At 26.7% G+C, this 72,089-nt stretch overlaps 1 protein-coding gene across 2 annotated transcripts; it reads left to right on the top strand.

The window, feature by feature from the left end:
- The first annotated feature begins 44,841 nt into the window (after positions 1 to 44,841).
- LOC114125875 (MFS-type transporter SLC18B1-like) lies at positions 44,842 to 71,885 on the top strand. 2 transcript variants are annotated; one of them, XM_027989681.2, is made up of 12 exons: positions 44,842 to 45,226; positions 45,394 to 45,660; positions 50,826 to 50,921; positions 56,647 to 56,720; positions 56,846 to 56,993; positions 58,817 to 58,885; positions 59,019 to 59,130; positions 59,239 to 59,354; positions 61,762 to 61,952; positions 65,219 to 65,314; positions 65,417 to 65,585; positions 69,964 to 71,885. In XM_027989681.2, exons 2-12 carry the CDS (start codon positions 45,556 to 45,558, stop codon positions 70,291 to 70,293), a joined length of 1,506 nt encoding a protein of 501 aa, XP_027845482.2. In that variant the 5' UTR covers positions 44,842 to 45,226; positions 45,394 to 45,555; the 3' UTR covers positions 70,294 to 71,885. The 2 variants fall into 2 exon arrangements, with proteins under 2 accessions (XP_027845482.2, XP_027845472.2); XM_027989671.2 differs by having other exon boundaries at positions 44,842 to 45,660.
- Positions 71,886 to 72,089: the final 204 nt, after the last annotated feature.

Below are 72,089 nucleotides of genomic sequence, written 5' to 3'. Positions count from 1 at the left end.
TATAGTTTTTTAAGTGTCTACCTATTTGGTATATATAGAAAGAGCTGCAATTCAAGTGCTTACCTATATCGAAGTAAAGGTTTCTCTTCGTTTATTTGTTTGTGTTTGATCCGATCTACACCCCCTCCCCCCCTTTTCTCTAACTTCTTAGTTATGTAAATGTATGAATTATACCATTACCGGGAATAGAATATATCGAGAATTTAATAATTATTTTTGTGATTATTATTCGGCAGTTTCAATATTTCAATAAAAACGTACGAATACGAATAACGTATTCGTTTTTAGTTTAATCGGCGGAATTCCATTATATGAGGTTTTACATACTATTATTAAAAAAATGTTTATGCGATTTAACTATAATATAATATACGTAATAAAATATGTTCGTGTCTATGATAATATAAGTTATAAATAGATATTTCAGTATTTGATGTAGATTAGTTGTATAATATCATAATTAATTAGTATTAAGAAATGTTAGATGATTAGTTATATGCATACAGGTTGTAACTATATTCAATATTGTGATAATAATAAATTATTCATCAAATAGTCAAAGATTAAATCCATAGATATCTCAATGTCCATAATCGTAGTAGGTACACGTGGACACTGTCTATATGCACCTATCTAAAGCACGAAAAATAACTGATTTGTACGTTTTTATCTAATGAATTATAAAATAAAAAAATATGATTGAATTTATTTGGTACACAGAATCGTATACACATTTTTAATAGCTCGATTAAGTCTAAGCTAAGTTTAGTTAAAAAAATAGAAATCAGAATTTGAATTTATTAATTTTAAAAATATTGGTAGTATTAAGTAAAAGTAAAAACAGTACCTAAGTAAAACATGTACCTAAGTACCTAATTCAGAATATTTGTTTCTATCATAACTCATAATATAGTGATATCAATATTATGTTACTTTCATTAAATAATTAAAATAACAATTAGGTATTAGATTTAAATGTAATTATAATTATTTTTTAATGAGTAGCAATCGTATAATTATTAGTAGGGCTAGACTTTATATACAACAGTACGGTTTTTTGCAACTTCTGATTATTGCTATTGTTAATAATGTAGGTACATGAATCACTTTCATGATGATATACATTTTGCATATTTTGGACAAAGTGCATGTTATTTTGAACAAAATAAATATTATTACATATTTTGACCATAAAAATGCGAAAAATGCATGTTATAATATGGTATATTTGTTACTGGACGTTTTTACGTCATGTGATATCGAACGGTGTTTTAGTAAATATAAGAAAATATTAAGGTCTGAAAGGAGATCTTTCAGTTTGAAAATTTAAAACATCAAGTACCTATATAATATTAATTGAATATTTTTTCATATTTTTAGTAGGCTAAATGAATATTTTACAATATTTTATTGCATTTCGATTTTTGCTCTGTTTATTAGGTATTTTTAAGCACTATTGATCTATATAAGTTAGTTTTAGATTGATATTACTAGAACAAATTTCTAAATAAAGTATAATTATATAATATTTTTGCTATGTTATACAACTATTATACAATAAAAAGAATATAATATGAATTTAAATTGTTATCATACTTATTAAGAGCTGTCTTTTATGATTATAATTAATGGATAGTTCAATTTCAGAGTATATACAGTTCGTATAAATGTCAATTCCATATTTTTAGTTCAAAAACTTGGACACTTTATATTTTGACATAACGGAATGAAATTTTGTCTTTCAAACAGTCAAGTATGATCAATCTTTATATTTTTATGAAAATAAAACATAATATGCGTGTGTAATACAGAAATGCAATATAAACTTCTATATGAAATAAAAAAATATATATATATAGATTGACTGAAAAATCTTATGTTTTTATTTTATTTTTATTTATTATAGTGTTGTATTTTAAAGGAAATGAAATTGGAAATATTATCATTGATTTAAATCAATTATTTGAATATTTTAAAAACAAATGAAAAATAATCGAAATAAATATCTGTTTTTGGTATCCAATGATACCTCCTATGATAAATCCTATGATATAAAATAGTGATCCACGCGGCACCTAATATACAGCAGAGCGGTACCCACTTACCAGCTTTTTTATATTCATATTTTTATTTTATCGTTATTGAAAATTTCCACAATGCTAAAAATAGAATTCGATAATTCGGCACACTCATTCAACAATGTGTCGTTAATTCATTTCGCATATCAGTTTGGTTTTGAACTCCAATTCAAGTGGTTTATTGTTAGAAAACTTAACACAAATTGTACGCGTTGTATAATCATTTACATCTGGTATACAAAAACAAAAAAGAAACATACTGACAAAGAATTGTCAATAAGCAAATACAAATAACGGAATATTTGAACAAAATAATCTTGATTCGATTGTAAACAATCACATCGATTTTTTAAAATTTTATATTACAGTTTTTCATAATAAATTAATACATTCATTTACATGTACAACAATGTACGAAAATTAAAAATCAATATTTTCGTTTTGTTTTTATAGAAAAAAAAAAATTACAAAATATTTGCATTTGTCCTATTCGTCTATTTGATTATTCTTCGAAGTTTTAGTCCAGTCCCTGACGGATAATCGAAGTTTCACTGTATACGTAAATAGGTTGAAGTTGGTTTAACAACTTATGTTATATTTTATGATATTCGAGATATATATTTGGCCAAACCTCGGGTGTCAAAGTACCAGCACGTATTATAAATTACTTAAGAGTATATTTTACGAGTTCCGAGAATTATTGGTTCGTTAGTTACAGACACTTTTCACTATTATTATTGCAAATAATGTAATCGGTACGTAATACGTATTTAACGGTCTGCTAATTAAACAGTTGAATGTTTGATAACCAGTTTATTACAATATTGTACAAATTAACAATATCATCTTAAACGTTTTGTTGTGAATGAAATTTTTGTAAACGTAATATTAATCAATTTTCTTTTTTCTTTCAGAAAATGAATACACGAATATTTTTTTTTAATCAGAAGTATTTTTAATTAATCTTAAAATATTTAAAAGTCGGTACCTTTAAATTCTCATTTTTACTCGATTATTATTTTTTTTTTTTTCGTAAATTGAGCATATTTCAAAAAGTTTTCAAAATAAATTAAAATTTTAATTACTAATTACTATGTAGGAAAAAATGGGGTAATAAGCTTACCATTTAAAAATCAATAGTTGATACTCCTAACGCCTAAAATATTAAAAATATTCTCAAATATGCGTTTTATAATCCTTATTACTATTCAAAAATCAGAACTCAAAAATATTCACGAAGGTAGAAGAAAAAATAGCGTTTTCAAACACATATTGAACACCTTGTATATATTATGTACAATCAATGTTGAATGTATAATATATATAGGTACATACATATTGATAATTGATATGTCGTGTTAATAACACGGTGTTATGAACATGCGTATATTTCATATCATATAATAATAATATATTTGCAATTTAATTTTTCATAAAGATTGCACAAATATGCCCACGTGTATGTTATTACTACCGTAATAGTTACCTATTACTTTTTCGTGTTTTGTACACGAAATCTCCTTTAGAATTTATTATATTTTGACCCTGCAGCAGGATACTTTTCGTGTATTATTAAACTGCAGCCAGGATATTATCTTTTTCAACTACTGACCCAGTTCACATAATACATAATAATATACTGTTACAAGACTGTGGGTCCAAAAATATTTTTAAGCCGGTAAAGGAATTCTATGCATGTCGGGGATGTTTTACTCCTATACATATAGACGTTGCAAGGCAAACAAAGCGATACCATACGTCATCCCGACGGGGTGTAGACAGAAATTGTGAGGGTTTGTGATAGCGGCTAGGAATTTACAGTTACAGAGGAAAAGCAGGTATTATAAGTACATAATGCGTTGAAAAAATATAAAATTTTAACTTCAAACTTATAATAGTATAAAAGCAAAAATCAAACAATAAATTGAATCGATTTTATATGTTTTCATACGATTGTACGATTCACAAAAAATAACTTTGAGTTTTCTTATGTTTTCAACGTAAAAATTCAAAACAGGAACATAAATAATGTATTTTTTTTTTTAATATCTTGATAATATAAATACTTTTGTAATAATGCATGATTGTATTTACTAGTACTTTAATAAAGCAAGATATTGTCAATGAATTGTTTTTACAATAACATAAGTACCTATTATGTTGGCTTCCTCAAATTATATCGTCTTTATTCTTCAATTATGCCTTTTTATTGTATGACCTGTCACGTACTTATGTGGAAATTAAGTATTGTTTTTATTTATTTATTTATTTTGAAATCTTAGGTTTATTTTTTACAACCCAAATCGTGACCTTCAATGATGATCCTTTATTTATTAGTTATTATACTTAACAATTACTATGCAGGAGTTTGATAACTGCTCATGTTTGATTGACCTTAACCTCTAATAGTTACTATATGCATGACCTCGAAATTTTTTTTTAATTATTGTACATATAATAAATTATCATGTGCAATTATGATATATTTCATTTTGTTTAAATATTAATGCGTAATATTATATACAACCATTTTGTGACTTTTTTTTTAATTTTTCTATATAATAAAACCATAATATTCAAAATATTAAAAATTTTATTTTTTTTTTTAAATACGTTTATTCGTTATTTTTTGTATTTTTTATTGTGCTGCTTTGTAAAAAAAAAAACGATTAGCACTAAATCCTTTAATTATCCACTTTTTCGATGTTGGAGTGCATTCGGGAAAATCTATCAGTAATTACTTCTCAACGGATCACAGTTTGGATAACGATTTATTGATCATATTGTACACGGCAGTCGGTAGGTATTTTATAAATTGTATTATATATGTTATATTATATACTTATAGAACATAGAGTAATATGTATATAACAGTTGTATCTTTATTTCATAGCGAAACGATATTATCGATAAAATTATTTATCGTGAGGACGTCGAACTTCATTGAAATTACAATCTTAAGTTTAATGTTGTACCTAACTATGATTAATATTAATATTTAAAAAAATGTTATTTGATTTGAAACAGAAAACGGAACTCACGTGAACACTATTAAAGAGATAATTAAAAACACGACTTATGGACATGTACCTACTTAATGTTGCTTAATATATATATATATATATTATTAAAACAACATTAACATTTGTTGATTTTAATAGGTACTTACGACCGATACGTAATATGTTAAATGTCTAACTAAGATACTAAATACACGTAGTTAGTACATAATAAATAATATTTTTGATAACTAATTAAACAATTAATTGATAATACAATTTACGAACTGGCATAGTGAGAGCGTGAACTTTTCTGTTAGTGATACAAGAACATTTCAGTTGCACCACCCACATACTATATTCGCTTCAAACCCTGGGAGATTATTATATGAATTCTTATTTTGGAACAAATAATGTTTAATATCAGCTATTTTCTATATTTATTATTATTTTTTTTTTCAAAAACACTTACAATAGTTACAAAAACTTTATTTTCTCTAATTTTTAGAACTTGACAAGCTATTTAATTTTAAATTTGAATACTCTATTTTTAAGAAAAAATAAATGTCTCAAGCACGAAGAAGTTAAAGATATTATAGTAAGTATGGAAATATTTTCAGTCTTTTAGATTCTGAGTGAAACGATAAACATATGAATGAATGTATTAGTTTTAAAATGTGTGTTTGTGTGGGAGTATGTTTTTACCTTTCAAAGTAATAAAAATGCTTCAAACTTCATGTTAAGATGGTTTATCTATTAAATAGAGCCTATTCATAGTAGATTAAATTTTTGATAGAATAGATTTTATAACAACATTTTCTATTTATGATATTTTTCAAAATATTTTGACTCTTTAACCTTATCACATCGAGTGTTACTGCTGGGTAGTTACTCCCCTCATGATTTCACCGTCAACTTGTACTTTTTCAGCTTATATGCTTATTGTAACTACTATTACAGATTGTATATATTATAATAAATGTTTAAAAACAAAAAGTTTTATTTCCATTTAGATATAATCAAATAATTGTGAGTATGTGAATTTGTTTAAAAATTTAATACAACGTTTAAAAAAAATACCCTTAAGGTAGATGAATAAAAGTTTTCAACTTGTAAAAAATGATGTTGTATAAGTTTTATGAATACGAATGTAAATATGAGCCATAATTTGTTTGTTTCACCATAATTAGCTTGGAAACCATTGAGTAGTGTGATTATTTTAACAATATCTCATTGTACATCTATGTACGTAGGTACGTTTCCATCCTTTTCCTTTTCCACCAATAACGGGTATTACCAAAATAATTTCTATACCATTAAAAACTATAATACAGTAAGGCAATTAAAAAACCAGGTATCTTTACTGTTGAAAAATAATATATTATAAATGTTTATATTATAATTTTTTTTTCTAACAATAATAATATAACTTGTTGTGTCCGTACCGATACCAATATCGTGAATTTGTCGGTACTACATAAATATATATTTATCTATATTTTTTATTTGAATTTAATTTCAGGTAAAGTTTTGTGAGTTATATATCATACAATTTTAAAAATAATTATAAATACAATATATATATATATTTTTTTTTTGTTTTACTTTTTATTTAATGACCATTATTATTATTGATATTATTATATTTTTTTTTAATTTGAAGTATTTATTAAGTGTATTTTTATATATATTTGACCAACTCAAGTTTTATTATTATTAGTATTACTATTATTGTTTAATTATTCTTATTGTATAATTTTATAAAAACGAATTTATTAAAATTTATAATATTATATTGTTTTTTAATAATATCATACCAAGTATTTTAATTGAACTTACTATATTATAGCTATTTATGATTTAGAAACTGTTTTGATAAAAACGTGATCAATATCTCCTTTGATGGAAACTAGCATTGATAGAGAAGAGATAGGTACTCTCTTTTGGTAAAAACGAAAAATATAATATGGTAAATACGCCCGTATTTAGGCACCCAGTATTCCAGTAGTTGATTAATATGCGTTTATGACGAATCAATCATCATGTCATATTGTACGCGTACTTCATCAGATTATGACCACTGGATAACGATGCAACTCTCATAATTTTGCTATAAAAATTGCAGTACAAACTAAAAATAAAAATTCTAATGAATGTGGTTAATATATTATATTGTCTATAAAAGAATGATAGAGATTATAAAAAGTTGTGCATTCGAATTGGATAATTTAATATTTTCATTATAAATAGAATATTAATAAAAATAGTTGTGATTTTATATTTATTTACTATAATAGAGTGATGTTATAGCTTAGTACAATTTGAAATTTACAGAATTTTTCAAATAAATAGTTTAATTTCCCTATCGTCCCTATACAGTTATTTTATAGATTTTATAAAAGTTAATTTTCTTAAACAATTTTAACTCACGCGATATATCAACCAACTGTATTTTGCTTATAAGTATTATATCATAATATAAAATTTAAAAGAAATTATTATTTTCAATATTCATTCACAAATAACGAGTATTTAACCATAAGTCGCTGTTATGAATACGCATTTCTAGTCAAGATAAAAATAGAGTAGTGAAATAGGTACACAGAATATTGTGTTTTAATCGATTAATAACTTATAATCATAACTATTGACTTAATTACAATAATTTACAATAAATATACAACATAAAAAAAAAATAAACAAATAAACAAACAAACACAGTATAATATGCAATATTATCTATATTCTGTACATACTGACTTATAGTGGTGCAGTTAATCCAACTTAGTCTATTTTTTCAACGATACACTAACACGATTATTATTAAATACGAATATTTAATAACTTGTACAGTTAATATATTTTATATACGATATTATTCTTCTTTTAAACCTCTTAAACTATTATAACTTGAACTACTATATAGGTACCTACAATTAAATATTATTGTTTTACTTTAATAATTTGTATATGGCTATGAGCCAACATAACATTTACGACAGATTGTTCGAGTAATAATTGGATTTAGGATATTAAATAATATTATAGATATATTTCAAAGGTAGTAGGTACTTACCTATTATATTAGGTATTGAGTTTTAGGAACATTTCAAGCGTTATTTGTTGATAATTTGACGTAGTTACTATCAAGTATAAATGTATTTTTCATCTTTACAGATGTTCACTTTCCGGTGTCTTCCTAATTCTTATAAACTTAGCTGCTTGGAATTTTCGGTTGTAATTTATAGCGATTTACTCTATGCCTTCCACAACTCTTAAATCATTGGACAGCCAACGATGATTTATCGGATATACTCTTATTTCGATTATGTCGTCCAATATTGTAGACCACTTATTTTATTATATATAGTCTATGTATAATGTAATGTATTATTATATTATATAGGTACACGTATACTTAAATTTTATAAAATTAGATAGTTTTTTCTCGTTTTTGAATTCCAGATATACGAGTATGTAAATATTAAAAAATATAATACAAAAATGGGAATTGAATTGAAAAATGTACAATGGTAAAATTATTCAAGAAAAAAAAAATAATAACTTTATAAAAAAATTAACCAGTTACACCTGTAACTATTTTGTAAAAACCGTAGTTATATACTTATATAACACCTATTTTTATTACCTTATTTTTTAAATTAATTTACATAAAATGGTAAGTATATTTTTTGTACTTTGGAATATTAAATTACTTAGGTACTAAGCGTGTTATCACAAGATTGATTTACATTTTCATAATTATTTCACTCACATTATTTATAAGTATTTATCAACTTAAGGTAAAATAACATAATATATATATATTATATAATAATATTTGAAAAATATTCTAACTAAAATGTAGTTTACTCTTATGTATTTTATAGAATTTGCAGTTTCATGTATAATATACCGAAAACTTCGAATTTTTAATACTTCTAGTATAAAAATCATAAGTCAATAATTATAATAATTACAGCCCTATATTTACATACAAATATATAACTTATTTACTTATAAGTGTCTAATAATACACAAATAATAATATATGATTAGCTTATATTATGGAAAATTCATGATGGAGTTATAATTTATTGTAAAAATGATTTATTTTAGTCGAGAGGATAAATTTAGAATAGAATGAACATAAAGGCATGTCATTTTAAGTTTTTTCTCGGTTGTTCTCATCTTTACATCACCTCAATAAAATAAAATAATTTATTAAATTAATGAATTCGTGTGAAATGGTAAGAACCTATATTTTGTTTGTCATTATCATAGAAAAGATTGTGTTTTTTTTGTAAAAATATAAATATATATTTCATATTATAAATATTTTAATGTTGAAGCAATTCTAAAGATTTTCAGAGCAAAGTAATAAACACATTATTTACCTTCAATAATATGTATAATTTGAATACTACTCAACTAATTTATACGCTAGACAATATGTGCTATGGATAAAGTATAAAGTTTTATTAATCCGATTACTAAGATATTCTGTCGTACTTAAAGAAACCTATATAGCTACTTTAATTGTAAATTGATTAAACTGGTACAATGGTCAACGCCGTTTCAAAGTACCTATAACACTTCAAACGGTTCAATTATTATACAGCAATTCAAAAATAAAATCATTTTTAGAATAAAATTAAATAAAAGTAAGATTATTATTAATTATTTAATAAAAGCTATTTATTAGATTATAATTTATTTAATTATTAATCTTTATTTTATCAAATATTTTATCAAAAAGTATCTACTTTTTCATGCGTATCTATTATATACGCATATATGTATGGTATACGTAGATCATTCTCATAGAAAATATGTTTTGGAAATAATATTTTAACATTATCTACTAGGTATGGATAGTGTGTGTTCACTTTACCTTAAGAGACCATATATTATATCCTATTCAAAATGGGATTGTTGGTTTTTGAGAATCATGTCCCTTTGATATCTCAAAAAACTTTTTAAGGATACTTTTTGTCCTGTTATCTCCAATCTCCATAATATTACATTATGTATTGTAACGTTCGTTACACCCTATATAAATGCACATACACATTAAACACACGATATGATTAATTAACACAAAATATGCACACTTAATACATTTTACATGTCCGAATTATTATTTAATATATTATAATGATACACGACACGAGTTCGACACTGACCATCAACGCGAGCGAACCAAACAGTACTATTATTGACAGCCATCTTCAAAAACTGTAAAGTACCTATATTTTAAATATATAAACTAAACGTGTCTTATTATTGATAAATACCTCAGAATATTCAATATTGTTCTAACCCCCAGCTATGGAAAACTTATCCACAAGGAAAACCTTCCCTGGATAACTATTATCGTAACAAGGTTCCCCGACCACGTTACAGTATGTTATACGTGAATGAAAGAAATACCCCACCCCAGTTACCCCTACTGTATATGAAAAAAATACGATACTACACAGCAGTTTTATAGTAACAAATTTTTGAAACTATAGTTAAAACTAACAATCCACAGTTTTAGACAATGATCAATCACGTGTCGATGAACAATTATGAGCAATAACTGTACCTATGATAGTGTGGGACTATATAACATGTTGTATTATTTTCATATCGAACAATATATAATTATAAAATCGTATGCCCATAACCATTTTGAATAATTTACGTATAATTACAGCTAAACATTGATTAAAGATTGTTTTTAAAATGATTAAAACGATATTGAAATATATATATTTTTTTTATATAAAGCTAGTCAGCATTGTTTGTCTCATTTTTTCCATAAACACAATCATCTTTCTTTATAGCTGACTAATGTGTACATTATCCGTCTTTCGTACTTCAATCATAACACATACATTAGATACACTGTTAATATTTAACTAATTAGACACTAGGTCGTAATTTATAAATGAAGCGAAAACCGAAATATTATGATAATATTATTGATGCGATACATTTTTTTTAATACCACACTCGAACTTAAACATATTTAATAAAATTCTATTGTGTTCCGAATACAAATGTTTAGAGTATTTGAACATCATTTTACTTATTTGTTCTAAATAGTAAATAAAAATTGACTAATCGGCTCACGTTCTAAACCTAGGCATATTTACATACGCACATACTGAGAGATCCTTTTAACAGTAAATACTCATTATATTGAAAAGTCGTGACGCTTTTTATAATATTTTCTTTACGTAGTATTGTGAATTATAGGCTTGTTTAGTTTGGTTATAACAATGACTGTAGTCAGTTTACATCAAAATTAATCCGCAAAATTTAAGTATAAAATATGCTCTAATAGTATATAATTTGCTCTAATTTATTTTTAAATACGTCTGTAATAACTTGTACCACCTTAGTTTGTAAAAAATTAACTGTTATTTCAAATCTATTATTCATTCAATAGTACGTACACTTTTCAATTGTAGAATATAAAATATTGACATATAAGAAGCCAATAATGCAGAATATTTTCTTATCATTATATGTATTATATAATATATGAAAAACATATATAATATTATAATAGTTAATAATATAATTAATAATATCTATTTTTGAATAACTAATGAATATAATATTATTGCGTAATAAGTAATAACGGTATCACGACGTATCGATACGTAATATTTTGTATGATTTCCTGCAAATACTTGAAATAGGCAGCAGATAGTTATGACTAAGAAATTCTTAAAAATAATTTTTGTCATTCGAGTCCGTTGTCTCGGCATTTATGAAGGTACCGATAAAGTAATCGAATACCTACATCGATACTAATTTTGGTCAAAATTACGAACATTATTCTCAATTATACCTACGATGGCTCAAATTACATATCTTTATTTTGGTGCAAATTACAAATTTTCAAAATATTGGGCTACTTATCATCCCAGTCATCTAAATTATAAATATTTAATTATTTAAATGAATCTATTTTGCTTAAAATATGGATTAGAAACAATTTTGTTAATTTAATAAAGTAATATTATTTAAATACGATTATGATGTTGTATAAAAAATATTTTTTATTCATTAATTTTATTTTTGAATAAAAAACGTAAAAAAAAATGTTTTCAAAAGAATTAGCAATTTTGGTAAAATAAAAGTGTACACTTTACTTACTATTTAAAAAACACTTTGAAGTATATATATATATTTATACAATATGTTATGCTTTATACCGATAAACTTTAATCTTGGTTTTGTATTCTTATGAATAAATTGATCGGACATAATACCTAATATTATACACTGTGCATATATTATATAATAAGAGAATATCACTGTGGATATAAGTTTTACGGATTAACGGAAACTTTTCGTCATATTTATGGGCTTAATATTACTAATGCATTTATAAAATTTAAATATACTATATAAATAATATAATTTAAGGGGTGACGTATACATTTTATAACTATAAATAGCAAGTTTTTAAATCAAATCTTTAGTATGAGTTCGGTTTAAATCATAATCGTAACATTTGAACAGGATTATAAAATATTATCTATTTTCACTATTTTTTAATCAATAAATTTATTAAGTAAATAATGATGTCATACCAATATTTTTATTTCCATAATACTTTTTTTATTTTATAATTTTGATGTATGATAATAAATATTTGATAAATAATTTAGAGTTATATATCTCTAATATAATTTCTGTACCCAATGACTTATGTAATTTTTCTAACAATTCTGCATGTAAACAATATGTCATTTATATTCTTATTAAAAATGTTCTATAAAATAAGTTTTATTATATTGTTGTAATTAAATAACAAATAACCATAGGTATTAAAAATGTTCACTCAATACTATAATATAATATTTTGACTTCTCAGTTCAGAAAAAAAATAGTTCAACTTACAGTATTGCTAATAGAAAAATAAAATAAATTATTAATAGTTGTATAATAGTTATATAAATATATAATAAAATATTTTTAGATATATTATAGGCTAACAAACAGTCGCTGCTCAGAGTCGTTTTTTAAAAGTACTTAATGAATGGTGATTTATAATTGAATCATACTTCATCCATTACAGTGACCTACTCAATGACAAGGTACCTACGTTCGACATCTACGAGTCATATACCGCAAAGAAATTTCTCCGGTTCTTTTAGTTTTATATTTCAATGACAAGTTCTAACCAAAACAAATTGTTATTCACAAGAAACAACATCATTTATGATCTATATGATGATTATTCTGTGCCGATTTTAGCCAGAGGTCCAAAAAATCGTAGCCATATAATATTTTAGGTTCAGTAATTATTATTAATTTTGATCATTTGTCACTGTGAACAAGTAAAATAGTCGTATTAATTTAACTAATATTACATACTAAATTAACAAGCCATATAATATTAATTGAAATTTATTTTACTTAAACCTAGATTTTCTTCTGATAATTTTAATGTGAAAACGAAATACATTTTAAAAATAATTGTAGTACTAGCGTGGTAGTTATATTGAACACGGTACAGTTTTATGATCAAGTAAATTGTAAAAAAAAAAATAATAATAATACGGAGTATGAATTTTTAAAAAGAACATTTTTATAATGAAAACGCGAATATGACTATAAAGTAAATTTAAATTCATTAAAATATACGCTTACTGTATGGGTATATGCGTGTATATTATATTTATTTTTGAAAAATGCTTTTGAACATACCTCGTTTGTAGGGAATTTACGTAACAATTTCCTTTTTACACTTTTTTAGTTATATTAATACAGTTATTTCTCGTGCAACGCGTTCAAAGTGTACTTTTACATGGAAAGTCACCCTTTGATTTTACAACTATGTTCTTGTAATGTTATCTGACATTTAATAACAAACAGTTCAAGAAATTTTGCAAAAAAACTTTTATTTTTAATAGTATACCTACTTATAGTATACATGTATATACGCATGAATATATTTAATTTCAATCTTATTGTAATATAAGAGAAAATTAAATATATGAGTAGATACGTTTAAACGTGTAGTATGACATTTTTTTAATTTTAAATATAAACAAATGAACTACGCCAAATGTACCTACATATAATGTAAAAATAGTTAAAAATTATTTGAAAGTTTTACATCAATCGACTCATTAATAAAAATGTTCAAACAATACGATCACATAATTACTTTTAATTTTAAATAATGATAAAATTATATAATTCATCTTTATTAACTTATTTTTAAGTTAAAAACCTAGTCAAATGTATCAAAGTTACATTTTTAACATAAAACACAGACTAATACAACAGCTTAAAATCAAAATGTATTTAGAAGTCAAAGCCAAATAATAAAGTTATAAGATCAAATTATACTAGACAATAAAGCTTTTCATTTTGTATAAACCATTTCAAACTAAAATATTTATCATAAGACTATTAAAGAAAAAAAAATGAATAATTTAGCCTTTCATTAATGATAACGTTGAAGCAGAAAAATATTTTATGGATCGTGTACAATACTGAATGAGAAAAGTAAATATTCATATACCATGCTTGTTCATTCATACGAAACGTTCGCCATCCCGAATACAAAATTATGTAATTGAATTTCGAGGCCAAGACTTATTTAGCTTGCACTCGAAAATAATAACTTAAAAGTGAAAATGCCGTTATTTATTAATGTTTCAGAAGAACGAAAGTACGGATACATCAGCACGTGTACGTTATTCCTTCAGGAATTGCCAAATTTACAGAGTAAATAATTCGATGTTTTTGCGAAAGTCTGATTTTATGGATCATTTTTAATAATCATGAACATTAAACATGAACACAACTTAAAACGTTATTTAAAAGTTAAAAACACAAAAAAAAAAAATAACATACTGTAAGGCAGGTTTGACAAAGTAAACGATACAAGACCAAGACAATGCCATTGCTGTTATTAATAATAATATACTACAGGACAAGCGGAGAAAAATTATTGTTCTCGAAGACAGCAAGCGACTGTTAACAGTTTTTTTTCATAAAAAATATTCCTAATGGTGTATTAAATAAAGAATACTGCAAAAACAAAATGCATTTGTGACCATTACGAAGTTAGATACCCTTTCCGGGTTTCTGTAGAAATATAATAATACATTATACCTATATAATATTATTAAAACAAGATCCGACCCCGTTCGTTTCAATATACGCGCGTATCAGCATTCAGCGGAAACTTTAATAAGGGAGGGCGTTTACAATATTTTATTTCTTTTCGGGCACAATGGAAAAACGTGACGGTGGTTGTTGCTGTACGTACAAAGGAAATAATATTATACATTATTATTATTGTACGGACAGGAATCGTATAATAATAAGACGCGTGCCCGGTCTCCAAAAATATACTTCGTACGCACTGACTGTTGTATAAGATCCATATTTGTGAAAAAAATTTTCGAAATTGCAATATGGTGGGGCTGGAGACATACTGTTATGATAATATTATTCCATCTGTTGCCCTTCCTATGCTAAATAAAAAATAATTTTCGCAGTCACAATACAAAAAACTACAAAGACATATTATTTTAAATATCAAAACACTATAAAAATTACGATTTTTGCACTGTTTGAGCCGTATTAAGTTATGCAATATAATAATAATTCTAATAGAATTTTCTTTAATATATATATATATTTAGGTATACAACACAATTATATTATTGATAATTTTTACCTCCTTTAAGGAAGTGTTTACGAATATAGAAAGGAAAACTATACATGTATAAGTACTTTTCAATTTAACGAAAATAGCGATTTGTACCTACAATCAATCGGACTTAATGGTAAAAACAAGAGGACTGGCTATATTACCTGGTACCTAATTACTCCTTACACGTGAAAAAACAAACTGTTTGCAAAGTTTGCATAGATGGTTTGAATTCCTAACTATCTACTTTCTTTAAAACAAATCTAAAATTTAAAAATTAATACGTTTTTTGTAAATGCGTCGAACTGGTATCGACGGCGAATTTAATACAGTCCATTAACCATATCGGCCGAGTTCACAGCGGTCGAGAAGCTTGCGAATTGGGTAATTATAACGTAGTTATTTCTCAATGACAATACCCAATACCACTTTAATAATATGGAAATCGTAAACGCGGCGTGAACAATAATAATATTATAATATTCAAACGTACGGATACAATATTATAATAATATAGGAAAGATAATGAATTAGCGATTGTCCGAATCGGAGACAAGAAAAGAAGTAAACAAAAATCGAATTGAAACGAAAAATCTTTTACGGTAAGTTTATGATTTACCTGCAGTGGGTTCTATTTTTTATAGATTTTCGAGTGCTTTAGAGTGTAGACGAATTAGGTATTTAGGTATACAAATGTATTTAACATGATGTATGTTACGATAGGAAAATTTTTTGTGATTATGTTAATGATGTGAAATGATCTATAATATTGTATAATATTAGTAATCGCTAACCAGGTACTATACTAATATAGGTATCAATGGTATCGTTGCGAGATTAGTTATAATATGTTATATCACAATAAACAGGTTCGTCATCCACTCATCTGTTCAGACGTTTATAGAGTGGCCAAGAACAATAAAATTGTTTCATAATAATAAATTATTACATTATCGAGTATATACATAAATGGTATTTATCTTTATCCAATCGTTCACAAAGCACACGATTTTTTATTTTTGTATACGTGAATCAATTAAAACAATAGATCATAGTTTCATCATAATATTATATTTGTACTTCATCAGTTAAATAATAGGAACTTTTTTACTATTTTATTGTTATTGTTATTATCATTCGTTTATTGCTTAATGATTTGAAAGGTAACATTGAAACAAAGCATTTTTTTAAAACATTTTTTTATTTAGTTAAAGCAGTTTTATGTAGATCGTGGATGAATCGCGAATATATTCAGATTTGAGTAGTTATATAATACTTAAATCGTATAATATATTTTAATAGTTATTCGATTTATAGTGCAGATAACTACGTGAACAGAGTTCAACGCTTTATTACAAAGTCATATGCTAATAATATTTAAAATTACACAAATTATGAATTTTAAATAATGATATTTAATGTACGCAGTGTGCACATCGTATTAATTTTAAGTATTTATAGTAAATAATGAATTTGTAAAACTGTTATTACAATTTACAAATGACTAGGTAAATAATATATTATAAAAACAGACTAGACACTTTTGCTTAAATGAGATAGTATTTAATATTACATATAACTTTTTTAATTTTAATTTTATTTCATTATCTGTTACAGTGAATAAGAACAACAAGTGATTGTGATCGCTATATAACAAAGAAGAAGAAGAAAATTATAAGTTTTACAGAATAAATAATTATCCCGCTAGAGGAACTTTTACACGAGTTCAACAATTTGTTAATTAAAAACTAGTGGTATAAGGTAAATTAGTAAAATGGCTATCTATACAAGTATAAAAATATATCATTACTAATACGATCGCTTCTGTTTCCTTTATTCCCTGTTAATTTTTAATCAAATAAATGAATAAATACTAATAATCTATAACTTTTTCATCAAATCAATTTAATCATATTGCGGTGTCAAATTATGAGGCTCTGTAAAAAGCTTAAAGACGAATCATATTCGAATCTTTCAATCCATAATCCTTTTAGCTATAACCTAAGTAATTTTTTGTGTACTAAATCAATCCATTAACATTAATATCTAGCAATATTAAATAAATTAAATTAAATCTCCGAAAATATATAAATCTTCAATCATTAAAAGGACTTGCATCAAAAAAATATATCCAGTTATCTCGAGAAAAGGCTGACAAGATGGCTGTATCGTGTTAATTTTATTGTAGGTATCGACTATTAATTATTATGTAGAATTATGTGCACCCCAGATGTGAAAATTAGATTTTTAAACGTTTATCTGTATATAGTAATACACTAATACTAGTTAGTAGATTATAAATCCTAGTACTGCCTTGTATATTGTAGTAATGTAGTATAGCGTATAAACTATAAAATACAAAGAGAAACTAATATACTAAGAGATATCGGAAAAGAAAGTTATTAGAGCCATGTTCAAAAATATATCAAGTGCTATAATCAATTTAGCTCGAATTTATTCATAAATTGAGGTATATCGATGACGATTTACACTAGAACTGACGTACACTAAAATCGAAGTACACCAATAAAGCGCGGTATTTTATGTTCGTTAATTTATACTTAGTTATAAGTACGGCTAATTACTTAATAAATCTAACTGAAAACATTTAAATGAATATTATCTGCATACATTATGATAGAACCGTTATAAGTACTTAATGTTTAACATCCTCGTATACTGCAATTTTTTTCTTATAGAATTACGATTTAAAGATTTCGTAAATAATATAGTACCTATAGTAAGTTGTACCAGAATAATAAAACGTTTCCAGAATTGACATATTGCGTCGTGAATTTTTTGGCAGATACCGTACATAATATTATAATATACGCAAATTTATATACTTACATTATTTTAGATAAATTGCGTACATATCCGTGGAAAATCTTAAAGCCGCCCGGTTCGTTATCGAGTTACGTGACGATAAACGAAAAACTCCCCGTCGTTTCAAGGCCAACGTCACGCGTTTACGTAACAATATTATTATTTTTAATATTATTATACATTTATTTTACGATATTCAGCGACGAAGGCTGAGATAACAGAAATACGGTGTAAAATATATTATTATTGTTCACCGTGGTCGATAGCACGCATTAAGAATCCTGTATAATATACATAATATCTACATCCTTTATACGCATTACAGTGATGGGCGACGGCGTAGTTAAGGAAAGAATATGGATAAGGGAATATAAGATAATATAAGATTTATACATCATTCACCCGCATCGAATAGAATTAAAAAAAATGACAAGACAAAGAACCGAAATCAAATTAAGTTTTGTTAATATTTTCCACATAAGGAGGTACTTATGCTTGTGGTAGTTGGTTATCGTGTTCATTGGTCTCCGGGTACATTTTTCAAAATTACCAGAGAAATTGAACACAATAGTACCTAATTAATGGACAAAAGTAAAAAAGTGTAATCTTGATGTATAAAATAAAAATACTACTCACTTTTATATTATTATATCTATCAACTTAAAACAAATCCATAAATAGATACATTTAATAGCAAAATCGTAGTTATTCAATCGATGGATAAAGCGTAATAAAAAAAATAATTACATAAACACTAACAATTAATTCTAATTACAGGTGTATTCAGATTGCAGGTATAATTAGGACTTGAAAAATAATTTGTACAAACAAAAGATGATTGAACATTATTTTTAAATATGTTTAGCTCGGGGGAGGTTGACGGCTAATAATAGGTACCTACTTTTGCTTCTCCAGGACTCCAGTAAGTTTACTTCATGGTTTGTATATTATATTATAATATACATATTATAATCACTCATTTATGCTTGCCTGCCTAAATCGGCTACGTCGAACACGGGGACGTTATAATAATAATGATTATTACATAAAACATCGAACGTGCCGGTAAACCGCATGAGGAAACTTGTATATTATACGTATTATGGGGAAGAAAATATAACGTCCTTTAGTGGATATAATAATATTCCATCCATTATCTATATTAATATGTACGTAGGTATTAGTTTATTGGCACGTCGTGCGATATTTTAATACACCCTGTGGTTAATAAACAGGAAAAATTCATGAGCACAAAATAGAACAAGCTTTATTATATAATTTTAAAGTGACAGTAAAAACTCGAATAATTACATAATAATAATATAAAGGTACATATATCACTGTGCATGTATACAAAACATATTCTGCAAGTACGCTCACTCCCATTTTCTCTTTTGTAATAACGAAATGATTTAAATTTTGATTTTTAGAATTTTAATATTGGTATACCCGAGATCTATATTTTTAATTGTTTGCATTTTTTCTTTATAACCCTTAAGGAGTATCCTGTAGCAAAATAAAATTATTCTTTTTTAAAATGAGAATTTCCGTTATTTTCCTAAGCTGATGACTATTTTTTTGAAAATGTCGATGTAAATCAAAATTGTATTATTCGAACGAGAAGTTTTTGAGTTATATAACTTTGTGTACTTGAAATAATAGTCATTACAAATGATTTAAAATAATATAAAACAGATGTAATATTTAATTTAGTATTTATTACACGCAGAAAATTTTTTACAAACTATTAAATGTCAATACATTAATATTAATTACTATCATTTCCATACCATTTTGACATCTATAACCTACAAACCTAACAAACTATTACAATGGATCTATGATCCTTTTGATTCATATACATGACAATTTTCAAAAAAAGTCATAAATCATCATCAAGTTTTTATGTTCTGGCAGTTATGCATATTTTCAACCTGTGTGCTTCTGTAGTGTACAACTAGTATGTATTGTCTATTTAGTATTTAGTATATTAATATTATGATGTTTTCACGAACAAACAATAATTTATCAATACAAATACAATGATAACACGCTTATATACATATGAACTATATTAATCTGAAATACATCGACAGAGGATATTAAAATATAATTATAACAATAATAATAACGTCGTACTCGCGTTTAATCATGTACATAATATATATATTATTATAACAGCATGTACTCTATTGTGACATTAGAAATACATCAAAGAAAGATCAAAATTTCGTTAACGAAACATATATACTACCATAAGTGTTATTATGTGTATATAATATATACACTGTATATATACTATATATTCAACGCTGAGTATCGTACAATATGTATATAATATAATATGCATGCTTCTCTTTTCCATTAGGCACCGTTGATAGTGGTGGTTTTTTTTTTTTTTTTTGATAATACACAGGATCTATAAAATTTTGAGTGACAAAAATGGTTGGAATATCGTATGAACCGATATAATTCCCATTATTTTTGTCACACGAAATTCGGAAGATCTTGTTTATTTTATATGGAAAGTATGTATATTTTTCCGTCAATGAAGCTATATCGGAAGATCATATTTTATACGAATACTATAAATTACGTTATGCATATACGGTAGATATATCAAATTGAAATATTTCTTTAATGTTATACAAAGAAAATAAACAAACTGTGAAGTCAATATGTCACTTGTTATAATATAAAATACAATATATTATGTTTAAATTAATCTGAAAACATCTGCAACTGAGTCTAAGCATTATATTACCTATATAATATATAGATATAATATTTAACAAGTAGATTTTTTCATAATAATTATCTATAATTGCTTAGATTTTTTATTTAGTTACACAATTTTGTTCATTTTATAAGACATAATAGTATTTATATGTGATTGTAAACTGGTCCAAGTACTTGTGCTTGTTTGATTTGTTGTAGAATAACATCTCTTTGCCTAGATATTATGAAAAAAAAATGCTATAGATTTCAGAAATGTATAGGGTTTTTTTTTTATTTATCAAAAATAAATTTTAATATATGTTATAAAGATATCTAAGTTTGTTGTTTTTTTATGTTTGTTAGGCTACTAAGTAAATCCTTGAATATTAAACAGCTATCGTTGAATCATTGCATGTGTTATAAGAAAATCAATTATAAAATTATTTTGTGTACTTGGAAGATTTATTTATAAATATATATATTATTATTTTTAATTAGGCACGATTTATATGTTTTAACATATTATTAGTAGTCGTTTTTTCTGCAGTATTCGTACAATTATACGATTAACATCGTAACAAAAAATAGAGATAGTATACTTGTCCGACGTTAATAATCTATCGTCTACACACAATTTGGAAAAGGGTATCAGATTTGATTACGATATTATATTAATTAAAAATGAATATTGATATCATATTATAGGTACCTACCTATGAACATAACGTGTTCTATATTTGTAATCAGTATTATACAGGACGGATAACGTGTATCCTATTGTACTTATATATTATTGATTTATTATATAAAAAACGTTGTACTTATGTACATTTAATAAAGTCAAAAACGATTAAACCGATCAGAAGAATTTTTTATCACCGTGGTATATATGTTGAGGAAGGTTTTAGTCTATTTCGTATCACTGTGTATGATTACAAAGTTCAGGGTTATACCCGTGTTATGTGTTGGATACTATTAATATTGTATTGTTATATATTATTACGATTCTTATAAAATACTTACGTGGCTACATCTGTGACCAGTTTTTGAATGGTAGCCGAGCAATAATTCTTACACAACTATATAGTTTTGATATGAATGGCGAGTGTTGTTATAATTGTAACATAATTTTGTAATAAAAGATCAGTGATTGTTGATATTTATCGTCTATAAATATATTCAGAAGTGGTATTCAGCTATCTTTTGTGAGGAAATAGATTTTTAACCTAACTTTTTTTCCATTATTTTCTATATCCAGTATGATTTGGGAACATACTGCTGGTATATTTATGTAAACGATGACACTGGGTACAAGTATACAGCTATACAAATTAATACGTTCACTAGATCAAAGCTGTACAACTTCAAAAATCCATTATTTTATATTATAAATTATTAATCGAGTGTAAAAAATATATATAAATATACAGAGTTATTTCATAATATAATAATATTTTTTGAACTTTGTACGGTTGAGTCGAGTGTACTTGCAGTCTGTACTGACGAATTTAATATGAGCTAAACTAGTGTGTGGTCTTTTTTTTTTTTTTTTGTTACCATATTGGCCTTTGGTCGAAATTGATTAATATTTTATTCATGATTAACGATTATATTTTTGCAAACCAAAGAAATAAAATAAAATATTATCGATAAGAAATATTTTTAATTAATGATTTATTTTATAAATATAAAGTACGAACTATAAATATTTGATCACGACTTTGATAAAATTAATCTTTCAATATAAATATTACACAATGTACTAATTACTGTTTTTTTTCAAGTTTAATTTAAATGTATACAAGTTTATGTGCAATTATCAATTTTTTTTTTTTTTTTTTAATGATCTTTTAGGCATTAACAAAATTGATTGTTATAATCAATTGTTTATAATACAATTGTAATAGCAGAAATGACAAATAAATAGGGATATAATCAGTAATGTCACGTAGCAGAATGATCTTATTGAACTAGAGTAGGTGTTTTGGCCAGCATTTTATTAGCCGTTTGTTGAGATATGTTGAAGATGATACGGGAGGAAGGAAAGAAGTTTAGATTTAATGATTTTAAATTTTTTAGAAAATTTAGTTATAGTGACTTTTTGCTAATTCTGATTTAGTAATTGAATTTTGAAGTACTTTTGGAGGTAATTATTTGTACCATAGAATGGAGGCGATTTGACGAAGGCAAAAGAACTTAACGCCTGGAGCGTTCTGAAATTTGACAGCAACTTGGCTGAATCCGATAATTTGATTCTATATATTCAGACGAATTTATTTTTGGCTTTATAGACTGTATGTTAGCAAGTACTTATAATTTAGTTCAGACAAGGATACATGATAAACATTGTTAATAAATAGAGGAAACGATATAGAGGATACAGATGATCACTTCGAGAATCCCTGGATGATATCGATACCAATCTAACTTATAACAAATGTTTCGTGATGTGCCTTTAAATGTATCTGAAATTTTCTTTAGAATTTAAGTGAAATAATATAATGTCAACGAGTACAATGAAATGTTTCAATAGATGGTTTCATTTTAATATTGAATTGACTATAACAATATAACGTAGATACTTCCTACTGATGAAAAACCAAAAGTAAATTTAATTCAATTGATGGATAAAATATTTGATAAAGTCGTATTATCTACGTTTATAAACGTATAGGTAGCATATTATATTTTTCATTACAAATTGCACGATCAACATATAATATACTATAGCTATACATTTTTTTCATTAATATATAGCTACTAAGGACTTTAATTTTATATTTATTTTTATATCTGTACATACTCATCACGAATTAAATGTAACAATGAATAATGTGGGTATGGTTTTTTTTATTGAATTCCAAACAGTTCGTTAAAGTTGGGTAACTACAGTCATATATATATTATAATTTTAAGGGTGAAGTAAAGTAAATCGATACAATTTAATTCGTCAACAAATCACGTTCGATCAACAACTTACGTTTGTTCGCGGAAATGTATCGTATACGAACTTGAAATTGTTGACCCACTTTCATAATTCCATTATCTGACAAAGAAAATACACTGAATATTAGTCATAATCTAATAAATCGGCATTTGAAAAACAATCTCTATTAATTTCTTTTTTTTTTTTTTATCATAAATATACGAAATATTATATTTTATTTTGTCCATCAGATATTTTAGATAAATATAAATCAAGCAGTACATAAACGTTTTACAAAATTCTATACATAAGTTACATAGTAAATAAGTCAACGTAAATGGTTTTTTTTTAATTATTTTATAACTTTTTAATATTCTCTGTACACAAAAAATAAACCACTATATTTTATAAAATATTTTTTTTGCACTGACACTGACAAATCGTACGAATCATAAACTGATTTCAATAGCTGTGAGTTGTGACACATATTATGCGAGTGTGGAATGTGTTGATGTAAATATATCGACAAGGCCCCCGATGAATATGAATAATATTTTCAATTTCAACTTTTTTTTAAATTTTTATTGATCAAACTCAATCATATTATAGTCGTATGTCTCGTGGTTATTATTGTATCTGTAAAAGTCATTTAGAAACCAGAAGCCGTTTATGTCGGAGTATCGCCAATAGTTGTATATATATATTTTTTTTTTTCATGTACAGAATATTAATTTTGTTGAAGTTGTATAAATTTATTTTTTCTTTCTAACTTTACATTCATAATAATAAAACGCACCCCTCCAGGTAAGTATACAATATAGACACATTTTCTGAATTGATGTACCTATAAGTGTATAGTATGCGTGGCTATACTCTAGAAAAAACTGTTTGAGTTTGGCCAAAATTAAGTGAAAATGTTATTATAATATACTTACATATTTTATTTTATTCTAAAATTCATACTGTACACGTCATATCTTTTATATAATTGCAAATTGCGTTATTAGAATCACTCGTGGTTAGAGATACAGAAAATACATTGTTTATCGTTTTTTGAAAAATTGTTGACTAATACTAAAAATAACTCGTTTTCAAATTTAAATGTTTCAAAATTTTTATAAAAAATTATGTTAATGCGCTGTTGTTCATAAAACAACATGTTGAGTGTACAACATTTAACACATCTAAATAGTCATACAGATATCTGTTTAATAATTTGTATTATTGTGATATTCTTTCAAATAATGCTGATAATCATCACATATTTTATTGGAAAAAAATACGTTAAAATTTAATATGAGTTAAACATTAAGCTACGCTATACTTATTCTTAATTCAAAGAATATATATATAAGCGCTTTTAGTCTTAGATCTGTTTAGCATTCACTAACATCGATATGATGAGTATTTGAAAGTTTTATATTGTTATCGTGGTTCAATATGGTTCATATTATAACCATTAACTAAAATAAAAATGTATAATAAATATAATATATAATGAATAGAGTGTATTCATTGACCAAAATAATTGAATTACTAATTTAAAGCAGTTATCTGATTGGCTGTATTAAATAGAAATCAAAAAATTTCAACATAAATGTCACGCTCACAATAGGGTTGTTTATTTTAATTTATAAACAACAACAATGATGTTATTAAAAGGTACCGAACAATTTAATTAGAAATTCGCCCATTCCTTTATTTTTGCCTTTACGGATCGTGACGTTTTTAATTTAACGCGAAGTTAAAGTTTTATACTTTGCTCTAATTAAGAAGAAAGATAATTCAGTTTTCAGTACTGTAAGTACATAATATAACGATCCACCTTTTAACCTTTAGACCCTTTAATTTTTGTCACTGAACAATAAAAATGTTTTTACGAGTAACAAATACCGCACAATTATCCGAAAGCTGCATTCTAAGAACCCAAGAAATGTATAATATAAAATTATAAAATGAAACATAATATTCATAGTTAATTATTTATTAAATATTACTTATTCACATTATGCCATAATATTTAATTAAGCGTACTTATCTACGTATAAGTTTTTTTTTTCATTGATAAATAATTCTTATTTGACACGATTCTACTTTGCACCAGAATTTAGATGCTGCATGCACAAACCTGTACCCAGTTGTTTATTATATTTTCCTTCCAAGACGATGCATGTCTCCAGTCAATTTAAATAAATGATAGCGTTGTGTTTAAGATAAAAATATTTACAACCCAACAGTGAAACCCAAACTAATAGGTATTCTGATACAACGAAAAGAGCTAAAATAATATTTATTATAATTTATAATAAAGTATTATTATTAAACAATACGAGTGTCAGGCGCACGTTCATATCTAATCTGCAACCAGATAATGCCTAGGTACACGGTCCGGTGTCGCCTAATTAGTAGAAAATCAATAAAAATGCTCACAAATTAATCAATTAATGAATTGAAAATTGTATAGTGAATTGAATAATTGTCAATCATTTGAAAAGCATCACATTTTCGTTTAAAAGGAAAAAATCCTCTCTAAATCTACCTAATGAACAAACAAACAAAATATTTTTTTGTTTAGAATAAACATTACTCTATTCTAGACGATCTAGACCACAAAAAAGCTTATCAAACTAAATTGACCAAGCTAATAACAAGCAGAAAAATTAAAACCATACCATTCTCCTAACTAAGCAATGCTCGTCTTACAGAAATTCACCCACCAGTCACGAGTTAGGTTCTCTCGCGCTTGTCAATTCCCAGCGATACTCTCCACAAACTGCTTAAATTCCTATGGTGTAGGGAACTTCTAACTAACTAAAACTTATAAGTCCTGTCAAGTCACCGAATATCATCAACTGATGATGCTCTATGAATGTTATAAGATTAAAATTATAAACAATAAAGCGTTCAAATACTTATTAAAAAACTAATTTACAGAAGTCAGAATCGTAATTTATATTTTTAGAATGTATTTAATGCTTTAAATGTACATCGTCATATTGAATACAATAAACAGAAAACTAAAGACAAATAAAAATAGTATTATACATTTAAGTTGAATATAAAGTTCCTCATAAAAAATATCAAAAAAAAAAAAAAACAGTCATAATATATTTTTTATAAGAATTTTAAGTTAGAATTTTCAAAATTACGAAAATTTGTATACAAATAGTAATTAAAATTGAAAACATTATTCTTAATATTTATACTGAAGGTTTAAAAATTGAATACATAGTTCTTACATATTATATATTTTTTATTAAATTCAGAAACTTATATTTTTATAAAATTTGATTTTCTGTCGTAAAATACCGATTGTTAATGTAATTATTATTATTATTTATTATTATTTATGATTTTCTTATTTTGATATAATTAAAAAACGAATATCCATAGATAGGTTACTGAAAATACAGGTATTGTACACATCCAGTATTGAATAACTATGAAAATAACACTGACAAATTAAAAAATGTGAACGATTACTAATGAATATAGATACACATGCAGGTACGTTTTAACGTACGTATTACTTTTAACTATTAGTAAATTATTTTACATTATTATACTTAGTATTAAACTATTGAAGACTAACAGACTCTTTGCTCATAATCGTTTTTCGTTCACCTACTACTAGGAGTTCGTTATTATTTAATTCTATCCTGGTTTTTTAAATAATAATTGATAATTAATATATTTCAATAGAAATTACATTTTATAATAATAAATATATTTACAAACGTAGTTTACAAACACATTTGGACTATTTGTATGACTAATAAATATACAAGTTATTCAAAAATCATAAAAATGTCTTTATCGCAAATCATAATATTAAGTATATTAAATAATGCACATTAAAGATTAAACTACTTTGAACACCTTCATTATAGTATTATACAAATCAATAAACTTAATTTCATATTAAATATAATCGATTATAGTGTATTGAATTTATATCATCTTTAAATTAAACGAGCAGTTTGATTTACAAATAATAATAGGTAAGAGATAATTAATCAATTATTAACATTATTATTCATTGAGTATCTGTTTCTAAATGCAAAATATTACATATACGACATATTTACATAATATTATTTAAAATATTTTAAAATGAATGATAGATAATGTTGTATTTATTTAATAACATTTACCCAATGCCGGATCTAGGACTATATTACAAATATTTTTATTGAAACCATTGTCTTTATTTATATATAAAATATAGTATAGCACATATAAATACTATGCTTAAACATTATTAAAAAAATATATAAAAACATAAACATAAATTAAAAATCTCTTTATTTTAATTTAGTAGCACCAATTAAATTTAAGAAGTGAGCTAAGTATGAGATAGATCTTGGAATAAGTTCAATCAATTCAATTAACCGTGCTTAGATTCCTTTAATTTTCAAGTTCTAATTTTTATTTTTTTTTATTTTCAGTCCCACTAAGCTTTTTAGTTTAATTCTTTATTTTTGTAAAATGAATATTATCCAAATCGTAATTTTTAAATAAAACTACTCGATAGGAACAAATGAACAGTACAAAATATACTATCTTATAATATTCGTATATCATACTTCAATTTAACATTAAAATAATTTACAATTATTTTCGGTAATGACAATTGGATTGAGTTTTCTCCGAAAACTTATAAGCTGATAAAGAAATATCAGCAACTGTATAAAAGACGTCAACATTGAATAAATATAGTTTAAAGACAAAATGTATGCTATATTTAAATAACCGATGTTCAATATTATTTTTTTTCTTGATGAAAGTTTTGAAATTTACTCATTTTATGTTCTTGACTTTTATTTTTCATAAGCCTAGAGCGCCCTTTGCCAACAGTGGCTGGAACAAGGATACCTACTCCCCCCCTCTCACCAATATTTGGCACTGCATCTAACTTAATATGTTATTAAATTATTTTCTCGAAATGATATCAGCGAACATACCTAATCTACATTGTAACCATAGATAATATCTTTAATATCTATAACTGTAACAGAGCTATACAAAATTATCATACTTGAACACCATTCCTATAATATAATTACAATTAGTAAACTAAAAATTGAGCTTCTATGTATCCTATTATACGTATATAGATATATCGTGAATAGAAAGTTGTATAGTTTTTTATCGACTAAAATGACCTACCATAATATTACATTGATATAATATTGTATATCAATTATTATATTGTATATTTTATTGGTATTTAATTGAATATAATTGGATACTACGTTTTTATTTTTGATCAATATAGCATAATAAGGTATAATAAAAACATAATAATATTTAAATATTATGTTTTGATTAGCCCACTAAACGCGCAACTTTTTCAAATTCAGAAACTACGGAAAAAAGTAACTTAAAATTTGATAAAAATCTTACTGATTAGTTCTCAGAGTATTAAAATAATTTTTCATATTTACTAATTTATCATTGTACCATTGTTTTAGTTATATTAAATTGAATATATTATATGTATCAAACCGTCAAATTTAATATGAAGTACAATAATTAGCTATTGTGATCGGTGTGTCACGTTCGTATCATAATGATAATGATGATAACCAGAAGAATGTCAGTCATCTTATTCTATAAAAAAAGGAATGTGATCTTGTGAATCATTGGATTATTAACCAAAGATTCGAATTTGTTCATACGTGTTAATACTTAATACCTACTGAATGGAATTTTATAATTAAATATTTTAATAATTAACACATGCTTCAGTAACTACTTTTTATGTTAAATTTAGACACATGACTTAAAATAACTGTTTTTACCTGTATATATATATAATATCATTTGAATGCTGTTATTATTTCACCATAATTCGTAAAATGATTAAACGGGCTATGTGCGCGTTATCGATCATTCGAAATATTTTAATTATATTTTCCACGTGTAGGTACTTCGCAGTGGAATAATCATAATGCTTAAATGAGCTATTGCCTCAGAATTATAAGATATGTTTTTTTGGATTTCATCACGTATTTAACTACGATAATGACATATACGGTGCAAGGTGGCTGTTAATTTTAATTTTCGACTAGAAAATACTGTCGTCGAATAACCATCGAATCATTTGGGTAATTTTAATACAGCGATTTCTTTGCTGACGACAATACGTCTTACTGAATACCGTTGATAATAACTAACCTAACCCAACCCGATATGTAATATCAGTACACCACGCAATTTGTTGTGCAATTGTTTTTATAATAATAATATGTTTTTTGATCGTGTCTCTGCCGTTGCTACGTTCGAGCGTCATAGAATTGCGTTGATTCTAAGCGTTTGATACATAAATATATATATTTATACAGTAATGTCGATGAAATATCACCTTACCACACAATATTATATACTCAAAAAATCATCATTCTGAATAATATGTATCATAATAATACGTATAGGCTAGAGGTGCATTTAGCGAGAGTCCAAGGGGACGGGGTCAATCGCTTTTAGTGGCAGTTGTGTGTTCATGCCACAATGCACCACTTATGGCCTCAAATATATTTACCTAGAATTTAATTAAACTATATTAAAAATATAACATAAAACATAGTATTAACTATGAAGTTTTAGAAAAAATTTAGTATCAAAAAGTCTTGAAACAATATTATTATACAGTGTGGTATTTTTAGTTCGAGATATAGTTGTCACAAAAGTCAAAGATATGGATCACGGACCACGGAGTTTCTAATGATACAAACAATAGCATCTATTGCTCAATCAGAATTTATAATTTATAAATACTAACAGAATTTATAATACTAACCATTCGAAAGTTTGCACTATACGCAAAGTATAGTATACATATTTTATTTACAAATCGCTAGTTATAGGCCAACTACGGAGATGAATTTAAATATTCACACACGATGCTTATTATTTTTCATTCGTAGATTTGAAGGAGAGGCAAACAAGAAAGAGCGTTGAGAATGTAAAGTCAAAATTAAATTTCAGACAGAATGAAGAATGTATAAGGAAGAAAGCCCAGTGACTATAGAATAGATATGGTATGCGGACTGAATTAAAGCCTTTTTGTTTTCTACAGAAACTTAAGGTAAAGAACTCAATTATAACGTTAAAAAATATATTATATATATATGTAGTTTCCATCAATAAATTCCTGAAATTAATTTTTTTATGAGTACAAAAAACCACCAGTCCCACCCAATATTAAATTCTAATCAAATACAAACAATTTTTATTACAATCATAATATAATACTTATAACGGATCCACGTCTATGAAAATAGGGCCTCGAAAATGTTTTTGCATCAGATTTTCAAAATTGTAATTACCTATAACTACTGATACATGACTATCCACACCATTATAGGTATAATTTATTACCCTATAGGTATACTCGTATATCACTGCGAAATATGAATATTATGAATAAATTTTGATTTATGAGACACTGTAGAAAATAGTGTGCCTACACGAAAATATCATCTCCGGCGTTTTATTAGTTTATATAAAAACGGGTGATGTCAAGCGCCAATTTAATATTTATATTTTAAACTATAGCTGTACATCGTTATATTATATATGTATACATAATATAGGGATTAACGAGTATATAATATTAATAAAATAAAATGAAAATTGAATGCATAATAATAATTAAATGTGGTAATTTTACTCTTGTCTCGACTTATTAAACAATTAAAACGTGTAAACGCTATACAACTTTTAATATCGTTATTTATTAGTCAATTCTACTTTTTATGAGCTTATGACTTAAAATTAAGACGTATAAAATAATATAAATCATAATAAATCCAAGATAAAATGTATAGTACATGGTAGGTATTAGATATCTATGTAACTATATGATGTATATTACACAATATAGGTAAATGTTTCATTGTAGATTAAATCTACGTCATAAACTCAAAACACTTACAGGCACATGTTTTATATATAATACATAAATCTATATTCACAATATCTATAATAAATTAGTATATTATACTCAATATTCATGGCAGTAAGCATTGAATTTATAACAATTACAAACAATATTGAAAATAATACAAAACATACTTTCAAATCAAAATAATACTGTAAGGTTTATAGTTTGTATAGGCTTGTACAAACAATGAACGTTTGGTGTTGTTCAATGAAATTTAAATAATTTCACAGTAAGCACATACTATTACGTAAAACCTATTTCTTCTTATTAAAAGTCATTTTAATAACTATACTACTAAAATTTTGATTATTCGAAGTATTTGAATTTTTTTTATTTTAAGTCTAGTTGACTATTATTAACCGCTATAAAAAGCTGATAAAATGCTATTTTTATTTCATATTAGACATTTACAAATAATTTGTTATATTATTATTATTATAGAATAGATAATATGTAACTATAATTGTGTTTTACTAATGTTTGTTAGTATACACTTAAAAAAACATATTTTTTTGGTCTATTCATTATTAGTGTATAAGTAACAATTTCTTATCATGTCATCATTATAATTTATAGGTACTAAATATTGCCAACAAACTTTGATCGCGGTGTATTTTTATTGATTTACTTTTGAAATTATCCTTAGACAAATATTTGCATAATCGTATTTTTCAAATGTTTACAATTGATTTTCTTTATTCTTTAACAATGAGTTTATATTGTTTGTATAATATAAGTAGGTTTAATTTTAGATATCTACTTATGTTTAAAAAATATGGCGTACTATATAAGTGTATTCAGTGGTAAACGCTCATTTTCTGTTACCAGCATTTTTTTAAATAATGACACGCCCTCCACCTATTTAATGTAGGTAACAAAATAAAATGTTTTAATCAATTTTGTTACATTCAGAATAATTATTAGTTTGTTTCATGATAAAAACATCCAGCAGACATCCAACCATTTTGAAGGGGTTTAAAGTATAAGCTTCAGTCATTTCTGTACACATTTTTGTGGTCAATGATTATTTAATTATTAAACGATATCGAATTAAGTAGTTACCTACCTGTTGTAGCTATTTAAAAACATCAAAATAATATAATAAAATATTCAAATATAACTATCAAATATTAATACTTTGTATTATATGAAATGGATAAAAATAAATATTGTTTACGTTTTTTTTGTTGAAGTCAAGATATGACGAAATCAAAATAAACATAGACTATGATATTTTAAACCATAAAAAATAATACCTACTCAACTATATCTTTTTAATAATTATTGGACCTGTGACGTAGAACATTGTAAATTTATTATAATGCATTATAGTTATATATTTTATATCTAAATTATATTATATGCATTTATTATTACGAATAAAACCCAACTCTTAATGACATTAAAGTCTGAACTGTATTTATAGTATTTCAATCAAAAATTATGAATGGCTTTAGGTAGGCATGCATGTAATAGACTATGAAACTTCCTGGTGTTAATACTGCAATTGACGCCAATGGTTATTACTGAAATATAAAAATTGAGAAAGTAACCTTGCGTCCTTGCTATAGGTTTTTAATGTACATCATAATATTGTAATAGTTTACTGAAATAAATAAATACAATTTGAAATTGAGGATAAATCATTGCATATGAAAATCTATTCGAACGAAGATAGTGTATTAGTCTCTATTTCTCAGGATATTTTGAAATAATTTATTTATATGATAATATGACTATATTAATAATTAATTTTAGATTCTGGGTGTAGCAATGAATGTATTGTTTTTAGTATTTTACAATACAATACAATACAATTCCATTTTACAATGATGTGTGCTTTTTGTCTATCATCATTTTTCGGAGCATGAAAAATTCTTCGATTGATTTTCAATTTCGCAGATGGATTTTTGAAACAAATTGGATCTAATTGGTACCTAAAGGATTAAAAGTAAAATTCCCCTGCATTATTCGTAATCATTAAAAAAAACAAAAAAAAATAAATTAAGGAAAAATGTTAATTTTTATTCTTAACACTAATCAGTTTTTAGCAAAATATATTTTTTTTATTATATTATAATTTAAAAATGAATACCTAACCGTAGAAACGTTCACCAATTGTTTAAATTATCATTTTATACATATAGTATATTTTACTTATCGTAAAATAGTATATGCATTAAGTATTACACTACTATTTTTCATTACATGTTTTTTTCCATTGAGCCCGCCATGTCTTTTTACGAAAAATACAAACTAATATATCATTATTAATAATAATTACTACAAAATATTAAGGTTGCGCAGATGTTCGTTAAAAACTAAAATATGTCTTTACATCTTATAGTTTGAAGAATTTTAACAACTTATTTCTGTTACTAAAAATATATATACAATTCTAAAGTTAATTATTATTGTGTTTTGTTCAATTTTCTTGGAGAACATTTCACGCATCATATCTATAACTGAGACTCATGTGGGTAATGCGTATTATATTATCACTAAGTCATTCATATTTTCAACGATTCAAACACAGTTTGCTCGAATATTCCTACACATCACACTAAATTAAATAAATAGTGTATTCATATTGAATAATATTGTATAAAATTAAGCTATTACAATCGATTAATGCAATAATATAATATGTACTAGTTAATGATCTGAATTCGAGTGTCATAAATCTATTTTTTTCCATATTATGTTTAATCAACTTGTACTCGTACCTGAACAAATAAACCTTGGTAGTAATAAAATTTGAACCAGAAAAGTATAGGAACTTTATAATTAAATACTTCAAAATATTAAGATTTGAATAATTTTACAATATTAAATTACACGCTGTTCCGGTACTTAACTGAAATTTATTTTCGAATAAATTTAATAAAGAAATTTGTTTCCTGAGGGTTTATAAGTAAAAAACATTTATTAAGTCGAATAAAACAAATTATTATAAGCGCACATTTTAAACTGTAAATAAAAATTTAAAAATCTAAATAATGTTTGACAAAATATGTCCAAATCTTGAAAATTTTCAATTTATTTTGTTGTTAGAAATGCATAAATATTACAATGATTATATCTAAGATTTGAAAATGTAATACAAAATTGCTCGTACATATAATATTTCTACTTTAAATAAATCTACTTAATTGCACACATTTATTGTTGACTATTTGAAGTTGTATAACATAAGAATTACTTATCTTTAAAATAATTATTTTTGATTACTATCAATTTTTGAAGTTTTGTTTTAATTCAAAATAATAATAGCTGTATATTATAAGTACTTGAAGTTTTCACTGAATTTTTATTTTATCATTTCTTACACATGGCATATTTCTTTTAAATATTTTGATTATAATTATTTTATAGGTTAATTTTCACCAAAAATATTGCATATTATAATAATAATTATTATAATAGGTATTTTATCATATATTATTGTTATTAACAGGTGTACATAGGTTTGTGGTTTAAATAGCTTGAAATTATAGCCTAATTATTATTTTGAAAACTTTCCAAAACACCAATTAAATCCAATTTGTTGTCAAAAACCATCCTCAATGTTAAATAACTAATTATTTTACCACTGTAACTTATGCCTGTCATACAACTCATCATACATAATAATAATAATAAACACATACACATAATCATAATAATTGTAATACTAACATATTCATCGCTCCACTCAGAATCTAAAATCACAATATTTATTCAACATATTTACATTAAATTTCCCTGTTACTAGAATGTTAAAATTATACTTGAAGAAAAGTATGAAATATTAAATAATCGTTTGTGTAAATAAAAGGGAAGTTCTATGCCAAGGCACATTTTATAGTTCTCACAGAATTACCGTTTTTTCTTCCCTCAAATACCTATAAAAATATTAAGAAATATAACTGATAATGATAACTTTTAAAATTTAGTAAAATACATTAGTATTGTTTAATTACTAAGGTAAAGAGTTGGGGTGTTGATATCCAAAAAAAGTCTATATAAATGCATTTATGACATAAAAATACGAACATTGACCTAAATTAATTATTTATTAATGACCTAAAAAGTAATTAGTAATTACTCATCCTAAATAATAAATTACTTGCAACTATAAAACGCATTCTACTATTAAATATTCTGACTTTACTTCAATACGATATCACGCTCAAGCATATAATAAGTGACTGAAACCAATTTAAAATATCTTCAGTTCTTATTACATAATATATTTTTTTTATTCTTATTAGTTGCTATTTTAAAACCATGATAGCTCGACAATTTATAATATAATATAATAAATATAATATAATTAAATACTGTTTTAATTTTACGAATTCCACTTATTTATTCTTTAATGTGTTAGTACCTATTTCTTGTACACACCCGTCTTTCCTTTTCCGAATATTGGCTACAATTATGCTGAACAATTGTTCAGGATCAGCTCCTTAATATTGACATCTAAGCGACAGATATACATAATATATATTTATATGTGTATGTGTGTGTGTGTGTATACTGAAATAATTTTTAAAGGGCGATAGAATTGGTATAAATGTATGATGGTTGTAAAAATTAATATAATAAGTTAAAAATAAAGATTTATTTTTATGATAATGTCTATTGCTGATGAAACCAATTTTAGTTATTTCATAGTTTCGACATTTCGCGTTATGTCGTATTCGCGATGATGAGTAAAACATAAATGCCTGAGCAAATTTAAATACTATGACCAAACTTTATCAATTACTCTATTTCGTAGAGTATTTATTTTATAGATACTAAAGTTTAGCAAAAACTTTAATAATGTTGATGTATATTTTTTTGAGTGTCCAATATCTGTGAACTAATAGACTATAATATATATATATATACTGTATAGTGTATAGTTTGTAATGTTTGTATGTCTGTACAGATAATTTAATACTTAACCTAACCTCTCCAGTATATTATATGCAGTTAATCAATTCAAAGACTATTGGGATATACATTAATTAGCAATGACAGTCGGCAAATATTCAATAAAAATTATAAAATGAATAATCTATTATGGCCTATAGGGTGTAATAAAAAAAGAATTTACACAAAATAGATAACTATACTTACAGATAAAACAAATAATATAATAATGAGAATATTTTTTTTCAAAATTATATACATGGACCGTAAAGTTATCTTGTTGTGAAACGTGGATACTACCTAATAAGCCAAGACAAAGTCAAAACTAGTGAAAATTATAATTTGGATAATAGTTATAAAGGTTAACCGGACAGAAATGAAAATTAATTTAGACGTATTAATCAAAATTGCAAAGAATAGGATTTTAATTGGAGGCATAAAAGAAGGGATTAGTAAAATATTCGGTAATCTGTTGAGGTTTAAGTTGCTTATGATTAACATACACGGAGGGCGCTAGGATAAATAGACACGAAGAAAGATGAAGACCAAGGAAGGCATTTATTGAAGAAATTATAAAACAAACGGGCTGTAACCGGTACGCCAATAAGAAATGATTAGCTTAGAATTTAGAGGGAAAAAAACCAGATTTATAACGACAAGTTATAGCCTTTAGTAAAAGAAAAATAAGAATTATAATAATATATAGGTACATCTGCAAGTCTAATTATGACAATTAACGATGTATAAGTTTTAATTCCGTTTCAATATGTCATATTAAAAACATCATCATAGTCGAAAATTTGTTAAAAGTGTCTGATTGTTTTGCACGTATGTACTTTATAATTTAAGTTAGTGGCTCCGATTTCATAGTTCAACTATGTTAAATTTCATAGATAATTTAAGTGAGTAGGTGGATGTATAAATACCTCAGGCTTGAAATTACAGTAAAAACCAAGCTTTGAACAACCACATATAAAGAGAGACAGAGAGACTCAAAAATTTGTTTATACATTTATAATTAGTTATTAAACTTCTGCTGAGTTGGGGTGAGTGGTAGATAAATTACTTTATAGAAATTTGTCATAGTTATTTCAGATTGTATCGGTGCCACTGCTTTTAATATAGTTATTACTTATTATTCGCTCACAAACCATAGGTTTAAACAGGATTATTTGGACTTTTAATACCAGTATATATGTAGTAAAACAAAAAATAAGCAGTATACTAGTAAGTTGTATGTATATCTAAAAGTAAAGAAAATAATTTAAATACAAAATAATTTTTTTTTTTTTTTTGTGCGTAATATTGGTAAAACGACCAAATATGAATACTTTAAATTTGTTCTTGGATCCTCAAATAATTATATTTATAAATAAAACTTTTAAAATATAAGATTTTACACTGTCTCTAAAAAGTTATTAGTGAGCTGTTAGACCCATTAAATGTCTTGCAAGTTATTATACCTACTTAACCGTATAAAAAATGTATTAAATAATATTGCAAACTGTTTCAGACGCTCCCATATAGTGGTCGACACATTACCAAACGAGTGGTAACTATACGAATGTGCTTGTTGAGATCTCGATTTGTCATTCGAATGACCTGTCTTCTGGTGGACTCGAGGTCCGTATTTCTTTATAATACGTGAGACGTGTCTAAATGATACGTCATTTAAAAGCTCCGGTTTTTATATCGTGTGTTTATTTTACAAAAGTCTAAATTATTGTTATTTTTGTTTCCTTTTAATATTAATTTTAATTATACATACAGGATCCATAACAAATTATTATACTACAATATAATCATAATTTAAAGGCTTTTTAAGAAAAATTTAGGTTTTATTTATAATTAATTACACGTAGATAAGTTCCATGCTTTTAATGCACCCCTTATTTAATTTATTTTAAAGTGTAATTTTTAATGTACAATAGAATAATTAAAGCGTTAACGAGTGTCTCTAAAAAGTAAAAATTTTAATGAGAAAAGTTTTGATGATGGATATTCGTTGACAGTGTACATTATTATTGTATATTACCGTGTAACTTAGAATTTCACTCGCGTCTGTACGGGTTTCACGGTAAATTTGGTGGTCTTAATTCGTTTTTAATTTTTCGATATTTTTTTTTTTTTTTTTGATGCGAGTTATAAGAAATGTAAAATATTATAATTTATATGAGCATATCTGGTATATAATCTAGGAAGACGATCAATGACAACATTTTTTACAAAATCATAAAAAATAAATTGTACATTAATACTTATTATAATATTCTATATTGAAAATGCGTTAAGTATTTTTATTTCCGTCATCGTTATTTTTATAACTTTACTCTCCTTTTCTATATTAATAAAAATACCCCTCTCTATCATTCAAAATTCGCAAGCACATTTTCGAATACTTCAATAGTGTAACATGTAGTCATAATAAAATAATTTATATCAACGTTGAAAACATTATAGAACTCATAGAATTATATAGGTACAACAGTACTTCTATACAATACTTTATAATATGAAGATTATTTTTATGTGTAATCCGTGTACTAGTTCGTGTTTATTCCTCGTTATTATTATTATTTTTTTTTTATATACGAGGATTAGATAAGTTATATAATTTGTTATAAAATATACATAAAAATAGAATTATAACATATCCACAATAAATAAATCACGATATTCATATGATAGGTACTTGAGACCTGAAGTACCACCTCGTATGATAAATGCATATATATATGTATAAAACCAACATAAAAACAATGCTCTCATTATTATCACAGTCTTCAATATCGTCAGTATATAAGTACTTAGTACATATTGTACCATTTGTACCATATCGAGTCACCGAAGTATAGTAGGTACATGATGTTTACGGGGTTCCTGTTGAAACATTAAGTGCATTTTAAAACGTTTATTTCGTCTTGCGACTTATGTGACTTATACGTTAGCTGTATAATTACTTAATTGATATGTCTTTGGTGTTTCTATAAAAATTAATTTCCCTAAAAGAATTTTCGTTTTCTAAAAATGCATACATTTTTTAATATATAAAATCTCAAAAATCTGTAACAAATTGAAATAACTAGGGGTTTTAGTGGATTACAATGCTCGTTCTGTATTTGGTGTTGCAATATGTTTAAAAGAGATAGCGATATACGAGATAGCTAGCAATCTTTTTTTGTCATTTATAAAAGTTTTACATTTATACAGAATGTAATATATTTTTTTCAATTTAACTTTCTGCCATGAGAAAAATTTCAAAGCTTGTAGGATGTAGGTACCTGCAAAAAACTTTAAATCATCCATCTTGTATATTGTAAAATTTTAATAATAATTTAATAATATTAATATACATAAGACTGTCACAACTCACAAGTGGGAAATCAGTGTAGTAGGTACAATATATCGTGGACTATCTTATAGCTGTACCTATAGTAAGTTTCATAAATTTAAAAATCAAAATTGTGGTATTTAGGGTAGTATTAGAGTTTTTAAATACTTATCAGTGGCGCAACTAGGGAGATGCAAAAAGGTCTTTAGCACACCCAAGTTAAAATTTAGCACCCCTTGTTTTTATATATAACTTTTATTATTTTATTGAAATACCATGAATGTTTTATTTTTAAATTATGAAAAATTTCCTGAAAAATATTTAATTATTTGGTCGTAAGTCATATAATATAATTCATTATAATTCATTCCACACACGGATATTCTCATAATATTGTTAGACGATTAACTATAAGGACGATAAAGTATATATTATTGAGAAATAAATTGCTTAAGAACTATTTTTAGCCAATAGGTCGCATTAAAAAACATTATCTTTGTGGTGCATTCACATATTTAGCACTCCCTGTTTTAGAAGTCTAGTTGCGCCTATGATACTTATTAGTTACCACCAATGACTTAAACTGTAATACAACTGTTAATTAAACTACGACCAACTAAGAACTAAAAATTATTACATCGTATGACGCAATAGTTTTTTTTAAGATAATATTTTATTGAAAGATTATGAATTTTTCTAGTAAATAATTGATAATATCTGATGTTAATACTCCTCTTGGATGTACTCAAGGGAAGAATCGCCTTAATATTAATGTTGACGTCACAGTTTAAATTTTGAATATCTTGTTATATTACTCGTTACTCGTTTGATAGTCGAAGACGGTATATAATATATGGGTATTATAGCCTTTTAATACTACTCAACTGATGCGTATTGTTTGTACACAAGCCGTGCGGTATAAAGTTCACGAAATCACAAATTACTATTGTATTGTGAGAGTACCAGTAAGCTGTAAGCAGCAATAATCTACGTAAATAATATTTTGCCACGTGTATACATGAAAATGGTTTGAAATATAAATACACAATATATTTTACTTATAGAATTATTGCGTACACAATTTATCACCTATAATAGCAGAATTTAGATTTTTAGATATAATATTTTTTAAGTTAATACCTAAAGCGTTTTTGAGAAACTAGAAAATGTGGAAGACATTTTCAACTTCGAAGTGTACATTATTATTTACGTATTTACCTATTTTAGGGTTGAGGGAATTTAAGTGACATTTGCTAAGTCTGAGAATATTTTTTAAGCATTTGTGTAAAAAAAGTTCTATGACATCATTGTGAGTAGGTAATTTATGTATATTTTCTATTATTGTATCATAAATGCTTAATAGATATCAAATTTATATTTTTATTAAAAGTTAAAACAAAAATAATTAAAACATGATTATATTTTAATTGAGTAAAACAGACAAATATACATTATATAGGTAGGTAATTAATTTATGGTAGTCAAGATAACAAGCAGCTTAAATTAATTAAAATAGTTCACCAAAATACCAATAATAGGGAGTAGGGACTAATGTGACCAATACAAAACAATTTTAATAACATAGCTTAGACTTTAAGATCAATAATGTGTTTGAAAACAATCGAAAATAACAACTCATAACGAGTCAAAAACAACCGTCATTTTTTATTTTTATTCAAACGTTTTATACGAAATTTTTTTTCAAAAAAAAAAAAAAGAACAATTTGGTAACACTATATATTAACATTTGTAAAGGCAAATACATTATTCAGCGAAATAATCTTCTGAATTCTTACATAAATAACACGCGCGCACAGGAATTACTACACGTTTAACGATGATAATAATAATAAAAAAAAAAAAAAAGGTAAGACATTAATATTGGACAGGACACGGTACTATACAGGTTAGGTGCCTTCTGACCAGATAGGTATTATAATATCGTATTGTGTTGGTGGCGGATTAGTATTTTACAATGTCGCGCGCACATTTTTTATCAGCCAAACCGGTGAAATCGGCGTACGGACAATTGTCTCTTTTAATAAATAACATTGTAATGCATGTTATCATAACAATAAAAATAATTTATCCGAACAAGTTAAAAAGACCAACACAAACGATATATTATATTATACACGTACATTGCGCGATTTACGCCGCGTGTCGTTTTGCAAACGTAAATTTACGGACGAGGCTGCAACCTGTTTCCGCGTGTAAAAGGCACGAGATAAATCGCAACCAAACACCATATAATAATAATAATATACACAAGGTACCTGCAGTGTACGCACAAGATTATTGGTGTTCGCGTGCGGCCGTGCTGCGAGTATTTACATAATATGCGTATAACAATATTTATAATCCAACGGGCACATTTACAGAGATTTCTATATAATTTATATTACGATATACGCCTTACAGTGTTTAGTGCTCACTGTTATAATAATTTATATATTGTGGTTGTATTGTTTATAGATATTACTTGAATATCTGACCGTATAACGCGTATACCTAATATACATCGTAAGCGGCGGCGGTGATACGCGTTTTCATTTTATTCGTGTACCCGAGTAAAATATGTATTAGAGGTATAGGTGCACGTATAATAATATATTATGTGTGACAACCGCAATGGTAACAATAATTTATAATAATAGTATGTAAGTACGTAATATTGTAACAAAATATATCGACCGACGCGATTGCGCGAGTTTTGTTCGTTTGAAAATCGCGCAAGTTCAGTCTTGTAAGTCGCAACCTATAATACATGTTATGGTATTAAATCTGTACCGTAGATTCATATTCCTTTTTTTCTTTGCATCCGGAATGTATTATCAAATAAACGACAAATAAGTGTTTTACTGTATTCAATTAGGTTTACCTATTCAACTTTTTCATAGAAAATTTCGAAATATTTAATCGATTAAAGAGCGCTTTTTACATTTGATATTAAATAATAATATAATCATTAAATTCGATCCCCCCCAACCCCCCTTTTCATGATTTTATGTAATTTTTAATTTGTTAGACATTATCATATTATTATGTTTTTACAGTGCCTATTATGAATTATAGATTATAGTCGTAAATTACTACTAGTATTATTATACAAAAAATGAATTTTTAAAATAGTATTGTAAATTTATTTTTTTTTTTTACGTCGGGTTGAGACTTTTTGGCCCACCGAGATTTTAAATTTCTATGGGCCCATTCATAGGTGGAGATTTGATTAAATTTTATGGTAGGCTAAAATTGTATTTTATATGATAAGCTACGAAAACTACAAACCTAATATTCAATAATTTGAGGGATTTTAAAATGTTTCTCCCCTAAAACCTTTAATCTATAGAATAATTACGGTCGGAATTTATTTATTTTTATAAACAAGCACACAACACACAACTATTATTTACTAATTACTTCTACTATCGATTGATGATGCTTGAGAATTGAATAACCAATACACTATACACTATACAGCAGTATTATACTTATACAGCTGACGCATTTATTGTTATTAACCGTGTATTTGGATCTACTACTTCTACTATCTACTTCTGTCCAAAAATAACAACGGTTCAAATCTTACGCGGCCCACCGAGATTTTCCTCGGTAGCTCGCCGGTTCAATTCGGGCCTGAGTACCTAAGTTGTTAAAAACAGAAGTTCGTGACAAAAATATTAGGTACCTACTAAAATGTATTTTTCGAACTTTATACCAATAAAATATATATTAAAATAATAATTTTCGACTATGGGAATTTACAAGGTCACAATCCATATAAATATCATAACGTCGTTACTCGGGTCGTAGCCAGACGGCATCAGGTAGGGTCAGTTTTAGTCGTTAGACACACGGCTGGCCAACAACACTGTCTATAAATAGCTACAGCCGGTTTAGTATTCAGGCACACGTGCAGGTATTATACAACGTCTGTTGTATTATTATGATATATCGTGATAACTCGCCAAGTTCGGCGTGTCGCGGCGGCGGGGATTGGTTTCTCGTCGACGTCAATAATAATAATATTATTATAGTTATTACACACATTACCATAGTAGTAGTAATAAATGTCATTTCTGATAATATAGGTATCGTCGTCTGCAAATCTCCGTCGGCATTCGTGAAAAATCGTCCGACACCGCGAGGTCGCCGCCGACGGTCGTCCGGACGCACACTGAACCCAACACGAGCGCACACGCATACACGCGCTGCGATTATATTATTTTTAGTGTACGCGTTTTGTTATTATTACAATGAGTATAATATCATATTAATCTCTTCTCGTCTACATCGGAACCATTAATAATTATTAAAACGGCGATAACAATAATAATTATCATAAATATATACAAACAACACAAACGGTTGGCAGTACAAATCGTATATATATAGATACAATAAATAGGTATAATATTCGTGTAATTAATAAATTTCTACTACCATTACTACTACTACTACACCTTATTTTGTACAGCTCGCGAAACGGTCTGCGGGTTTTCTCGATCACTTTGCGTGTATGTGTGTGAGTGTGTGTACGTGCGTGTGCGGACATCGAGTTTCGGACGGACGAGATTAGTACACCCGGTTTGTCGAGCGCGTCGACACTCGCCCGCGCGTCGATCGCCGTGCAGTACGTTATTGTAATAATCGTTGTTGGGCATTATTTTCGAATTAAAAGTCGACGACACACCGTCGCAAGTCGGCAGTCGGCACTCGCCAAACGTCCAGTCCGCGTGATCCAAATAATAATAATAATAATATTGTAAAATACAGTTCATGATAATATTATTACAACGATAATCCGATTATCGTCGAAGGTATTAAAATATTATAATAATATTATTGCACGACTAGCGCGCGCGACTCGGACGACGATAATAATATTAATAATAATTTAAACTTTAAACCGTTCGCTCTCCCGCGCGTGTGTTTGTGTGTGTGTGCGCTTTTTTTTTTTATTCACCGATCGTTTCGTCGTTTCCAGCGCACGAAACATCAGCCGCACCCTGCACGCACCGCCGACAACGTCTCCGCCGGCCGAGAACTCGTCAAGATAATCAAACGGTTTTTGGTGGTCCGCCGCCGCCGCGCAGATCTTCGCACCGACCGGAACGAACGGACCTGAGGACACGTGGACGACGTCACCATGAAGTTCACACTTTCCGAATGGATAATTCTGGCCGTGGTCGGGTCCGTGCACTTTTGTTGCGCGATTTGCATATCGTTGCAAGCGCCATTTTACCCCGAAGAAGTGAGTACCACCGCACTACAGCCCCAAAACCTTACATGCACTTGTACATACGATTTATAACGAGTAAATGACCTAATCTCCAGGCGCATGTCGCTCGACAGTGTCGCCTACGGTTCAAATGACGTTGGTATTATTAAATTATTTGCTATATACCAGGAGTAGCCGACGTAAATAATATGTTGGGCGAGCCACGTGGCTAAATGATAAGAGTCAAAATGTTTATAAATACATTTTATATAATTTGATTTATAAATGCATGTATCAAAAAAAAATTAAATTCATAGTTATAATGTGAGCAAATTTAAAATTTCTTATTAAGACGCGAGTCGCAAGTTATAGTCACCTCTGCTACGTACATAATGTATACCTAATAATATACTAGGATAAATATCAACAGGTTAGATGGATCCTGACCGTTTTTTAGGTTTTCTGAAAATGGATTAATCTTTTGGGTGAGTGTCGGATATACTTAGGTACCGTTTGGACAAATAAAGTATAATATAATATAATATAATATAATATTACACGTTATTGAATGAAACCACATTATTGCATTGTGCTTTCACATGTATTATTCATACTTTACTACTGCTGTTCAATACAATTTTATCGGAATAATTGTGTTATATGTAAATACAGTGTTTTACATAATTTTTGAGTGAATATAAAATTTACCATTAGTTAAAACAGTTAATAGATTTTTTTTTAAAGTTTTCCGATGCTGATGGTTCTAAATTTCTTCAAACGGGAAGACAAATGCTGTCGCTCAAGTGGTACACGACCCTCCATAAAAGTTCTTCCGAACGTCGAACGGTATACTATAAAATTTCGGTTTAATAGCAAAGATATAAGATCGAATCGGCCAAACGGACTACGCCCATATTATGATTCTAATATTATAATAAAGCCATTCTAAGCTAAAGTACATTTACAATATTCTGTTGTTGTTTTGCGATTACCTATCCATCGACGAAAATTGTAGGTACACGAGGATTATCCGATAACAATGAACGTGATTAACCTCAAAATAACGATGAGGTAAACTGTTTGACGTCACGTTTGCTCTTGATTCGAAATCGTGGATATAAATTTCGTTTTCGTATAACTTTGTTTTCGTTACACGTTACGAAAAATAAATGATTTGCAATTTACACCTTGGAACTGTATGTCTGTATACCAACAAAATAATCAAGTTTAAAACCTTAAAGTTTTATTCATGAACTTTATTGTATTGTTTCATATATCCACGGTGTCTTTTCTATAATATAATAGTTGCTTGGTAATAAGTATTTTGTGGAGACTAAAAAAACCATTTAACATTTTTTTTACTACAAATAATTATATAAACATACAATATGATTGTATGAGCAATTATTATTGGAGTCGATTTAGGAGCGTGAAAAATAATTTCCGATAATAATTATTATACAATATACATAATAACCTTACGGACGTAAAGTAAACCATTAATTAAATCTGTTTAATGCATTTCAATATTTCATTGATACGATGCTAGTAAAAGCAAAACATATTGATAAATATATAATATATATATATGTGTTTATTATAGTATTTGAAATTTAAAATAACAACAGAGAATACATATATTATTAAAAAATAATTAATGCTTAAAAATGTTTCATTAGTATCTTATATTTTCTATTATGAAATTGCAAATAAGACATTGTCTAGATAATATAATTTCTATTTTTTTTTTTTTTTAATTCTACAAGCTCAGATTGAATTAGGTACACATAATAAAATAGCTTATAGGCACTTAATATTCTTAACAACGTGAACTATTCGCGTAAATAGATAATTTTGAGTTTCAACCATGTACTCTCTGTTACATTTCAAGTGTCGGGATTTTTTCTCATAATATTATAATTTATAAACATACAGACATACCGATTTATATTGCTTTAAGCCACCATAAGGCATTTTCGTTACTACACGTGTTCTTCAATATCGACATCACATGTTGAATTTTTTAATAACTACCGATTATCTTTACAATTATTATAGAACTGTGGATAACTATAGACTTAAAGTAGAGTAGGTATTATAGACGATTAAATTATGATATAGTTGTTTTATAATAAACACCAGAGTCCTGTGGTTTTTGTTTGTAATTTTGAACGCCAGCTAAATACAATAAAACTCAATAAAACGTAACTGATTTTACTTATAAAATGTTATTTTTTAATGTTGAATGATATTACTTATGTAACTTTTTGTATTGTTCTTGACAATCGCAAACGGGTTTTTTTTATTAAAAAATTCAAAATAATGTTGTCCTTGCGATAGCTCATATGGACGATACGCATACTTAACGTGTTGGGAGTTATGACGCCAGACCACAATTTAATATTAATTTCTCGTTTAATTTTTATTGTTTTTTAATTGAATCGTCAGTAAAAATAAAAAATTTCTAGTCATTTAGGGAGTACAATATTTTTAGAATTACGTTAAATACTCATTGTCAATATTATATCAATAAATTGTGTCCAATTGTTTTTACAATTAATTACTATTTTATAAATAACAATTTTTTTTTCTTAAGTTAATTCTTATAATTTACTATAACTTGGTAAATTCTCTTTTTATAATGAATTCTATTAAAATGTTTAATAGTGATTATCATAAGCCTAGAATTTATTTTTAAATATTCCTATACAGTTGGCTTAGAAGCTTGAGATACCAATGATTTGATTATTTTTATTTTTAAACTCGAATTGAAAACATTAGACATTATGATGTAAAACATTGTAAAACTAAATTAAAATATTACCTACTCACGGCTTAACTTGCATATTAATTAACTTTTAAATGCGTTCGAATAAGTATAAAATTAAACTACTCAGTTTTTTAATTTTACTTTTACTTTAAATAAATAAAAAGATACTAGTTTTTAATAGAATTGTTCATAGATTGAATTAAAATTTGACACAGTAATTAATAATATGCACCAGATAAAATTCATTTTTATTTGAATAATAAAGTTTTACATTTTACTATTTTTATATTTTATTATTATAATTAGTAAAATTTCCTAAAATAAATTTAGAATAAGTACCAATAAGCTTCTTGAGGTGTAATATAAATATGATATTAATACATCAAAATTGTGTAAATTGTAATTCTATAAAAATAAAATTTAATAAAATATTTAATTTTAATTTATTTAGGTATTATTGTGTAATAATCTTGGAATTACTTTAACATACAGATGTAACTCTCAGGTGTGCTCCAGGTACTTATCACCTTAAATTCGAATATTTATACTTAACAGAACTAGCACCACGAATATTGTAATAGTACACTTGAAGAAAAGTTATTTTAACTGTAAGCGACAATGTAAAATTATAATTATTATGACTGATTAGAGGAGAGTCGTAAGACCTCAGCCTATGGTTGGGTACTCTGTACTTATGCACTCTTCGTGTTTATAGACGGATTTGCTCGTATTTCCGTTTATGGTTAAGAAAATTAAGTTTGTTATTATTTATTTCATAATCCATAACTCTGAAATTCGTCTTATATTAATATTATTTTCTATTGGTATAGAATAAATTTATATTGAAACATATTTTTTTAAGAAATAATGTCTTAAAAAAACGTAGGTACTTAAAATAATGTTTTCTTAACTTGTTACACTGAGTCTCGAAATCAAAATACTTTATTTTATTAACAATTTCAAAGAACACATAATTCATTTCAGCTTTTTGATTATATTTTTCATTTATACATTTTCGTATAAAAAAAAAAAAAATGTTTTTGAACAAAATATTAACAAACGAATGGGTAATAATTATTAATTTATTAAATTTTGAACCATAGAGAAAAATATTATATTATACTTGTTTTGTTATAAATAAAATAGTTTTGAGTCGTCGCTGTCTGTGGCTTGTTCATACCTAATGTAAAATCGATAAGATAGAAATTCTAACGTTTGATAAGATTACGATAACTTTTGGCGTGTAATGTGTATACTGTACATTGGTACTTACATAGTATTTTGTACAGAACAAATTGATCGAAGTTGTATTTCAACATAAAATCTGTTTTTATCAGTAATTTAATTATTTTTAATTTTAACAACCAAATATTGTAAAATAAACGTTAATTGGATAACAAAACATACTGATAAATTAATGTACCATTACGTACAGTGATACACGTTTTAATGATTAACGATAATATGGCATTATAATAATTTAATACTACATGTATTGCTAAAATAATATTATATACCTACACATTACACTTTTGCACATTAATCAAAATAATAGTATATTTTGTTCTCATATATTATGATATTATCGTAATAGATGTCGGTACAATAATTTGCATCCCTAATGCAAAATAATATACCTACCTAGAAATGTTGTATGATAACACTAAACTTTTTGAGAATTATCAAATTTGAACGACTCGTGAATTTTCGCAAAATATATATTTTTTTTAAAAACGATTGATAACATAATGATGGCAATAATATCAGATTACTATACCCAGGAGTTCACCTATATAAATAATAAATTTATATAGGTGAACTACTGACAGTCTTATTATTAAATGACATCACATTTTACATTACTATTTTCACGAAGATGCGAGTACGTCAAAACTACCGTACCTGTCATAAACCATAATAGTAATAATTCACTACAATATTAATATCTTTCGTGTTGTTTATCTTTTACGAGTAATGCATTTCAAACGCATATTATCGTTTATCGCGATGTTTTACTTGCGCGCAAATCACATATTTGGTTTTAGCGAGTGTTTGAACAATTTCCTTTATTATAGAAAATATTAATTATTACCTATATGACTATATGGGTTATTTATTTATTTAATTGTTTTCGATATTATTGTTATAATTATATGTGTATCATAAACGTTATAAGCGTTCCCGAAGGTCGTATCCATATTCAACGTCGATAAGCTAAAGCGATATTGTTGTGTATTTAGCGTGTACAGGCACTAACCTGTTCTATATTATACAATTTATTATTATTATGTATCATCAATAAGAAACAAAGACTTAATTTTCAACTGTGTAAATAATACCTACACTATAAACGATAAAACAATTATTTGCATTTAAACAACCGTATATTTTATTATAATACCTTAATGTATTTATATTGTGTGTTTAGGCTGAGAAAAAAGGATGTACAGCTACAGAATACGGCTTCGTTTTTGGCAGTTTCGAACTGATAGCATTTATTACGTCACCAGTTTTTGGAAGCCTGGTAAGTAAACTGTTTTTTTATTATTATTTGAAAACAAATGCCTCGGCAACTATAGGGCCATTGGCTACAATAAATTACTTAATTTTAACATTAAAAGAGGGTTGTTACATTAAATACAAACTTATAAGTAATAATTAAGGTAATACAAATAATGCAATAAATAAATAAGGGCTGTATACAAAATTGATTGTAATACATTATAGATGGATATATTATTTGGATATATTTTTATAAGATTTTTTAATGAAGTTCTGTGTCCTTGAGGAATTTTAGAACATTAGTTGTATCGATGTTGAGGTTTTCAGCAAGATGGTGGGTTAGATTGAATTTCTGACGTTGTAATTCGTACTTTCTGCAGTCGTCGAGGATGTGTTTAACTGTCATGGGATCGTTACAGGTCGGGCACATGGGTAGGTCTTCTTTCTTCATTATAAAGGGGTGGGTTAATCTAGTATGGCCTATTCTGAGCATAATGATGACTACTTTTTCTTTCCTAGTAAGTGTGCTGTTTGACTAAGGGAGAATATGATTTTTAAAAACTATGTTTTTGGTTACTGTTTTTAAACACGTATTATACGCTGTACAAAATTTATAACTTATCAAATATACAAAATATAGGACTTTAGCGTATACAGGAGGAATCGTATTCTTACGTATTTTCGTGTATCTCGAGGTACTAAAACATATCAGATAAATAAAATTGTTTTAATTTACTAAATTACTATCCTGTCTGTTGTGTCAAATATTATAGATGAGATATACATGGCGTTATGTTATTTTAAAGTAAAAACCATAATTTAGATTAAACCGTCGTTATATACTCGACTTTTGACAATAGGTAATAATAACCACATTACAAAGTTTGTACAACTAATATTTAAATGCATACCCAAGGTTTGCTAAGCTTTATACTAGCAAACCACCACCACCATCTCTATACTCATTTACATATGCGTTAAGTACATTTCAGACGGTCGTAATGTTAAGTGTGTTAAAAACTTAGAACTATATTTCCATTCCATTCATATATGTACCATAATATATACTTATGTAGCAATTTATTTTATAAATTTTCTTATCCATTAATGAGTTAATCTTTACTATAAATGTAAATCGTATCCTTTTAATGCTATTTTTTAATTACCGATCCAACAAAATCAGTATAGCTAAAACGTATAATATATAAGTATATTTGATATTTATCTATAATTTTATCGGTATTCAGCATTAGCAACGAATAGTGATGAAGAGTTGGTGATTATAATGTTAATAAAAAAATTTTAAGTGGGCATGGGTTCAAAGGAATGGTAAAGTATGTTTAAGACAGCATGATCGGCACTTGAGATACGTAAACGTTTTTTCTTTATGTAGAATCAAACATGGTTGATAAACCATGATCAGGGTTGATCAAAGCGCTTAGAGGATGGTACGATGCGACTAAACATGTAATTGTACATATTTAAAAATGCAGCCAAAATTTATTAAAAATTATCTTTTTATCATAAATGTTTTTTTATGGAATTCTAAATCGCAATAGCACATTAAAAAAAAACCATTAGGGTTCTTACTACCCATTGTTAAAAACAAAAATAAAAAATCTTACGATACCCGATTAAATTTATTTGTAAATTTCGTTATTGTTTGTTAAACATTTTTACTGATGATAAGTAAAATCAAATTATGAACAAAACAAAATAATAAAACCGACATCTAAAAGAACTAGTTTCCATTTGGATAAAATAATATGATCCCAATATATTGTGGTCTACCAAAAAAATATGCAGTTTACCAATGAACATGGCCCACCGTAGAAAAAATTACAGTATAGTATGTGGCTTACCATTAATTAAAAGAAAAAATATACATATATATTAATCATTGATTTTCAGAAAAAAAAATGGAATTTATTTTATTTATTAATAATGTAATATGTAAAAAAAAAAAACAAATATATATTTAATAACAAAAAAATAGTTTATTAACTATAAATATTATAATAATTTTCTATACTATTTAGTTTTATACACCATAATCGGCATTAACGACACTAAACCATCTAAATTATTTTTATGCTGACAGCAAACTTTCACCTCATCACAGCTCGCTTTTTATTATTATACGATTGGCAACGTAGATCGGGTAGATTACCTTTAATTATTAGTCATATCGATGATATTGCATTGGGAAGTACAAAGATAAAATGTATAAAATACGAATGCGATCATTTTATTTATAGTAAAATACAAAACATTAGTAGACCGCATACTACACTAATATTTATAGTTACAATGTTTGAAGTACAGAAAACGATGATATACCGCATAATAAGAGATAGCCATAATGAATATAAAACTAAAACGATAAAAAAATTAAATTAAATTAAAATCTTACAAACTAGTTTTACATTTTATTTTTGCGCACTGTCAAATTAAAATTCCGTACCTAAAAAACCATCTCCTGTATCCTATTATACATACCATATTGTTTTCTGACTTAATTTCATACTTACATCTCGTCAATAAAAAAAGAATACTAAAGATAAAATTCTATTCAAATATTATAATCATTAATCTGTCGATTATATGGAAATTATATGTTAAGTAGTGCAGCTCTGTATTGTGTACGAGTATAGATATATTATTCGTTATCGACGCGAACGTGACGATAACCAAAAAACTTCAATCATTTCAACCACCTTATCGGGTTTTGGCCCATACCGCAACTGTGGAAAGACATATTTTCTTCAGTTAGTGACATTGTCGCACCTTAGTCATGATGGGTGGGTATGTCTGCAAGTATATTATATTATAATGTGTTTATTTATCGGAATATAGTGTACACAGTAGTATTAGATGATCTATGAAATTAAAATGGGAACATAATATTATCATTGAAATTACAAATAATCCTCTTTGACTCTCTAATTCTGACAGTTTGACAAATTTGCATAATAAATTTATTTCGTATTACTATACATACGTACAGAATTAATTTTTTCGAAATCTGATATTTTAAATAAAAAATAATAATTTTTTTATTTATATATAATTTTAGTTTGGTTGTCATATAAAAATATTGATTGTAGAGATTTGATGCTTTTCTTCCAATACCAACGTACAGTAATTTAATTAATTTATTATTTGGATTAATTTTAGCTTATTTAATATAGCTATTTATTATATTACAAAACCTGTCTTACACTTAACGCCGTTACCGACTTAAAATTTTATAATGATAAATGGTAATAAATTATATACGTACTAGGTATATATAATAATTATAATAGTTATTATATCATAATAATATATGCGATGTTTTTGACAAAAATCAGTTCAGCACACGGTATTATTATTTACCAATAAAAAATTCAATTGATTATGATTATGATATTAATAATTCGCAAAATATCCTTAGAAATATAGGCTACAATTATGATTTATAATTGAATTAAAATTTAACATATCCGTTACAGTGACCTACTTAATGACAAAGTGCACTCTAGGCCATCCATACAGCAGAATAACTTCTCCGAGTCTAAAAAGTACATATATTACAACTTTCTTCGTGTATACGCAATACCTTGCAACTTAGGGAATGCGCGTACCTACGATTATATCGTGATCGTGAGGCGCATAACTTTGTTTCGGAGTGCGAAACAAGCGATTATTATAACCGCGTATCTATACGATGCCCATTCCTTGCGAATAACACTCGTGTGAAAAGATACATTTAATAAGATCTACAAGACATGCACGTGTGTCATATAACCTTTTAGTTTATTAATTTCACTTTAGACGCTGAGACGCCAGGCCAGGGACGGTATTGTACACGCCAATTATCACGTAAATAAATAGAATGGCTGAAAAGAAGCTATATAAACACACTACAATATATATACACTATAAGTATACATATAACGTATTATATTATAAAATATGCCGTGAAAACTAATAGCAAACATATATTTCTGGTTAGTGTACATACAGCGTTATACATATATTGCACTGTGGTGTGTATAGACACGTATATGTGACGACAGGAGTTGGAGTAGGCACTCAAAACTAAGCCGTTAAGTACGGGTTTTTATGTGGATTTAAAAAACGTAGAGGTTGCAATCACCATTTTTTTTTTGTTTTTTTACTCTGTAATTCGATAAAACGTACAAAACTTGTTCTCATAAATTTATAATATATTTATTATATTATGCATACAAATGTATTATAATACATTGTACAAAAAATTACGTCGGTTTACTTTGAAATATAATTTTGTACTTTGTACTATTTGTATTTCATTGAAATTGCTTTCAAGATAGGTCGAAATCCGATTGACAAAATATTTACATAAATGATATAGGTATAATGCTAGCTAGCGTTTTGTGGAGGGCGGGATAAATATAATATATATTATAAGTGATTTCGTATTTGGTGAAAATATGAAAAATATTTATTGAAATGTACATACAAACATATTGTGTTATTTGCTGTTATAATGCACATAAAGGGGGACAATAACTCGTAGTTTTTGAAATCAAAAAGATAAAAACAATACAAATATGACATCCAAAATGTATTCAAACAATTTGCTTGTTAAATACACTTTTTAAAATCCTTAATTATAGAGTTTTCATTGTAATTTAAAACCTTTTTATTTAGGTTACAATAGCATATAATTAAATAACTTTAGTTGCAAAGTACATTAATTTAACACTGGATTTATTAAAATTTACTATATATATAGATATTTATATTATTTAAGTGCGTACATAGTTGAAATCATATTGTTGTAGTCGTAAGTTTATCACAAGGTTAAAGGTTAACATGTGTATACTTAATCAGTTATAACTAATTATAAATAACATTTTTTTTAATATATATTATAGTACGGCTTTATACATATGATTTTTAAATTAAAAACGATTAATATCGTATAATTTAAGTACTTAATTATTAATAAGTAATAACTAATGCCTAAAATACCTTATTACTGTAGTAAGAATAATTTCTAATTTTAATGACTTTAAGTCGTATGAATTCAATAGGTTAAAGGTTTTTAGCAATGACTTGTAGCTCAATATTTACATGGTTTGTATTTTAGAAAAAAAATTATTTATTTATTATTATACTTTCTATTAGGCGTATAATATAATATTATAAGGAATTAACACATAGGAAGGTGCAATTATTAAAAGAATTATTTTTCAGTGATAAAAACTGTTGACTAAACATTTTTACAATTATTATAATTTGTATACCATATACAACTTACATTCTAAGAGAGGTAAGAAGTATATGCAATACAGAAATAATTATATATTGATATTGGAAAAAATGTGAAATATTTGTTTAAGTTATTCGTTTATACACAATATAATTATAAACATTTTATTAAGAATTAATCCAATCGCTTAACTCTTCTATTACGACCAAATTTATTAAATATAAAAACACTTCTTACTTAGTTTACTGATATAATATAAATTATAGAAACTAAAGTGAATTGGTATTCTTACTCTTGTAGGTTTATACAAAGTAGGAAAGAGTAGACATGTATATTATATTAGAATAAAATAACTTATGAGAAATACTGTATTACTTAGATGTCCAAATCACAGTAGTATGATGGATTTTGTTAAAATTTGAACTTCAAACGCTTATAAAAAAATTGTGAATTTTTGGACATATTTTTTTAACTCTATAATAATTATAATTATTTTATATTTCAGATACAAAAGGTCGGGCTGAAATATATGTTGGTAATTGGCATCGTATTGAACGCTGTGTCGACTGTAGCTTTTGGGTAACGTGAACAAAAAAAATAACCTATGTTATTTTCATATCCTTAATGAGATATAAAAATTACATGTAAACGTAATAACAATATAATATCATGTATTAATTTTTTTTTTTTTTTACCAATTACAGATATTTGACGTACATCGACGAAAGAAATGTGTTCTTACTGCTGTCGCTATTCCTTAGGATATTGGAGTCTTTGGGCGCTACAGGCGCAATGGTAGCCGCGTTCTCACTGACGGCAGTTTCTTTCCCCGAATCAGTTGCTAGCACTTTCGTACGTAAATAATAATATAATGTCGTACATGACGATATGATTTTATTTACTCATTGACATGAAAAATAATTTTATTCTTGTATTTCCCACGGTAGAGTTTTCCAAATATTCTTTGAAATTGTTTTAATCACCATTCACCTAAGCCATTAACCAAACTTAACCTCAAAAACGAAACGCTCATCTTTAAATCCCCCATGTTTTAGTATCATAAAAATACATAAAAATATCTATTTTACCAATAACATACATTGATAATTATTAAAGGTGTGTGATTATTCGTAAACGACATTGAATGACAGTGATGTGTACCTGCGTTTAGAAAATGTTATCACTAATGAATATGTTTAGGCGATATAACACGTTTAGAGTTTTGTTAATACGTGGACGATAAAACTGTTAGTTGGTGCGACGAAGAGATTGTTGACAAAACACTAACATAGTTATGACTAAGGCTCGGATTTTAAAGCATATGCATCATTTTTTATTCATGAGATAGAAGTCTAATTTTTATACATAAATTCGTTTCACGTCATTCTGATTCCAAATTAACCTATTTATTTTTGTTTGTTTTTTTCAATTATTCCAGCTGTGAATTTTTTATATGCGGACATTTGATTATTGTTTTCGTTATCGGCTTGTTTATTAAATGTTATTAAACGTATAGATTATCAATCTACATATAGCCTGCAATATCTATACGGTCAGTATGCCCATAACATCGATATCCATTATCCCAAAATTTAAGATTTAGTGTTGTAATTTAAAACCTATTGTATGAAATATGCACTGATCGCTTCAGTGGATGTAGAAAGTTCGTTTTCTAAGTATAAAAATATTCTGTCGGACTACACTAGAGTCAGTTTCACTACTGAAATTCTAGAGAAATACTCGGTAGTTAATTCTTTTTTTAATTTTTCAAATTTGTATAACTATTTCTTGTTAATTTTTGGTCATGCTTTTTTTTTACTTTTTTTTCGTGGATCATTTTTCGCGGTATTGAAAACTTAAAAAAAATAATTCTCGAATTAATTAAAATAAAGGAAATTCTTCATATTGTTTTCATATCACATAATATATTTTTCTATAGTTGTGATAGAATCGCGTGTCCAATAAACAAAATAAATAAATTCTATCAAGAAATCTTTATAATATGCATTATGCTATCTATATAATTCGACGTAAGCCTAGAAAAAACTAGTTTAACATAAAATACGACATTTAATCGGTGTATATCAGTTTTAGTATATATCGATTCACTGATTATTCGACATCGGAATATCTTACTTTTTAAACTAATTTGACTGAGATAGGCATTTTGCCTGTGTACAATACTCTTTGAAAAAATCATCAAAATCGGTTAAGTAATTTTTATAAGTCTATAAGGCACAAAAATAAATATATTGTCTTTTTTTGCACGTTTTTAAACAATAAATTAAATATTTTTTTTTTATTAAAAAAAAGCCATACCAATACATGGCAGGTATTCTAGTCTTTATCGATTTTTTTTTTCATTACCCGATAACTATGGTTTATTGTATAAGTAATTAAAAAATTATCCATTTTTTAAATTTCTATGAAACGAATTTAAATTCAAGTGCGAGCCACCTATATTAACTAAATATTATGAGGGTTGAAAAAAGAAGAAGTACCTCTGAGTTATATAACTTTTATTGAATTCGGCTATTCAAACATATAAACTCTTCATCTTAATGATATTATTATCATAGAGAATATAATATAAGACATACTTATTATATTAAATAAATCACAATCCATCGACAAAAAATATGTTTAACTAAACATTTTTTTTTTATATCTTATAGTCCGCTCTCGAAGTATGTTATGGAATGGGTTATATCGTTGGACCAACTCTCGGCGCTTTGCTGTTCGAGGTGAGTTTTTTAAACTTGAATATGGTACCTATACAATAATATTTTTATAAAAAAATATTATTCATTTTTCGTCTTTGTTTTACCATTTTATTCATATCATCATATTTTATAACTTTACTACCCGTCTCGACAGATCGGTGGATTTTCGCTGCCGTTTGTGGTCATGGGCCTCATCACACTTGGAACGTCGTTCTTGGTGTGTATTTTAATGAAACAAGACGTGCCCAGTCCGAACAAGGCTAAAAGTAAGTCCTTAAATCCGTAATCGCATTACACTTCATTATAATAATAATATTTAATACGAATATACTTATGATATTTTTTTAATATTAATTATATTATTTCCGTTACAGCTAAAGTAACACACCTCATGAGCGTTCCTACTGTACTCATAAATTCAATCGCAACAGTGATTACAGCCACGGCTATGGGATACTATTCAGCAACATTGGAGCCACACATTCGCGGAGTAAGTACCTACTTTTTAAAAACATAGCATGGCTCTAATAACAGAAACTTGACTGATGACATGAACCGTATCGAAAAATCGATATAGAAATTAATGATATTGATATTGTGTTGGAGCAAATACAAGAAATTGTTCCCGAAATATGTAGAAAATATGATTGAACTGTATCGTATACTCGATTGTGTTTTCTTAAGTACCTACTTCTACTAAGCGTGTATAACCTATACTATCTATGCAAAAACAATTTACTTAAAAACGTATGTTGCCTTGTTGTTTGCTCGTAAGTCTTTCAAAAATCGAGTACTTACGTACGACAACAATAAACGAGATAATATCTAATGTAAATTAAAACTAATTATAAACCATTATCTGAACGTGATTTTTACGTTTCATCCACTTCAATGTCGGCATTGAATTATAACAAACACCTGAGTTTTACTATTTGTGATATTTATAAAATTATAACGCATTATACTCGATAACAAAATTGTTTGCATTGCCGGACGTGTATGAATACCTATCATATATTTTTACTTTAATTTATATAAATTTGGTTTCTCCTGGTTTCACAGAAAAAAATTTGCGTAGAATAATAGAATTTAGTATATTGTCTCACGAGCACGAATAAATATTAAAAACGTAAATCATATAGGTTATACATAAACCGTGGCACAATTAGATAAATTAGAGTCTATAACAATTTTAATCAAGGAGTTCTAATTAAATTGTCTTTTTAATATTTTACACTTATCTCTACAGACAAAAATAGAGATCGATAAATTATCGATTAATAGAATTTTAAAATGTTTCGTACTATCAAATAAATATACACTTAATTTAAAAATAAATATATAAAATATCAAAATGATTAGTCTTAAATTATATTAATATATTATTTATATATACATACATTCTTATTAATTAATATCTATTACCTTTATATATACTATAAAATTTAAATATGTATTAATTACATTACATTTTTTTTAAATTTATGATAAGATTTTTACCATCTTTATCTACCTATATACGTAAAAAGAGCTTAGTTAGTAGGTATATACTATATGCCTATACACGATATACATAAAAATATTTTTTCACAATACATAGTCTATTAATACATGCTATTTATATTTAATATTATATAATACAGTTTTAGAACACATGGATACCGATTTTAAATAATAGATAATAATAATAATATAATATTATGTAAAATACTTGTATTTTTATTGTATTATATTTTTTTCCATTGAACTTACGGTAATATTTTATATTACTCTATTATTATGAACAAATTAGATAAGTACAATTTTTTAAACAATTTTCATGTATCAAAATTAAAATCATAATATTTTGCATATTAATTTTGAAATTTGTAATAATCAATTATCAAAATAAATTTTTTCGTTGATTTTCCCGGGCCGTTTAAGCCAATATTGAGTAAACGACTTTACAAAATCTCCTGATAGTTACTCCACTTTACATAAATTAGAATATTTAACTGAAAATAACACTAAGAAAAAACAATTGTGGTCGTACCTAACATGGTGAAATATCAATGTATACTATAATATTGAAAGCAAAAAATGTGTACACTCAAATGTTGTTAGTTAATTATAATGTATGGCAATATTAATGACGAAACCTTGTATAAAAATCTAGAGTACTGACTTGAAACTTAAGAGTAGCGTCGAAATATTTATCTTATGGACATTTATATATTCCATTTTTTATTTGAAAACGTCTCTTAAATAATGATAAAAAAAAGTGCAGATAAAGGAAAAATAGAACTTCTTGTACATTTGCAATTTATTCGTTCTACAAATGCATTTATGACCACTTCTCACTCGTGCATACCAACCACAAAATTCAGTGGGATAATAGATTTCTTTAATCGTCATTTTCAACACATAAAATTTGATTTAACATTGTTCATGTTTGTTCATTGTTATTTAATTTAAAAAATGGCCAGTTCGAAATAATTTCAAACTTTATTCCTAGAGATTGTCCTAGAGACTAATGATGACTGCGTGGAAAATTTTATTTTTTTCTGTTATCAATGATAATCAATAATCTTGCGATAAATTTTCGGTCAACAATATTGACGTGACATGCCCATAGAACTAATAACTAATTTATATTCTAGTAATGATATATCTATTATTATAGCTCTATGCAAGGTTTTAGGTTATGGTAGGTGATATTAGACGTAAACGTGTATTTCGACATGAACCCCGATATGGTTTTTATTAAATTGTATAATATTTTATCTAAGGTAAATCGTCTAATCAAAATTTAATCAGGCGCACCCGTGTACAAAAAAAAAAAATAAAGTATAATGCGTAATAACACAACACGCTAGACTATTATTATTTATTTATTTATTTATACCTTTGTTCCGCAGTTTGGACTTTCATCTGTAGACGTCGGATTCGTGTTCATCATAAGCGGTGGAACGTACGCGCTGATAGCGCCAGTCATCGGATACGTTTGCGACACCGGATTGAATCCCAAAAAAATTATGATCATCGGAACAATCTTAACAGTCATCAGCTACTCCTTAGTTGGACCAGCTCCATTCGTGCCATTACAAAAGTATGAGCAAATAATATTAAAAATACATTATTTTATCGTGGATTTCGATGTGTTCCGATTTGATGGTAAAGATGACGAGTACGAAAATTTATGATAAGTGTAAAACGAACAGAGTTGAGTGGTCTTAAGTTTAACGAAACAATACGTACGATCAAAGCGTATCAATCAAAAAGCTAATAATAAAAGTTCAAGTCTAAAAAAAAAATAATTAAGTGCTTATATAAATTATAAACAATCAGTGAAAATGCCTACGAAGTGATAATTTTTTATTGCATTTTGTGAATGCTTTAAGCATAATATAACATCGTACCTACCAACTAGATAAACCTCTGATGAATTTTAAACACAACCATAGTAATTGAATATATTTTTTTAAAAAAAACTGTAATAAACACTGACGTAGTATAAAAATAAACTTCAAGTGCGAAATTGTTTGAAAATGAACCAGTAACAAGAGAACTAGCTCACTTTAAATTTGAATCAAATATCATGATTAATTTGCTTAGTAAAATTCAAAGAATTTGAACTTTCATAAAATTTTACTGCGTATTATATTATTATTTATAAACTACAGTTGTACGAGTACCTTCAATGAAAATGAATAAAACATGTTATAGCGTGTTTTTAATATTTTTCACTCACGGACCATGTAGGAAAATAATAATTGTATATTATAATAAACCTAAATAATTATACTTGAAATCCATGCACGATCTCGTATTTGTGTTGGCCTTAAGAGGACGTCGTACTCGCATGTGTTGTCTCCGTCTTACACACGTATGACATAACAAATTTTCGTTCACCATATTCAAAAGTATGCTGTTAGTTTTGCTATTAGAGTGAATTAATCTATTATATAATTTAAAGGTAAGATTATTATTGATATTATTATTTTTAGGTAAGTTATGATCATTTTAAAATATAGAGTTTCAAAAAAGTTATAACTTATTTAAAAATAATAATATCAATTAAAGGCTACGTGGGGCCCTAAATAATAATCTTACCTTTAAGTTATATAATAGGTCAATTTACTCTAATATCAAAACTAACAGCATACTTTTGAATCTGGTGAACGAAAATTTGCAATGTCATATACGTGTATCAGACGGAGACAACACATGCGTGTACGACGTCCTCTTAAAATTTCGAAAGGGTTGAATGAAACAGACTAAAAAAAAAAAAAAACGTACCTATAAATTATACATTTGTCTATATATTTCTCATTAATTAAGCGCTCTAAACACATATTTAATAATTGTATTCGTATGACAATCGATACAACTTTTCTTTCATTCGAAGGGAAAAGTGAAATTATCTCACCTTAGAATAGGTTCTTTTATGCAATTTCACCAATACCAGCACGGTGTCTGCATGCGTCCTTACCGAGTCTATGATCAATAATTTTCACCTACATAATGGTCACCTGTCGACCGATGGTGGCCGGTGAAGGTATTTTCCACGTTATTTATGTGGTCCAGTATTTTTGTGTCGCGTAACTCTTTGAGGATGCAATAAAAAAACAGCACATTCGTTATAAGACATTTTATCTTCAAACACCAATAGAATACATATCCTAAATTTATTACGTATTTGCATATTATTATATACAACGTCTACCACATTAATAATATTTATTTTCATAAACTTATATTAATTATAACTTTTATTAAAATGACGTTTTGAGGTTGGCTAGGGGATGCAAGTCAGAATCAGAATAATTAATATTGTTTTCGAGGGATTAATATGAGGGAGAAATTCGTTATTATCAAACTAACGACATAATACGTTTTCGTCATAGCGTGATAATTATGAGAAGTTTAATAAATTATAAATTTAAATTATTATATATAATATATATAACTAGGACTGTCTATATTTTTGGTATTTCAAAATCCCAGTTAATCTAATAGCTGACAAATTTTAGAAACGCTTCGCTATAGTGCTATACCTTTCGAAAATACTGTATAATTAAAATCGAATTGTCGTAAATTGTAATACACAATAATCAAAATAGTATAACAAGTAAAATAAACATTTATTTTTTTTCCCGTGAATTTAAAATGAAAACTATTTTAGATGGCCAAATCTTTGATACAAACCAGGATTGGTGACTTGAATTACGATTTGTAATTTGTATCAAAATCGATATCAAATCTACCAAAAAAGTATCAGTTGTCACAAGTCAATCTGACTATTAATGTATAACATTTTGCTGGAGACTGAAAATTCTCATTACTAATAATAATATGTACTTTTATTTTTATTTATTGGTATAAGTTCGATGTGTACTTACTGTATCATTAGCAATATGATATTGTGTACTACTAATTAATACTTTGTACCTGGGCTCCACATATTATTATGCAACAAAATAATTATAATTGAAAAGAATTATTTTTATATTCGTAACTAATTGAGTTTAGATTAGAATGCCAGTAGTAGAGGTCGCACAGTGCCATATTATATTATTGTACACGTACTGAACTCATGGTAAAAAATGGACTAAATTTCGTTCTAGAGAAAAAAGACAACATAATAACATAAACGCAAACTAGGCATTTAAGTTCTATAATTTGAAGTCAGTGTTTTTATGAAAAACATTAAAAAAATGTCAATTCTAACGTTAAAATTTCTTAATTTATTTATATTTATTCGTTGCTTTCGTAGCTTAAAAAATTAATCTTGATGAATTATACTCATGATTCAAAATTTAATCTTATGAATAATGTGATTTCGTATTCGTATTACTCAAATGTAATGTATTTGTGTTCACGTGTCCATATTATGTGGTCTATCCAAATTTTTAAAGATGTAGAATATTCACTGTTCAAATCAAGTAAAAATGAATTTATAAGATTTATAGACGTCTTAAATTTAATTTCAAAAAAAAAAAAAAATAGTGAAATAATGCTTCCTATGTAAAACTGACGGTGTGAATGATTTGTAAATATTTTATAAGTATCGTTCACCGCCTTTTAGAACGCATCGTAATAATTTATTCACTATATAATATATCGGCGTACTGGTAATAATAATAATAATAATAATAATAAATAATGATTGTTCGTATAATTTAATAAACAATATTGTTTTCTTGATTAATTTTCATTTTTTATGTACCCGTGTTTTGTTTTTCCCCCTTTTTAAAACGAGTTACAAAATGTTTTTTTTCGATTTATTTTTTTCTCCGTTTCCTCGGTGTATAATTATAAATTTGTATCCATTTCAACATTTGAATGTGTTTTAACAGTGTACTTGTTTTCTAGATCCATGCTGTTAGTGGTCATTGGATTGGTCATACAAGGAGTTGCGTTGGGCATGATCTGCGTACCCACATTCGTTGATTCTATGAATGCTGCTTTGTAAGTTATATAACGTACTCAAAACATTTTAATAGAATGACAAAAAAATAAATAGGTACATATAAACGGTATTAGATGAGTAACGTTTTTTTTCTTTTGCAGCGAAAGTGGTTTTCCAAACGACATACACACTTACGGATTGTTGTCGGGCATTTGGTCATCGTCATTCGCCTTAGGCGCATTTTTGGGTCCATCTATAGCTGGCGTTCTGTACGACTTAGTCGGGTTCGAAAAGGGCACGTACTTTGAGATTTCATTACACGTCTTATTGGTAAGTTAAATGTTTTGCGGTATCACACTATTATTCTTGGTGGAAGGGGTAAGGATGGTTCAATATTGACGACGTAAATTGCGCGTTCAAGTATTCCAACGAACCGTTCACGCGATAATAATATTAAGTCGTTTAAAAATTTGATTATCGGTTTGTATTACTCGATAAGCGAAATAAAAGTGTTCAAATGTCTGTTGTTAATATTTAAATCATATGTTATTATTAGCAGGGGTTAGGACTTACACAATTTGCATATCCATGTAGTGAAAAACGTAGTGGAGAAATATAAGATATGCATGATAATAAATATGCATAAACTATAATATATTATATTATACGAGTATTTAAAATTAAAATACGCTAAATCTTAACTTGTATATTTAAAATATTTTACTTAAATAATGTAAAGAATTTTTACGTTATTATTCATATTCGCCTGTGTATAATAGTAATCAAATTTTAACATTTTTGGATACATACAGAAGCTCAATGGTTTTTGTGGTTGTATGTCCCTGAACCCTGGACTTATGAGTGAGGATACTATTATAGGCGCAGCCCGAGAATAAATAAATCAAAAATTCAACTGTCTATTGAAAAAAAAAATCCTGGTTTTTGAATAATTTTGTTCCGTATATATTTTACCATCCCATAATATTTAAATGTAGCCTCACTATTTATGCGTACGTATTATACATAATACGTATATATTATATTGATGTATATTTATGATATTCGGTCGAAAATCCCGAACGTTTTGCCTTTGAGCATTTCGTTAAGAAATTCACGGTTTCAAAGAATTTATATTTTCACTCGCGTCATCATCCCGTGCGTATTATTAAGTAATATTTACACAGAATCCAATATTTTTAAATTGTATATTATTATAATATTGTCATTGGGAGTAGGCAATCACAGTCCATTCATTCTATATCCTCCCCAGCTAACTTGCTTCCGACTTATAAATTGCCCCCTCCTTTTCTTCATTAGACTAAATTTAAAATACCCTTTTTTTTAACTCTTCGTCTCAATTTTTCAAATATTAATGCTTTATCTTCCAAAAATGTAATCACAATAAATGTTTTTCATACTGACTTCAACATTTTAAGCTATGTGAGCTTTACACATTTGTTCAGTTTTTTCTTTTACACTGTTCAATATTAATCTTATTAAAATGGTTGAAACACGGTTAGCTTATGTTAATGTTTCATTAAATAGAAAAAATATATAAATCATTTTACTTATACAACGTAAGATATGTATTTAAAAAATAATTAATCCACATTATCATAACAAAAAAAAACACTTGTTTAAGTAATAACAGGTAAATATAATACAATGTTGAAACTACATAAACACCCACTTATAAAAAAATTAGTATCACCAGCTGTATCCGATCCAATGTATTATCCAAGAGAAAATCTTCTTTTTATTTCAATTTTTGTTTGTAAATATAAATAAAAATAACGCAGTGCTTATTATATTTTTTTTACTCGATTGTTTAGACTGTAAATCCTTGACCTTTTTTATATCTGCTGATTTTGATAATTACCAATGAACCAAGTTCTTGTGTAGTAGGTGTGTTTCATTTTGGTATTTATATTAACCGCGATAATAAACATAGGTACACATTTATTAAATCAGGATTCATTAATATTATAAAATAACTATTAACTATACACATAAAGCATACCTTATTAAGTTTAGTTTGAATATTCGATTATAAATCTCATCTAAATTTAAACATTTGATTCATGTATAAATGAAAACAAATTTTTGGGGTAAGTAAGTAATTTGTTATTAAAAAATATTAGAAATACCGTAAACAAAATTGACTTAGAGTAAGTTAAATTACCTGAAATTTGATGTATTAGTAATTTAATAGCATTGACTTAATTGTTTCCAAGAAAACCGTTCTACAAAAAATAAAAACGAATCAAACAAATTATACGGTTATTAAAAATTTTGAAATTTTTTATACTTTATCAGGTGGAAACTTTCAATTAAAACATAATACCTAGTCTATTTGTTGAAATTTCAAAACTTTATACATACCAAAAAAAGTATTTGATAATTTAATTAAAAAAATTTCGTTTAGTTATTATACCAGAGACATCGATTGAATTATGATCCTACTACTGTACAATCTATACGTAAATATTCATAAATTTGAAGTACATATAAAATCACTAAGTCCTAATTTAAAATTTAACACTTATAACCTACATTTATTTATATTGAATACACAACAATTTTTGATATTATTTCAATACTTATTTTATAACTTTGTGAAGTGTATACTATATCTGTAATCCACTCATATTAATTGGTATTCAAATAAAATTAAAATTATTAAATATAACTTTTGATTACCCGTATACAATTCAACTAAAATAAAATTCGTTTGATAATAATTATCATTTTATAATATTAAATTTGTATACTTATTAATATACTCTTAATGACAATTCAAAATAAATATAAATTAATCTTTTTGATTTGTTGTTTAAACACGCTGTAATACATGTGATTTTTTTTTTATATATTTTTGATTTTGAGAATATTTGCGTCTCGAATTTCGAGTAATATTTGAAAGTACTTACAAGTAACACACGTATTTATATTAAATTCTATACAATAATTCAATGTGTATTATAAGCATAACTTAATTAACAACTAATGCCGAATATAATAATTCGATCAATAGGCTATAGACCCTAATCATTCCCCCTGAGTACTCTAATAGATTACTCGCTCATAACCATCGTTATGTTGTTTATGTGGAAAATATATGAAATCGAGCTATATCGATTTTCTCGGAAGATTCAATAAAACCACAAACACTGCCGGTCTAGAACTTCCTATAAATATAATATGCGAGTTGACATTTTATTTAACTTTTAAATGATTACGAAGTTCTATTTACCCCTTTCCTGTATAGCTTTGTTTTAGCCAAGATTAAAAATAGTGATTTAATAGTATTACATTTCAATAATCATATTTCAAAATAATAATAAGTATTAAGTTAAAATTTGCTATATAGAATTTTTAAAAATAACTTAATACTACCTAATTGATAATATGTAGACATGTATATAAATACAAATAGGTTTTTAAATATATATCCACTTCAAAAAGTTTAGATTCTTTATAGAAGTGTACCTAGTACTTAAAGATAGTGCCTTAAAATACCATTTAACTTGGATAAACAAGTATTTTTGGTTTGTTTATACAAAAAAGTTTATGTAGCTTTTAGTAGAAATGTCGTAGTATTTTCCGGTTATAATCAGGTAGAGTTCGAACACTTAGAATCAATTAACAGTGTTATTGTAGCTATTCCATTAAACAATTTTAAAAACGCACGAGTGGATTTTCACATACTTATAATGTAGTAATGATTACTGTAATGTTGCCAAGACATTACTAAGTAATGGGTTGTTTTTCGGGGGTCTTGTCAGAAAATACTTGTAGTTATCCAACCGATACAAAATAACAAAATTGCTAAATTTAACCCATGCCGCCAAGTCAGCCTTACTTAAAGTTAGTTTTACTCACGTATATCGCATACAAGTCGAAATGTAATAATATGGGTAAATCCTCAAAATCGTTAAGTTTTATTAAACTCCAATCTTCCGAATTAGATACTACAGATAAAACTTTTTATATAGTTCTAGTTAGTTTTATTTTGGAATATCATTGCATTATTTGGGGCCCTTACTCTAATTTAGATTGAAATCAATAAACGAGTTAAAAAACGCTTCTTGAAATTCAGAACTTTCAAACTAAATCACTCCACGGTACCCTATAAATACGATTTAATTCGTACACCACTGGACTCGCCAACCTTGATCAATCAACGTAAAGCAATAAAAGATATACATTCCTATACTACCTATTTTATCAATAACCATATTAACTCTCCGTATTTATTAAGGCCGTATTCCTTTCAATAACTTAATAATGAGATACCATTTTTCTCAAGTAATGAACTAAGAATATAATATAAATAACAAAATATGAGATATAAATAATAGTACACCTATATATATATGGTCTTTACTACAAATAAAATATTATGTTATTATCATCCTTTTTCTCCCTATACAATGTACTATACACAACACTACCACACTTGTACCGGGAAAACGGTCAGTGAAATAAAACGGTGTCTCATCATCACAAATCTCTTTCGTTGAATTATATAAAAATAGTTAAAAGTATAATTTATTTTTTGAACGTTTTCATCTTCGGTCAGGCACTTACAGCTATCTAAAAGAAATATTTTCCAAAGCGTTAATTATTGTTCTACTATTGTTTTATTTTTTATTTTCTATCATATTAATCCGTCAAATACAATAATATGCACTCAAACGCGTTTCAGGGCATCGCACTGCTGCTGTTCGTGTGCTTGGACCGGCGGCCGTCCGACAAGTTCGTAGTGAACGGCATGAGCGACTCGACCGTGGGATTCGCGGGGCGCGCGGACATCGCCGACCGGACCAGCGCGGCGCCGGTGCCTGGCGCGCTCAAGTCGCCCGTCTACACCATCAACGGGCACCACCAATCGTTCCGGTCCAGCCACCGATTCGGTTCGACCTACGGCAGCTTCAGCAACTCGTGCATGGGCACGTCCCTGTCGTCGATGCGCATCAACAACGAGGCCAGGGCCGAGGCCCGGGGAAGTCCGCTGGCCGTCGAATCCCGGATCTAGACCGCCGCCGGCGACCACTGTATTATGAATGACAAACGATGTCGGTGATGAATTCGACGACGACGATCATCGTCATCACCGCCATAGCAATGTACCAACCCCATCGTCGTCCCACAGACCCCACAACACCCACCACCCACACTCAATATGTCTTACAGCACGTTATGATATTATAACGACGTTATTAGGACAAGCAGGCTCAACCCCTCCATAATATACGTATAGATATATATCTGTGTGCGTGTATTATTACACGTGTAACTTTTCGTCCAATTCTAGCCTCCCCTATCCACCAACTTCCCCACATCTCCAGCCATCGCCGCCCACGCACGGCTATATCAACACACACGCTGCAGCATGTAACACCTGTTACACCTCACACGAATTCGCCTATACATAATATCATATACTCGGCCGCCAACACGTATTGACCGACCGAAAAAATCGTACTTCACACACGTCTCGTTTGCCGTATAATTGTTATCACTACATAATATTATGTCAGTATAACGATACTCTATATAATATTATAATTGTTCGTATTTTTTTACGCGTCACGATCGTGTACGTATAAATGTGTTTTATTGATTTTTTTTATCTCCACGTCTTATAAGCAAATGATTTTGTACACAATGATTTTTATTTTTTATTTTTATCTCTGTCTCTGTCTGTCTCTGTTTCTCACTGTTAAACCCGTCCGTCGTATTAATACGCATGCCAATAATATAATAATAATTATTATTTGCCTAATCCACTTATTATTATTATATTATTACAGGTATCGTTTTATTCGTATGATATTATGTTATATATTTTAAAGAAAACTGATCGATTCTTTAATTAATATTGTTAGACATAATAAATTATAATATTTAATATATTTATATGTTATATAATATTTTCCTTCGAGTATTGGTAATTTTTTTTTTTTATTATTCGTGAGCAACCGCCAGTCATGTTCACACCGCCAATAAGTATATAATATATTTAATGATATGATTATTATTGATACTAGCAGCGATGTTTCTTACGTACATAAAATAATATAAACACGTATCGATTTCCTAAATCAGTTTTTTAATTTAGAGCTTAATCGTAAAATACTTTTATTATTATATACCGATGAAAGTTTACTGGCCGACACTATAGCCACGACCACGGTCGACGACAAGTAGTGCGTTTTATTTTTTTGTTTGTATAGCTACCCCACAAAACAATATTAGTATACCGTTGCAATGCTCCGTCGAAAACATGGGTCATCCTCGTACACAACAAACACCGGTATAGTAACGATATATTTATATAATTAACATTTATAGATAATGATTTTATGATTATTTTATTATTATTATTATTATTATATTAATGCGTTTTGACGGGATTGCCATAAAATTATTATTATTTGTAACACACATATTATATAGAATGTATACGTACGTAGTACTATTGTAACCAGTTTTCAGTGTATATGTAAATAATATATAGTTACATGATATTGTGTTAGTGATTTTAGATGTTATTATTTGAATTATTGCTTAAGTTACATTGTATACTAACAGTTAAGAAAATTAAAATTACGTTGTACAAATCAACACACGCGCATTGTTTGTCGTTGCCGCGTTTGCTCCTAATCCGCCTATAGTCCCATTTTACTTGTGTATATCCTTTAAGTCGATTAAACGTTAAGCGTTGTTTATTCCTTTCAGGGATTTGGAGAGTTGCCGTGGAATTTTCGTGATGAGATTATTACATTTTCTAAAATGTATAAAAATAATTTTCTAGCACAGTAGCACATA

This window comes from Aphis gossypii, chromosome 1 (genome assembly GCF_020184175.1).
Source record: "Aphis gossypii isolate Hap1 chromosome 1, ASM2018417v2, whole genome shotgun sequence".
Lineage (NCBI taxonomy): Eukaryota > Metazoa > Arthropoda > Insecta > Hemiptera > Aphididae > Aphis > Aphis gossypii.
The sequence above is the reverse complement of the archived record's forward strand: the minus strand, read 5'-3'. Positions and strand labels throughout refer to the sequence as shown.

Bases quoted from the DNA above. Each gene is read 5' to 3' on its own strand.
- LOC114125875 (XM_027989681.2), top strand. From the start codon at position 45,556: ATGAAGTTCACACTTTCCGAATGGATAATTCTGGCCGTGGTCGGGTCC. The intron at 59,131-59,238 runs GTAAGTCCTTAA...TTTCCGTTACAG, and splicing joins CAGTCCGAACAAGGCTAAAA to CTAAAGTAACACACCTCATG. The intron at 59,355-61,761 runs GTAAGTACCTAC...TTTGTTCCGCAG, and splicing joins TGGAGCCACACATTCGCGGA to TTTGGACTTTCATCTGTAGA.